This window comes from Colossoma macropomum, unplaced genomic scaffold (assembly GCF_904425465.1).
Source record: "Colossoma macropomum unplaced genomic scaffold, Colossoma_macropomum, whole genome shotgun sequence".
Classification (NCBI taxonomy): Eukaryota; Metazoa; Chordata; class Actinopteri; order Characiformes; family Serrasalmidae; genus Colossoma; species Colossoma macropomum.
In genome coordinates this window covers 3040065-3112153 of record NW_023494807.1, presented here as the reverse complement: position 1 = coordinate 3112153, position 72089 = coordinate 3040065, and the positions used below count along the sequence as shown (strand labels likewise).

Below are 72089 nucleotides of genomic sequence, written 5' to 3'. Positions count from 1 at the left end.
CTTTTGAAAACGACAAACAAAAATAGACAAATGTTCAGTAAATGACAATGTGTTATTAATAATCATTGCAATGGACAAATGACTGCAAAATCCCTGCCTCCCTTAATTACTGTAGTTGTGTTCGTCAAGCCTTCAGTCCTGCTCACCTGGAAGCACCTGTGTACTTGCAGACTAAAGGGTGCAGCTGCACAAAGGAGAGTCACAGGAAAAAATAAATAAATAACTAAATAATAATAATAATGATAATAATAATAATTTACATCCCTCAACCTAATATTTCAGACTAATTCATGGCCTATATGTCCACCGCAGTGGCTTGTCAATCATTATATTGATAAAGACAATATCTTCCACCAAGCAACCTTGGCAAAAAAATAAATAAATAAATAAATAATAATAAGAAGAAGAAGAATAAATGGGCCAAGCCCAAAAGATAATGGTCTTTACTGATGGTTTGGCTGGTCAGAGTCCAGATTCAAACTCTATAGAGAATATTTGGTCTCACAAACTAGCTTGGCACTGTTTTTCAGCTGTTTCAAGCCATCAATGCTGAATGGAAAAATACTGACTCTTCTTTCTGTGAAAGAATTTCTGAAACCTTACACCCAAAACTTGAAGAAATCAAAGGGAAATGTTATTTCATACGAAGTTACTTTAATTATTTGTTTAATGCTTTGTTGTTAAGACCATTAAACGTTTAATGTTTTGCCATTTTGGCTTCATTTTTTGCCCAGAAGTGTGGTTTCTTTGTCAAGCAATCTAATAGTCAAAGATTAACGAAGATGAACAGCACATTGAACTGACAAATTCATACAGAACCATTTGCAAAACAATCACTGATTCACCTTTAAGTCATTCACAATCATCTCTAAATGCTACTTCCTTCATCAAGCAAAGGAAACTCCAGCAGAACTCCTGCAGTGAGAATGGCAGTGAAAGTAAATTGGTGGTTCTTATGTCAAAACTATCAACAGGCTCTATAGAAAGCCAAACCAAATATGTGTAATGATAAGTAGATATTTAGCCTTTATTAACTGCTCAGACAGTTAGATTATTTAGGGCTGTACTGGGCTCATATTTGCATTAACAACATTCTATGTAAAGGTGAATATTAATGTACTTGTATGCCACTCATTTTATTGTTCCATCAATGTTTGCTTAAAGACCTTGTGTAAAAGACAAGTCCTCTTAAGGAGCAGCTAATCTCCTCAGCATTTCCTTAGCTGCTCTGACTGGCTCCAGTGTTTGCCTTAACATTAGCTCATCGGAAGAACGACTTGCATCATTTAAAACTTCTGGCATGAAAACCTGTCATTTTGATGTCCCTAGTATGATTCATGTCACCATGGTTTCCAGAATTATTTTTGTTGCCTTAATAGGCCAATCAAATTATGTCCATTCTCAAATATGTAAGTCAGCACTGAATATCACATAAAGCAGTGTATTTTTAATTTTAATGTTTTGTTTTTTATGTAAACCTTTGTGTGCATCTAAATTTTCCTACCAATTTGCTACCAAGTAGCTTGAGCCGAAAGTTTGATTGACATAGCAACAGTACATAAAAGAGAAGAGATGTGACAACATTTTTTGCACAGTTATGTCAATGTGTGCAATTATATGTACATACATTAGGTATTTTACAGTAGCTGTGAACTTGACTCTCAATTTCTTGTCAGATGACCTACATTTGAAACTACACCCCTGGGCAAAAACTGGGCCGAACCCAAAATGGCAAAACATTTAGGTTTTAATGGTCTTAACAACAAATCATTAAACAAATAGGTAAAGTTACTCAATATGAGATTATGAGCTTTTCCCTTTGGTTTCTTTCAGTGTTGAAGTTTTGTGTGTAGGTTTGCAGACATTCTTTCACAGAAAGTGTCAGTATTGTTCCACTCAGCATTGACAGCTTCAAACAGCTTGAAAACATTGCCTGAGCTAGTTTGGGCTTATTGTGAGACCAAATATTCTCTATAGGGTTTTAATCGGGATTCTGACCAGGCCAAAAACATCAATAAACAGCATTATATCTTGGGCTGTTTTGCCCAGTAGTGTATGCAGGACTTTAAATATACATAAAGGGCCAACAGCACTAAAACTTAGAACTTCTATGCAAATGAACACAGATGCAAGAAGTTGTTTTCAAATCATGAGTGCTGAAATTTTAGGCAGCGTATATGAGATGTGGATGATGACATCATGCAAAATGATCTGCCTTTTTTATTTTTTATCAAACAGAAGTGTCATAATTGGCTATAATGAGGTGAAAGATTACAATATATCCATTCAACTGGCCCATCAAACCACTGACACTCATCTCTTTGCTCTTTCATTCTGGACAAACTTTATGCAAATGAACTAGCAGTGACCAATCAGATTGTTGATATGTGGTGTGTCACACTTACAGTCACATGATGAGATTAAACACTGGGATGTTCAACAAGTGGGAGATTTATGGGTTGATAAGACATTATTATTACTTTTAAGTTAAAGTTAAAAAATCAGTTAAAAAAATGTATAGTCACTTAAGTATAATTAGATCAAATACGTATTTTGCATGTTGTGTTGTAGTGATATTGCAGAATTTCCATCATGCCAAGAAACTACAAAACTAATAGGTGCTCAGCTCAATTGGAAGATGTGAAACAGGCAGCCAATCAAGTGTCAGAAGGAGAGTCTATTCTGCCTCCTGCAAAGGAGCAAAAGACAGACAGATTGACTCTAATAAGATACACTGAGAAACTTGATCAAGGAGAAATTCCCAGAACAGGTTATTACAGACTCAGAAAGGCTCATCAGATTTTGATGATTAGATGGAGTGTGAATTTACCAAATACATCGAGAGATGTCTCTGCTGAAAAAAGTCATAGAAGCCATTAAAAGTTTCGCTTGGTTCCTGATGGTGTCACTAACAGTATTTTGTGTAGATATCACAGCACAAAAGGATTTTAATGGTTTAACAAGTGGGCTGGGACTGATTCCAGCTGCATTTGATGGTTTTCTAATAGAATCTAAAGGTGCAAGACAGGACACTCAGGTATCTAATTGTAACAATTAAGCTACTTACTGCTAGAAAGAAAAAAAAATAGGAAAAACTTCAGGTTTAAATCCTAAAAGTTTTAATGGGCATTTCTGTTCCTGAGAACTGGGCGGAGCAAAAATGAGCAGGTTAATGAGTTGCTTTATTCTTTTTTTAATCATACATATAAATAACACAAAAAACACACTGGAGTGATTTTATTTTGATTTACAACCCCATTTCCAAAAAAGTTGTGCAAAATGTAAATAAAAACAAAATGTGCAAATCATATAAACCCTAGATTTAATTGAAAATAGTACAAAGACAACAAAGCCTTCTCTGAAAAAGACGTCGTCTGGATGGCAGCATATGTTGCCAAAACATGTATATATCGTTCAGCATTAATGGTGCCTTCACAGATGTGCACATCACCCATGCCATGTGCACTAATGCACCCCTATACCATCATGAAAACTGGCTTTTGAACTGTGCACTGATAACAAGCTGAGTGGTCTTTAGCCCGGAGGACACAGTGTCCATGATTTCCAAATGTTGCTTTGTCAGACCACAGGACCCTTCTCCACTTCCCCTTAATACATTGTAAATGAGCTCAGGCCCAGAGAAGGTGGCAGCATTCCTGGATCCCTTTTTATATATGGTTTCTTCTTTGCATTTAAGGGTTTTAATTAGGATTTGTGGATGCAGTGACAATAGACAGTGTTTTTCAGAAGTGTTGCTGAGCCCACACAGTGATTTCCTCTATGCAATCATGCCTGTTTGTAATGCAGTGCTGCCTGAAGATCATGGCCAGCAAATACTGTTTTTTCTCCTTGTCCCTTGCGTACAGAGATTTCTCCAGATTCTCTGAATCTTTTAATGATATTATGTACCGTAGCTGATGAAGAGCAAATGTTCTTTGCTATTTTATGTTGAGAAACTTTATTCTTGAATTGTTGCACTATTTGATCATGCAGTCTTTCACAGAGTGGCAAACCCCTCCTCATCTTTACTTCTGAAAGACTCAGCCTCTCTGGGATACCCAAACATGTTATTGACCTGTTGCCAATTAACCACCTGGTGTTTTTAAGCATTACTCAACTTTACCAGCCTTTTGTTGCACCTGTTCCAACTTTTTTGAAATGTGTTGCTGGCATCAAATTCAAAATAGGCATATTTTTCAAAAAACAATAAACTTTCTCAGTTTCAACCTTTGACATGTTGCCTTTGAAGCACTTTCAATTCAATATAGGGTTTAAATGATTTGCACGTCTTTGTAGATTGGTTTTATTTACATTTTTTCACAGCTTCCCAACATTTTTGGAAATCGGGTTGTATATAGGCAGGTTATTTAAGTTTGGCACACTTGTAACCCCCCCACCCCAGCAACTGTACTCAATTTATCCCTGCCTGAGGGGGTCCAAAGGACCAATTCATTTTAGTGGGTCACATTTATAAAACCATAGCAAGTGAATACAACACTTTGATTTCTATGGCTGCACAACAACCCAAAATATACATAACAACTCTTTTCTGGAGCAACCATACATTTGTTTAGATGTAAAGTCATGAATTATAAAAAGTGACTCATTATACCCCATTATCCCTTAAATAAAATGTAAAATTACACAGTTCACTCTAAAACTTGCTGGGCAAGTTTGTGATTATTTTTAAGTACATCACTGTTCTGAAAAAATAGGACTATAACAAGAGAAAATAAAAAATATTTCAGGACAAAATGTCAGAAATTCCAGAAAATAAGTGATTATTTTGACTTTCTGCTTGGCAAACTGTTCATTTTTCCGCTGGTGGGATGAACTGAATTTTAGATGCTTAATGCATCTTGAAGGCAAGTGAAATTATAAAATCCCTTTTTTAATTTCCCTGAGTGTACCGAATTCATTTGGGAATTGCATGATTTTGAGCATAACATCTTACATACATGCAGTACATCAAAGAATGGCTGTCATATTTCTACCACACGCAGAGAGGTTTTAGAAGCCAGAGCACGTAAGAATAACAAACAAGACGCTTCAGTAAAGCAGAAATTTTGAGCCAAAGAGCCTCAATGTGTCCTTCTTACTGTCGTTTGAAAAATAAAACTTCAATATTTAGGCAATGCCTGCTCCTTGTGAGTGTTGAAAAATATAGTTTAGAAAATTGAAATTCAAACTGTAATATTTCTAATATTATTTAGTTTTAGTTTTTTGCTTCCTTCATGAAATTATAAAACATGTGACATCTCAGGTGTTTATAAGTCATTAAAATAAATTAATCTGTTTCAAAAACTCTCTTTTCTCTCTGATCACAAACAATAGCAGCATGTTAGTGCCAAAAATAAAACTTTTAACATTCCTTAGTGGACAATATTTACTATCAACCTTGTTAAATCAGAGTGTGGAGAATCAGAGTATGGACATGTGAAGGACCTCATGGACCTGCATTTTATTAATCACTCATTCACATTGAGCAGGCTGAAGATTCTCCACAAGGGGGTGCTTTTAGCATGTAAATAGTTTTTGGTGCTTCTTAGTATGTGTGCTTTGCATCAATGACATTTCATGTCCTTGTGCGTGTACACTATATGTCCAAAAGTTTGCAGACACCTGCTTGTCCAGAGTTTCTTCTGAAATTAGGGGTATTAATAGGTTTTTTGTCCCCCTTTGTTGCAGCAACAACTTCTACTCTTCTAGGAAGCTTCATGCTACATTTTGGAACATTGCTGTGAGGATTTGATTGCATTAATCGACAAGAGCATCAGTGAGGTCAGCTACCGATGTTGAATGATTAGTTCTGGATCATAAAAGCCACTCCAACTCATCCCAAAGGCATTGGTTGGAGCTCTATCACTCCAGAGAGCTCAGTTCCACTGCTCCACTGTTTCAGCCATGTTAGCGCCAAAATTAATAAGCTTTTCAAAGTCATTTAACAGTGCACAGTCAGTATTCCTATCAGCCTTGGTGAATCAAAATAGATGCTTCATTATAATGCTCTCCTCACAGTATTCCCCTGTAAGTGCATATGCAATGACGTAAAACTGCAAGAGAGCAGTGACCACCCTTTTGATCTTCTAATGGATTGTTGCACTTAGTTCGTAAAACACAACAGCTTCTTTTTAATGCCAAAATGGAGTTTGCGGTGTGAGTAAAAGTTGATGAGTATGAGTTTGAGAGGTAAGTGCATTAGCATTAGCATTTTAAACATTGACAGTGGACAGTCAGTCTGATGGGATTGGAATCAGAATATAAAGTCTTTGCTTTGTTTGGGAGTAAGATAAAAAGTTCCCAAGATAATCCATGGAGTGACACCTGTCCTGATTTCACAGTCGCTTCTGGCACCTCCCGTGTCAACATTTTGCAGCTTCTTAAATGACGGCCAGTTAGCATCAGTGCTGCTAAAATGTTGCTGAATCACAGAAAATTGACTGATTGAATCTACTCTAGACATACTCTAAACTCACTTTTAAAAAAGAACATTGTTCTTGATGTTGAAAGTTGAGAAATCTTGTAAACATCCTTGTTACACTGACTGGCCACTTTATATATGGTCCATTGCTCAAATAATATCTGTTCAGCATTGGTACGTGATCAGAAAATGATCAAAGATGAATGGAATTAAAGGTGGCTGATAAAATGGAGATTAAGGCTTAGATGAACTACACAAATGTATAATACCATCTTGGGACAAAATAAAACATAAAACATGGCTGTGCAAAAGTGGAAATACAGGCGAATGTTTCAAATAAAGTGGATAATGAGTGTCTCAGCAGTAGGTAGATATGGCCTGCACCTCTACACATGAACAAAACAGACAATGCACAGCAAATCCATAACTATTCGGAGTTATATAAGGCTTTAGAGAAAGAGAGTCACATAGATCCAGAGACAGTAGCACTCAGCAGTATTTAGGCTATACTGGCATGGCTAAAGGAACAAAATCACTGCTCAGGCCTCAAAGGCTCTGCTTACTCTAGCATTGCAGAGGTGTAGCCTTTAACTGAGAGATTCATGCCAGCTGTGCCATTTGGCAGGGCTTCCCCGAGGACACAATTGGCCGTGTTCCTGTTGGCAAGAAGGGATGGTAGAGTCCCGCTTTTTGTTGTTGCTATGTGACATCTTGCCCAATCAAGAGTCTACATGCGTTGTGGGCTTCTTCTCTGAATGTGTCGCGACTGGGAATGCAGGCCTACCTCTGCCATGGTCTGACCTTTTTAGATGCAAAGCACCTCTTTGACCTGGCTTGTATCACCCACTCACTCACTCATTCACTCACTCACTCGTGTTTAGCAACCTGAAGATTCTCCACAAGGGGCACTCTAATAGCTTCAAAGTGGTGATTTGCATCAGCGACACTTTGTATCCTTCTTTAACATGGTCCAAAGAATATAGGCCCTTCACTAGCCTGTCACTGGATGAAATCCAAACCTCACATGTACAGTTTAAGTCCAAAAGTTTGTAGTTATTTTTTTTCTGAAATCAAGGGTATTAATAGGGAGTTTGTCCCACTTTGCTGCAGAAACAGCCTCTAAGATTGCATCTTCTGGGATGGCTTTACACTGGACCTTGGAATATTGCTGTGGATGATTTGGTGCATTTGGTGCTAGCGAGGTCAGGTACTAATGATGGATAAGTAGCCCCATCACTCCAGAGAATTCAGTTCCACTGCTTCACAGCCCAACACTGGGAGGCTTAACACCACTCTAGCCAACACTTGGCATTGGGAATAGTGACCATAGGCTCATGTACGGCTGCTCCAGAGTGCCCTATTCTACTGGCAGGTGTTTTTTTCTATAGAGATTTTACAGCTGTGTGGATGCAATGGGTGGACCTTGAACCAGCTGAGTAAGGGTGGCCAATATGGCATAAAGTAGCATTGTGATACTTTTAGATGTATTCACATTACACCAAATGTACTATTATATTTAGTATCTCTGAAGTTTATTTTTCCATTAAAACAATCGATGTGCAAGCAAAGCAGTGGTGCTAAATTAAAAGCAAATAAACAAGCAAAAATGTTGAACAAATATACTTTAAGTGTGAATAAGATAATGACATAATGTGCTAACATCCATTTAACTCTGTGCTATAGCAAGATGTACTCTACAACTGGTTGAAATTTCTGTTCATCATTCAAACATGCAACTGATCACTGTTCTATAAATGCTGACAATAACTTTGATGAGCTCAGAAAGGTGTATCTTAATTTATAGTGTCTATAATAGAATATTATTATAATGCCCACCCCTACTTATGATGAGCCTGCCTCTATAACAATCAACACAATGCTGATCACTCTCTGTAAGCACACAAATAATTATCCTAGTCAGGACTGTTTAAGTGGTGGTGTTAGGAACCAGATGTCTGAGTTCAATGTTTGAAAAAACTACACTACAGAAAGTTATTACATAAAATGGTTGCAAAATATGCATGGTAAATAGCAGTGTAGGCTACAGCGAGTGACAGCTATAAAGCAAAAGAACAATGTATCACAAATACAAGACTTTTAGAAGGCCACTCATTTCTACTCATTGGAAATCAAATTGTGATTGGCTGATTCCACTATCACTTCCTAATTATATTGTTGGTTATCTGATGTTAGGCCTTCAGTTCAGCTTCTGAAGTCCCAACCAATGGAATCTACAGACAATAAAAATGCTGATTTTTTTGGATTTTGTGTTGGGTGTTTCACCCAATATATATATATATCTATATATATATATATATAGCCTTGTCTCCTTATCTCCAAAATGGTAACAATATAGTAAAAGGGAAAAGCCTACTTTACTTTTAATGTAAATTGTGTGTAATGGTAAGTCAATGGAACCAGACTTTTTTCCCGAGCCATTTTGGGCTGTTTCCTTTGGTCCATTCATCATGAAATTTACAAAAAAATGTTAAGGCCAGCAGGCATTTTCAAATTATGTCCAAAACTGAAAAACAACAAAAATGGATATATGAAGTTCACATCGCCAAAATGATAACTTTACAGGAGAAGGAAAAAAACCTATTTTCTTTTAATGTAAGTAAATGGAAACAAATTGGAAATTGTTAGAAATTTTTTTCCAAGTCATTTTTGATCATTTTTTTGTCCATTCATCATGAAATTTACACACAATGTAAAGGGCAACAGTTATTTTCAAATTATGTCAAAAACTGAAAAACAGCGATATACGTATTTCATATCCCTGGATTCATATGTATCCTAGCTAAAAGCCCAACCTACAGCCATACCTACTGCAAAGTTCTCAGATCATCATGGTGGTTCATGTAGTAGGTAGTTTTTTTTTGTTCCACATTGCTTTGATATGATTCTCCATCCTGCTGTACATGTCTTCATCTCTCCAACCTCTGTTGACTGTTGCATTCTGTCATTATTACAGCTGACGTTTGCACTTTGATAAGTCTCAAGTGGCGCTCAGCCATGGAGTCAGGAATTTGAATCCATTAACATTTCATTCAGCCTTCACCTGCTGCCGTCGCTTGATGCCATTTCCAATACGACGACACTTACATCAGCAATGAGCAAGTTAAAAGACCCTCCGCAAGGAAAAAAAAACAAAAAACCAAGACTGACACATCAGAGCACACTCGTTCAAATGGAGGATTATTTCAGCAGGGCTACGCTTGGTGTCGGCTTTAATATATAGGAAGTGAAAAGGAAATTACTTGCAATTAGTATACAGTACATGCCTTGTCAATTTTCATTCTTCAAGCGCAGGGAAAGAGATGATGCTGGCGCTGAACAGAGGCATGCATTCTCAAATCTCTGTGGCATGTTGGTTATTTAGGAATCAAAGAAACTCTGGAGAAGCTGACATTTAGGCACAATTCACAATGGATATATTTAGCCTTAGGTGAAACACTAACCATGCCTTGCCTCATTATTTATTTATCTGTTTATTCTTTTTGTAATAGACTGACTTATGTATGCATCTGGCTCTAGAACTCCTCCCAGCATCTGTGCCTTAGGACATTCACATCGCTCTGGTCTTTGATCCCCCTCATATATCACATCAAAGTGGAGCTCCAATAAAAAGCAGTATGTGCCATTCAGACTTTGGCTGTTTTCAAAGAAGCAGGGTGAATCCAACTGCTTGCTCTCTACTGTCTTTGGCCCAAGCTCTCCTTCTTCCCAAGTCTGTACTTATTTTCAGAGCATCATGGGTTCTTTATGTAATTCAGCTTAGATGGAGATTTTGAAACATTAAAATTTCATGTGTGGACTGCCAGCTGCAGCTTGGAGCAAATGTAACTGCAAAGCAATTAGCAAACTCGTTGTGATTAGCGATGTTGAAACACGCAGACCAGAAAATTTGTTTTAGAACCAACTATCCAGACAGATACTACTCAGACCACCATGGCATGATAATCATTTCATTACTGTGCAATAGCCTGCACAATATTTTTACAGTGGGCACAACCGTAGTCTATCTAGAATTTATTGATATTTTGTCTAATAGTCATTAATGAATTTTTGAGAAGATGCTTTAGGATGAGCTGTTTGAAATGCTTTTAGGCTCCCAACTAGCTGCCCAATGCAGAAGGAAGCCATATAGCTAACATTAGTGGTACATTATCCTTTATCACAGTGGGGGCTTCACAATGGTTGTATGATGTATTTGCGTAGTGAATGCTGGGTATTGTAGTCAAAGGGCCACAACCTCAGCCTGGATGAAACACACAGAGGATGAGGGATGCATGACATAACATGACAAATAACCACATATAAATAAAATCACCATATATATATATATATATATATATATATATATATATATATATATATATATATATACCTCAAACCTCAAGTGTCCAAGTCTCCAAAATGATATCTTTACAGGAGAAGGAAAAAAAAATGACTTTACTTTTAATGTAAGTCAACGGAATCAGAATTTTTTCCAAGTAATTTTTGGTCATTTTTTTAGTCCATTCATCACGAAATTTACACGCAATGTAAAGGGCAACAGGTGTTTTCAAATTTTGTCAAAAACTGAAAAAAATGTAAAAAAAATGGAGATACAAGGTTTTCTTCCAACAACAGCGATATATATATATATATATATATATATATATATATATATATATATATATATATATATTTTCTGGATCCATATGTATGCTAGCTAGATGAATTACACAACATTATACATTATAAATTATAGTAGTTGGTCCCTTTAACATCACATTTTGGAAGTTTGTAAAGGTCTGTGACAAGTATTTCCCAGCCATTTTTAGACATAGCATAGTTTTTATTTTTATAATCATAGCATGCAAAAACCAAATTTTATTTGATATTGAGAAAAAAGTGCAAAATTAAACTATTGTAAAGTAAATAATAAAAACAAAAATAAAACTTTGTGACTTGCCTAATGGCATATTGTTTAGTACTAATGAATTCCACTAATATTTTACCTCGCTCTAGTTGTAATTCAATCATTAAGAATAAACAAGGTTTCAGAGTTTCAGAGTAGTTTGAGGTGAAATGCATCAGTTCACAGGAACCAGATTGCCACTAGTAGCTGCCTTACAGGAAGTTATTACATAAAACTATCTTAAATGTGGTGCCTGATGCATGAGCCATTGTTTACCTATAGTTTTGATAAGGTTTTTTCCCCTTATCTGTGTAAATATATATTTGCATTGTACACATTGTGACCCTCTATCGCCACTGTAAGGAAAATTTGAGTCAGATTCTGAACTAAATCTGAATTTCTCTACAATACATTGCTTTATATTATGACTTTGTTTACATTAAAACTAACCAGGCTAACTCAGCAACTGTTTTCTAGCTAATGCTAATCTTTCAGTTTTGAGATTTGCAAAAATGTTATACACAAATGGGAAGTGTTGCTTTGTCATACCATAATATGTGTTTAATTAAAATATTAATTTAATATAGGCAAAAGACTCCTAAAATGCACTATGCTAATTTAGCGACTGTTTTCTAACTAATATTAAAGCTTCAGTCTTGAGGCTCTAAAGAAAGATGTGTATAAAAATGTGCATTACCATATCATGGCTAATTTAATAAATTTGAGAGATTTTGGGTTCCATAATTTGTTTTTTTATTCAAAATGTTAACTAAATATTTGTTAAGAATCCTATGCATTTTACATTTTTTTAAATGTATTTTTTTTTATTATATTTGTACATGCTGACCACTGATCTACACAATAGACACAATAAATACTTGCTGCAGTTTGACTTTTCCTTGCTCAGAGGGACAGCACTAAGTCGGGGCTGTCCCAGCTTTGGATAAGTTGACAGTAATAGTAGTTTTCTACAGACAACAAAGCCAAGCTGACAGGAATTTCGTTGCTGTGCCCCTCGGCTTACTATTCGGACTACAATTTGACCCAGTGGGCCAGCTCAGCTATCAGAGGCAACTTCTTCCTGAATGTGTGAGGAAAAGAATATCCGCTGAACTGTCTAACCATAATCTAAGCAGAAATACTTCCACACCTACACACATTTATGCTTTTAGGATTTTACTAGTGAAATATATTGCACTGCTCTGATTTTTGTCGTTAACAATTACAGTGAACTCCTAGTAGCTAAAGATAAAAGCTAATATTTATTAAATATTTTGACATGGTGTAGATATGACAGCTTTCACCACTGAGGGTTTCAATATTCTGTCGGTTTTGCACATCAATTATTCACCAGTATATCCTTGGACACTGGCAGTCCAAAAAGAACTGCTCAGATGCACAAATGTCATATACAGATTTTTAGTGAGGTATTTGAAGGGATTCATCAAAAATGATGAAAAGCACTGTGTCTTCAAACATGACAAAGGAAGATGCTGTAAGATACAGTGGTTGTCAAGTGAGGGGTCAGTCTGAGGAAGCTGAATACATGCCACAGTCACTAGATTTAAACCCCTTTGCGAACTAGTGGGACTATATCGGGAACTGTGTGGGGGAAAAAAAAAAAAAAAAAAACTATCCACTACAACTGGATTGTAAACAGTTGTAAAGAACATGTGGAAAGGTGGTCATCAAGCCTGGAGATGGAGCTACTGAATACTGATAAACATTCTTCAGGCAGATTACTGCTGCACAAAGAAGTGAAATATATGGCACCCAAATACTGAAACTGTGCTTTTTGCATTGGCCAGCAATCCAGTACTGAAGGATGCTGCTTTATAACTGCTCAAGATTGAAATCAAAGGTTCCAAACGGCCATGGAAGGTGGGACTAGCAACATTGTTCATACCACTGCTTTAAAACATTTTAATAAAACGGGTCCCAATGGTCATCAAAGGTGATGCAATTAGCACTGTTCACTGTGATGACTGATTGAGCATAGTGCTATTTAAACACATTTTAATAGAATTCCATTTTTTGAAAATCAAACACATCTGTGGAACATAGAAAAGCCCAAGGTCATTTCTACGGCTGCACAAATAGGGCTGTAGCAGTTATTTTACAGTCATTGATTTTTCATCAGTTTGATTGAGAACTCAAATACATGTGACATTAAATAATAAAGGAGAGCAGAAAACATTCTATATGAAATACAGTGCTTTAAAAAACCTTCTAACAGATGTAATAATATGTTTAGTAAGTAGTGTGGCGTGCTGTTCTTTTGAGCTGTGGGAGTTCTCATCTGTTTTTGCAGCTGACTTGCAGCTAAAGACCATAGACAGTTCAACTAACTCTTTATTTTACAAACCCCATTTCCAAAAAAGTTGGGATGCTCTGAAAAATATGAATAAAAACAAAATGCAACGGACATGATTCTGTAGTGGAAATCTCTGCAGGGGCTCAGAAATTCTTCTGAAAACCACTGTCTATGAAAACAGTTTAAGTGCTAATTAAAACTCTTAAACGCAAAGAAGAAAAGATATATAAATAGGATTCAGAAATGCTGCCACCTTCTCTGGGCCCGAGCTCATTTAAGAAATGTGTGGAGAAACTTGGAGAAATGGTCCAACGAATCAACATTTGAATTTCTTTTTGGAAATCATGGTTTATGTTATGAGTGCACAGTTCAAATGCCAGTATTCATGATGGTATAGGGGTGCATTATTGCACATTGCATGTGTGACTGGCACATCTGTGAAGGCGCCATTAATGCTGAACGATATATACATGTTTTGGTAACATATGCTGCCATCCAGACAAGGGAAGGCCTTGATTATTTCAGCAAGACAATGCCAACCCACATTCTGCATGAATTACAACAGCATTGCACTGTATTAAAATAGTCCAGGTGCTGAACTGGCCTGGCTGCAGTCCAGACCTGTTACAACTGAAAACATTTGGCACTTTATAAAATGAAAAATATGACAAAGGAGACTCTGAACTGTTGAGCAGCTAAAATCTGTTAAGCTAAAAAATGTTAAGCCAAAATGGGAAAACATTTCACTTTCAAAACTACAGCAACTGGTCTTCTCAGTTCCAGCACGCTTACAGAGTGCTGCTAAAAGAAGAGGGGATGACACACAGTGCTAAACATGCCCCCGTCCCAACTTCAAAATGGGCAAATATTTTTCAAAAAAACAATTTAATTTCTTGTCTTTACGATTTAATTTCTTGTCTTTACAATTTACATTTACAATTTCCAATGAAATATAGGGTTTAAATGATTTTCAAATCATTGGATTTTGGTTTTATTTACATTTTGCACAGCATCTCAACTTTTTTGGAAATGGGGTTGTATATTATCATTATCATATATTGCAGGCTGGCAGGTCATCAAGCACTATTACGTCACCAGTAAGTGCACCAAATTGTAAGTTATGTTGATATTATATTGTTATGTTTGGAAATACACACTTTGCAAAGTGTTTACTAAGGTCACATTAGCTAGTTATGGAGCTAATGTTACCACTATTAACAGTTAGCATTCCCTTTCAGTGGCTATGTTTACATGCAACGATTTTTGCCAATCCGATTGAATACAATCCGATTACAGATTTAGACTGAGGTGTTTATATGCACTCTATTCAACAATCTGATGGAAAATCTTCGTTTACATGCTCACTACAAGTAATCCGATGCAAAATGACGCACATGCGTGGAGTAGCGCTTAGAGTAAACGTTACCATGACAGCGAACATCACGTGAGGTCCAGACCAGTTTCTGCTCCGCCATGTTGAGCGGTGTAAACTTTCGCCGTGACGCGACGCACATGCGCAGAACATACTTACACGTTCCGATTGGAATGTAATCGGATTCAGGCGTTTACATGGCTATTATTCTTCTATTTAACGGATTATTTAGAAGTTTACCCACCTCGTTCAATCGGATAGAAATTGTATTCCGAATGGCCTTAATCGGATTAGACTATTCCGATTGAGGTGTTTACACGGACATATTCTATTCCGATTGAGCTATTAGTCGGATTATTAACGGATTATCAGGCTGCATGTAAACGTGGCTAGTGTCTTTACCATGACCATTCTGTTTCTCAAGTGGGTTGAAAACTGAAGTAGAACTAGACCAATGATTCCAAAAAAGGAGTGATGACATAGAAGAACCACTTTTAGTTCACTAAATATCCATTAAACTGACAAGACCTATATTTCTAGATAAGGTAAGCTAGATATCTGGTATCTGGAACCTTTTTAAAGCTTTAAGGACCTTCACATAATGGTTCTCTACCAGTTAAAGGTTTCTCCTAGAACCATATATCCAAGCCTAGAATCATTTAGGAAGATTTAAGTTTTTGGCACCAATTTAATAATAAAACCTCATGTTTGTGAAATGTAGAGCTGCGTGGAAGAGTATTTAAAAGGCTTTGTATATTTGTTGGTATTACCAAACAGGCTCTCAAATACTCTTTTGTCCATCAAAATACAAGTTTTTTTTTGCTGATGGTGTGGAGGAGACAGTGGTAAAAACTCGTGTTTGTGATTTTGTCTAAATAAACAACTATCAAGTTATATCACTCTAATCACACAGTTCACACCAAGAATTTTGTAATATTTCAATAATTTAAAGTGCTCCCACATGTGTCCTTTAGCTGCAGTGGTCACATGGAAAGCGATGCAGTTTGTTGAACTTCAGTTGAAATTCATAACACAATCAACTAAATCAGCTATTCATCATATTTTTCATTTTCCACATACAAACAATATCTCGTCTATCTAAATGCCTTTGCTGACAAAATGCATTTGATAACACTTATAGTACCCGTAAGTTCTATGTTCTACAATAAGTTCTAGGTATTGACCATGTAAATGTGAGGTACAAACTCCAAAGTGCCTTGTAATTAATTCTAGTAAAACGTATGGTAAATATATGGACATTGAAATTACGAACACGTTTCAGATATTAAACTGATACAGGACGTACCTTCTAGTTAGTTGTGTCACGGTTTCTTCCCCTTCGTTGTAGCCATGTGCTTTCGTTTTTGTTTTATTCGGTGTCTCCTCCCTGGTCCTGCCCCCTTGTTAGCCACTCTACCTGCCTGTAGCTCCGCCCTCTCATTTGTCCCAGCTGTTTCTTGTTTCCCCTCAGTGTATTCGGACGCCTCCTGTTCCTGCGCTCCGGCTGCTCTTGCAGTCCCCTGTCCAGCCACCCTTGCTGTTTCCTGCCCAATCTGAGAATTTACAGGCTGTGTTTTCCCTGATGTCTGTCCAGTGTTTTACCCCAGGGTTTGTTTCTGTTCCTGTTTCTGTTAGAGTACCTGTGCCTGTTGGTGTTTGTGTTTTTGTACCCATTTCTGGATTCATGTCTGTCCCTGTTACTATCCTTGTCCCAATCCTTGTACCTGTTACCGTCGTGGTCTCTGTCCATGTTTGTATAGTTCAATCCCTTGTCCAGTCCCTTGCACAGTTTAGTATATTGTCCTGGTCTGGTGTCCTGTCCCCTGTCTTGTTTTCTGTGTTTTCACAGTCCCTCTTCCTACCCGGCTCCCACTTTGCATGGCCTTTGTTATTCGCGCCTTGGGAGCTGCACGTTAGAAGGGGGGTTCTGTCACGGTTCCTTCTTGTTACAGAGCGTGTCTTTCTTCCTCTCTGTTGTAGCCAAGTGCTTTTGTTGTTTTTGTTCAGTGTCTCCTCCCTTGGTCCTGCCCCATGTTATCTGCTCCACCTGCCTGTAGCTCCGCCCCCTCATTTGTCCCAGGTGTTTCTTATTTCCCCTCAGTGTATTTACACCCCTGTGTTTGTTCAGTTTTTTTTGTCTTGCATTGTGAATGTTACCCTGTTGCTTATTTTCTTTGATCTTCTTGTTAGATTTTGTGTTATTATGGACGTTTCTACAAACCTCTGCTACTCCGTTGCTGGACTAAATGCTAAATCTGATTTGAATAAAAGCAACTCACACTTGCATCCCACCTCCTTGCCTCCAGTGTTACAAGTTGGAATAACACAGTGGTCAGTACAAACATGCTTGCTCTAAATTTGAATGTATTTTGACATTTGAGCAGTGACCACCTCCATTTACTGGGTAAATTATATGGGGGAAAATGATAAAACACAATTGTTTTCTGAAGTAAATAGTTAAAACCTAAAAGGGCATTAAGAATCATTTGCTCTTTTCACAGCCCAGCTTCACTTCTATGTAACAGATAAGTACACACTATAAGACTAATTAAACTTCATTTGCATATCTTTGTCATGTACCAAAATAATAACACTTTACTGTGTGTACCACAGTTAGTGTCTAGAACTTATTTATTTACAGTACAGTTTAATTACACTATTTTGGAACTTGTTACCCCCCAAAAAAATGACCTAGTGCTTTGTACCAGTAGTTTGTGCCTCACACTTAACTGTTTCATACTTGGAACTTAATGGACTATAAATGAAAACTTTACAGTTTTGTGGCTTAAAAAAGCAAAGCAATTTAGAAAACGAAATAGATAATGAATACCAGCAAAACACATGTACTCAAATATTAAAAGTATTATAGTTAGCCCTACTGATATAACTATATAACAAGTATATATATATATATATATATATATATATATATATATATATATATATAAAAATGGGCACAGGACATTGTAAAATACTACTCATTAGGAATAACAAGAAAGTAAGCCCAAATATAGTCACTCTAAATGTGTGTGTGTGTGTGTGTGTGTGTGTGTGTGTGTGTGTTTGTGTGTAAGTCATCATGCCCGGTGCCTAAACCCACTGTCCTGGTTTGAATGCCTCAGTCAGCTGCCAACACCGCTCGTCTTCCCCTCCTCTCCTCCTCTGCCTTCCCCATCACAGCCTTTATGAATGGCAGCCAATCAGAAAGCACCCCCCTCTGCAAACTGCATCCTTGTCTAGCAAAAGCAAGAGAGAGAGGATAGAGCTTGGAGAGAGGGAGAGCGAGAGAGCGAGGGAGAGAGAGAGGGAGAGAGTGAGCGAGGGACAGGGAGAGAGAGAGAGAGAGAGAGAGAGAGAGAGCGAGGGACAGAGAGAGAGAGAGAGAGAGAGAGTGAGAGAGAGAGAGAGAGAGTGAGCGATGGAGAGAGAGAGAGAGAGGCATGCAGCTGGAGCCTCACACACAACTGTAGCCAGTCTTGGAATCTGAGCGCTGCCAAGAGGCAAAAAACAGGAGCCAGTGTCGCACTTCAATGAGAATGACATGCACTCAAAAGAGCGAGGGAATCTTCTTCTAAGGTAAGAACCTCACACTCTTACTGTATTCAGCTGTGTGATTCGAGCTGAGCTACTTACAGACCTGCAGTGTGTTGGGTTTTTTTGGATATTTCACATCGTGACGCCTTTGTAGAGTTCAAACTGAGCAAAGTCCATTAGCTTGTCTTATTGTTATCAGGGTGATGATGATGGTGCTCATAACAGCAATTGGCAGATTCTTGCGCTCGGTATTTAATAATGAATACCAAACTTTTATAAAACTGCTAACCGCAGTATCTAATGCATTATTATGTACACATGTGTTTGATTGCTCACTAATCTGGTAACTACGGCAATTTGAGGGGAGTGAATACACACAAAAAGGATGTTTTCTATTAAAGCTGAGCCCCGATTTGGATTGAATCAGCAATTAAGTTGCTCAGAGGCGCCGTATTCGACAGTGCTGTTGCGTTCCGTGCGGCGGTTTGATCTCCTTTAGGTGTTGATTCTTAAAAGTGTGTTTTGCGAGGTGTGCGCAAAAACCTGTTTGATGTTTTCCACCGAGGATATTAGGCTAGGGGGACCGCTTTGATGAGTCAGTCACTGCTTCTCTCTCTCTTGCTCTCTCTCTCTGTCTCCCTCAATGAGACTCAGCCCAGGGTTTTAACTCAGGACATACGCGCATGCAAAGCTGTTGACAGTGAACCTGCAGTTGTAGACAGCGTCTCTCTAAATGCTTCTGAGTGTTCTTCTCCAGGAGAGAGAGAGAGATAGACATAGAGATAGAGTTAGCGTTTTTAGTAACTCTCCCCTTTTTTAAGCTTGGAATCCAAGTAAAAAGTTCAAATAAATAAGTAAATAAGTGGGAGTTGCTCCCAATAAGGTTCCATAGAGGCTTTTAGTGGCTTGTGTGCATTCAATTTGTTTCCCTTTGCAAGCTACATTCTGTTAAATGGCCTCACTCTGACATCCCTTGTGTAAATCTACCCCAGTTACTTTGGGCCCTGTTTATGCTATTTGATGTTTCATTGCACTGCGAGATGTTCTGGCCGCGGCTGCCTGCGAGCTGCCAAGCTGCGAGTCGGTTGCGGACGCCGCCGTGTGATTTATACATCTGAGCCCCGGCGCATAATGGCACGACTGTTTCGCCCAAATTAAAGTGCACATTTCCTCCCAGCCAGTGTCACATGTATAATTGCCTTTCAACGCAGAGATGAAGCATGAGACAAAGTCACTTGCACTTCGATTCCGGATAGCACTCTCTCTCTCTCCCTTTCTCTCTGGCTCCCTCTCTCCCCTCCCCTCTCCGCCTGACTCTCTGTTATGAAGAGGAGGTTGGCAGTGAATGCAATTTGTCTCATAATGAGATAAAAGTCAGAGACAATCAATTTATTTCTTTCGAGAGCAATACAATGATATTAATGTCCCCCATCCAGAGCTCCGGCGGTGGTACACATCTCCGCAATGTTTCCCTGCCTGATAAGCGGCCAATTCATACATTTTAAAAGAAGAAAGCACATGGGTGGAAAATAATCACCTATGCAGCCTCAGAGACCCGACTGATTCATTATACTCAAGGATTCTCCCCAACAGGGCTAAACCTGCTGTTAATTTTGCTCCGAGTCCATGAACGCAATACCACCGAGTAATCATGGAGCAGCTAACAAGGGTTTTTTGTGTCCACCCTTGAATATTGAGCACCCCAGCGGTTCCCTAATCCCTGTTTTGGACTCAATATATAATTTATTTAACGAGACAAGACCTCCTCGGCAAAAAAGAGGGCCTAGCAGAACTCGCTGGATTCATTAAATCCCAGCAGCCGAGTGAAATCAAGAGAAAACGCTGGGCCTAATAACGCGTGCCTCAAATGATCGCCTTGATTCTATGAACCTGGCCATATCAAAGCCTGGTCCTCCAGGCAGGCAATCAACATGCAGCAGATTTGATCTGTATCAAAGTTTCAAAACAAAGAAGACAGGGCATTAATATTACAGAGGAGGCAGCATCTGTGAAAAGTGTCCAGTGTGAGAGATGGAGAGATGGGCGAGCCAGGTAGGGAGGGAGAGAGAAAGCGAGAGCGGCTAGGAAAAGCTCTTGGGCTCCACCAAGTGGCCGCTTTTGCACATGGCAACCGCAACCTAGAGACGAGTGAGTTTAGACATGTAAATGCAGTTAAATGTCAGAAATACCACACACAATTCAATATTTACATCATCCAAATTACTATTTGAGATGCTTCAGATATGATGTCATGCCACATTTTACCCTCAGACCAAAACTGTTTATATACTTGCAGCCAGTGAAGCCCAGTAAATCAAGAAATGATGGGTTAGATGATATGGATCACTCTCCATTGGTTTATCACTTCAGAAGCTTTTCAAATGTGACTACTCTGCTTATTATGCAACATGCGTCCAGGATTAATATCCACTATGCTAATGGCATTCATGGAAACGGTTTAAACTATAGCCCTAATTAGAACATTCAATCATAATAATAATCAAAGAGGTTTAATTGTTACAAAAGGGAGTTGGTTTCACACAAGCCTGAGGCCAAAAAGAGATTAACAGCGGAGTCAACGGTGCTGAGCCGTATTATGCATTTTTGAAGGATATTTATACAAGCAGACATTTAAAGCATTTTCACTCTGTAGAAAGCCATTAGGTGACTGCCAGGCTTTTTCAATTACAAAAGCAATTCCAGCCTAATTTCTGAGGCTTTATTATTTCATCCTTCATTTTAACCGAGACAGTCACATTCCGAACTTCCAGTGCTATTGGAAATCTTTGCGTTATTGGGAAAAAAAAAAGACACACAGTTAGTGTTCCTTTGGGCCTAGCTGGGTGTTCATTTGTGCTCAGCGTTTTGAAACAGGTGGTGGGGGCGAAGTAGGATTGTGACAAATGTGTCAAGACACTAGTAGTTTGCAATAAAAGCGATTGTTGCTATGTAACACAATATGAAAAAAAAAAAAAGAACTCAAACGTAAAACTTCTATCGGTCTCTGCAGAAAGCTCAGACCCTGTGGGCAAGTTTGCTGATGCTGTTTTCGGAGGAAAGTGCCATTTCGTGATTGGAGGGGAGGCTGAATCTCACCTCGGAGCAGATACGTTTAGATGTGGAGTGCTTCAGGGCCCCGTCTTAGGTCCATTCTTGTTTTGAAGCTTTGGCTCTGCAGTGCATGAGGAAACACACACAAAAAATCAAAAAAAGAACCTGCTGGGAAAAAAAAAGAAATAAAAAGGTAAAAGCGAGGTGAGCGGTGTAAGTCCCTGTTAGCTGAAAGAAATGCACATGGCCTGTCATGCTGAGACGCCCCGTCTAAAGCCGGAGCAACAAACACAGTGGCAGGCCGCTCGGCCGAAGGCAATTACCGCATCAGGCAGGAAAGCTGCGCCGCTGTTTTTCTAGAGTGAAAGGGGGATTTGAATCCAACCCCAGACACGCTGCTCCACATAATCAAAGTCAACTGTATCGATTTGGTTTATATGAGAGGCTTTGCGCACACTCTAGTGCATTTATGCACCTGAGCTTCGCTTTCGGCGGCTTAATCCGCGGATGAAAAACTAGTAAGCGAAAACAGATTTGACACTGGGGAAAGGGGGGGGCGGTGTCCTGTTGCTCAGTGAATAAGATTTGTCTTATGGCTTTATTGAGTTGCTGTGCTTGTTTTCTTGGATTATTCATTGTTAGTGCTTGACTCCCATGAGGGTTTTGCATGAGGGGAGCGATGTCAATAGCTCCGCGAGAGGATGAGGAGCAGCCCGTTTACAGAACAAAAAAAAAAAGAAAGTCGGCTACAATAGCAGGCCGTGGATTTAGCTTGAGAAAACTCACGGGCGTAATCAGTGCCCTCTTTAATGGCCCTGACACCTGAATCAATACATGCTCTATGGGGCAACGCCACAGGCTTCATCTTGAATGGAACAGGCTACATGTCAGGAGACTGTTAAATTAAATTTTTATTTGATATCAAAGGAGTTCCATTGCAATAAATTTCACCATGGACTCGCTCAGCTCTGCAATCACTGTCTGCTTCCTGACTTACATCAAACGCGGTTAGGTGTGATGTGGTCAAATCCGATTGATATCAGTAAAGTATTAACATGAGTTATGTTTTGAATAGATTTTTCTATTCTTTCAGCTCATATTAAGCGGTTGTTGATAGTAAAAGTCTTGGGCAAATGCAAGATATCATCATTATATTGTCAACAGTCCTGACCAGTCCTGACCAGATCATTTTTGTGGTAGTATAGCCCAAACAAAGAAATATTCTAAATATAATCTCCTTTTAATCACATCTACTTCCCCTAGAAATGGTTAAGCCTTTTAACAGTACCTTCTTCAAAAATATGGTTCTTTAAGGGTTCTTTTATAAATAAAATTGTTCTGCATTGAACCATTACCACTCAAAGAACCCTATGAGGGTTCTTTGCATCATGAAAGGTTTCTTCAGATTGATGAAGAACGTGCTATGGAACCCTGTTTGAAAAGGGTCCTTTATAGCACCAAAAAGAGTTTCATTATTGTTACAAGCCTGAAAAGGTTCTTCTGATTGATGGAGAACGTTCTGTACACTCGGAGCAAAAAGGGTTGTATGTAGTAGAACATGCAAAGGGTCCTTTGGTTATAATGGTTCTATATAAAACCATGTTCTTTACTAAAGAACTTTGAAGAACGATATTTTTAAGAGCATAAATGGTTCTATATAGAACTTTTTAGAAATAGGTTCTATATAGCTCCAAAAGGGGTTCTTCTATTATTACAGACATTTAAAAATGTTTTTCAAGGGTTCTTTAGCAAAGAAAATGGTTTATATAGAATCATGAACACTCAAAGAACCCTATGCATGATTAAAGGGTTCTTTGCATCATGAAAAGGTTCTTTAGATTGACATAGAGTGTTCTGTACACTCTTAGCAAAAAGGGTTCTATGTCTTCTTTGGCTTATAACAATAGTGGAACCCTTTATGGTGCTATATAGAACCCTTTTCAAAAAGGGTTCTATATAAAACCATCTAAAACACATTCTCCATCAATGTGAAGAACGCTTTTATGGTGTGAGGATCCCTTTAATCATGCAAAAGGTTCGTTGGTGTTCATGGTTCTATATAGAGCCATTTTCTTTACTAAAGAACCCTCAAAGAGCCTTCTTTTTTTAAGATTATAGATGGTCCTGTATAGAACCTTTGTGAAAAGGGCTGTATATAGCACCAAAAAAGCTTCTTCGATTATTACACTCTTAAAAATGATGGCTCTTTGAGGGTTCTTTCATAAAGAAAATGGTTCTATATAAAGCCATGGATATTAAAAGAACCCTTTTCAAGATTAAAGGGTTCTTTGCATTGTAAAAGGGTTGTTCAGATTGATGGAGAATGTGCTGTAGATGGTTTTATACAGAACCTTTTTGAAAAGAGAATTTATAGCACCAAAAAGGGTCTTCTACTGTTACAATGTCAGGCTTGGTGCTATAGAGAACCCTCTTCAAAAAAAGTTCAATTTAGGCAAAGTTCTACTTGTGCATTCCTTGTAGTTTTTGTGTAGTTGATCTAATAACAGATTTAATAGGGAACATTTTCTACTTCTATGTGAATTAAAAATATTAGTCAATTTCCATTCTGCCAGTGGAGCAGCCACTAGACAGCCTGCAGAAATAGGTTAAGTCTTAGTTGAAATTTAGAGTGAGACTATTTCTGAAATTTGGCGGCTGAGAAACATTGTCTCATTCATTGACTTAACCGAAGCATAGCTGGATAATGTTTACACAAGATCTCAACTCCTCCTTCTCTTTTATCAGCTTCTTAGAAATCTTTCATCAGTCTCTCAGTGTAGAAAGAGAGCTCATGCTTTTCTAATTTGTCTCCAGAATTCGAACAAATAAAGGATTATGTTCTTTTTTTTTCTCTTTTCTTTTTTTCTGAGTCTTTTAGAGAAATAATTCCGGAATTAATGATCCTTTATTAATACAGCGAGTTACTTATTTTCTTCAAAGACAGTTGATAAGCTGATGAGAAAGATGTGTTTCTTTTAGGGTAATCAGCAACTTTATTTACTCCATATGTCGGTCAGACTTTGATACAACCAACCGTTATGCAAGCTTTTGAATGAAATGTTAAAAAACAAATAGAAACACAAAAATCATCACAGGATGCAAAGGAAATTTTGGCAACACTTTTTATGAATGTCACGTTCGTAAGCATCTATAAACACATTTATAACATGTTATAATGCCTTCCTACAGCATTATAAACATTTATAAAAATGAATTACACTGGATTACACTTTATAGCCGTGTTTATTATACATTATGAATTGTTAATATAATGCATTATAAGTAGTGTTGATAACATGTTATACTGTCAGTGCCAAAGAAGTCAGTCCCAGCTTGGAGACTACTGAAAGTAAAGACAAATACCAAGCTAACGGTGGTATGTATTATGTTAACAATTCATAATGCATAATAAGCATGGCTATAACGTGTAATGCATTTTTATAAATATTTATAGCCATGTTTATAATGCCTTATGAATGCATTATAACATGTTATGAATGTGTTTATAGATGCTTACAAAGGTGACATTCATAGAAAGTGTTACCGAAATTTCTTTTAAAGATGTTTAAACTTGACATGTTTGACCAGTGGTCAATACTAAAAAGCTAATTTAAAGAAACCAAATTAGAGAGCAGTAGACCTACTGCTGAAAAGTAAATATGAGCCATCCCTACATTCTCAGAAAAAAAGATTTTCACCTGGAAAAATGTATTTAAGGTACACAATTGGTCCCTAAAACCACTGTTGTACCTTTGAGGGAACATTTACATTGCTTGTACCTTGTTGAACAAAAATTGTACCTGCACAGAACCTTTATTTCTAACACAGTAGCAGCCTTCTAGAACACTGTGTCACTAGTGGTCCTGAAGTCATGAAGGCAGAGACTTCAACTCAGATCAACTCAGTTATATAAGGGTGAAATACCCCTCCTGCCACAGTGCAACACATAAGCAAACACTTATTGCAAATGTGGCGTAGTACAAAATGCAACTGGCATACATCCTCACTTTCACATAACAGACTATCCTGGTGATGGGAAAATTATCTATTGTCAAATAATAAGTTGAGTTGTGGATAAATACCTCCGTTCTTAAAATAAAAAATAAAAAAAAAATTGCCAAAAAGTTGCCAAAAAGGGTTCTAGAGTAATGCTAACTTTTAGTTCCATTAGGATTGATTTTCTTTTGAGCTTTTTTAAAATGCATCCACTGAAAGGTTCATTAAGGAATCTAAAGTGGCTCCTCTATGGCAGGGGTTTCTAATCCTACCTGCATGGGGCCTGTGTTGTAGCAGGTTTTCATTCTAACAAAGCAGGAGCACAAGTGATCAATTGTTTAAAGACTGAGAATGATTGATTGCACAAGCATAATCAGGTGTTCTCCTCTTTTCTTGTGGAAAACCTGCAGCCACACAGGCCCTTTGTGGTTAATATTGGACATCCCTGCTATAGGATAACCACATTTAGTTCCTTCATGAACCTTTCAATCAATGCAATTTGAATAAAACTTAATTCCCACTCAACTGAAAGGGTCTTTATGGAAAAAAAGTGGTTTATAAAAGGTATCTTTTGTTAGAATAACCATCCCCACCAAATTTGACGACATATGCTGCACTGTTATCATCATACTTTCACCATGACTTCTTGAAGGCCGGAACAAGTGCTACAAAAATACAACACTCATATGTTTTCTGACACTGAAGAGCTGCCATTGCACTTGATGGAATTATTGCTTCTTGACAGATGACCTGCCATGACCTCCAACAAATTCAACCTTTTTTTTTTTCTTCCTCTCTTACTTTGATTTTTTTCACAGGGAATCAAAGGAACATCAAAGCGAACGTCTACAATGCCAGAGTTGCTGATCCAACCGTTTAGATCATTTGCCATTCAGCGCTGCCTTCCTTATTAGATTATTCATCCGGAATTGTGCCTGTCCCGAGGATCAATTGGATACAGCCGTGATGATGATGATTCACTTCCCCTGGCTGTTCCCACTACTCTGCCTCCTCCCTCTGGGCTCACCCGTCATGCTGGTGGTGCGGAGTCGGGGTAGTGTCCTGCGCCCCCCCAGCCAAACGCTGCAGCCTGAGGGCAGAGTGCTGCACAGATCCAAGCGCGACTGGATGTGGAGGCAGTTCTTCCTGTCGGAGGAATACATGGGAAACAGCTACCAATACGTCGGCAAGGTGAGAGAGACCATGGTGAAGCTTGGGAACTGGCTTGTCTTGTCTTACAAACAAGCCTTTAGGGGGAAGATGTGAAGAAATGACAAAAAAAAAAAAAGCCCTTTGAGGTTTTATGTGGCATGGCATAATATTTGAATATGAATGTGGCACTTTGAAAAACTTGACGCCATTATCAAAGAAAAGCCACGAAAATGTGAATTACACAGTCACTTAGGCATGAATATTCAGGCAGAGAGACAGTAGAGGAAAGATGCGGGTGAAGGGGGGATTTGGTGGGGGGATTTAGAGGGGTGGGTGTTGGGTGTTTTGCACCAGGCTTTGAGCCTGGTTTTACGATTCTCATTTCTAGGACGAAAGTGGCACCCCAGAGACCTGACGGGAATCGACAATTACAGGCTATTTCATTGTCTCTCTCTCCCGCTTTTTCACCCATTGACTTCTTACCCATCTGCAATAGCTGTGTGAAAGGGAAAGGCTTTCAATTCATCAAGCTGCAATTCACCGATGTGCCAAATTTATGCCACATTAACCATGAAAGAGAAGCCCATACCAGTATCATCAGCACATTCTCTGCCCCTGACATGGACTGATCATAATGTATAATTCGCAATAATGGAATGAAACTGCTTCCCTTGTTGCTACGCTTGGTAATGCAGCACTTAGAATATATCAACTCATAATGGCTCATTGCATGGCCCTGGTGTAGCCCTGCCCCTATTTTGGTGTTTTGCCTGTTCTAACACATTTATGTCACATGTAATGTAAGTTGTATGCGAGTGTAAGTTTTGTTTCTATCAATCCAGATTAACAATGGAAGGTAGTAACTTAAATTCAAAGGCTTCCTGAGGTTTATTGTTCAGTAAATGCATATTGGGCGGCACGGTGGCGCAGTGGGTAGCGCTGTCGCCTCACAGCAAGAATGGCCTGGGTTCGATTCCCGGCCGGGCGACCAGGGTCATTTCTGTGTGGAGTTTGCATGTTCTCCCCGTGTCTGCGTGGGTTTCCTCCGGGTACTCCGGTTTCCTCCCACAGTCCAAAGACATGCAATCAGGCCGATTGGACGTGCTAAAATTGCCCCTAGGTATGAATGTGTATGTCTGTCTGTCTGCCCTGCGATGGACTGGCCACCTGTCCAGGGTGTATCCTGCCTTCCGCCCAATGACAGCTGGGATAGGCTCCAGCACCCCACCGCGACCCAGAAGGATAAGCGGTTTAGATGATGTATGTATGTATGTAAATGCATATTGTTTATCACATTATTAGGCAGGGAGTCACCAGCAGGTCCAGGCTTCCAATTTACATTCCTATAACTTAAGCATCATAAGTTTTTCATGTAATTATTGAATAATAAGCTTTACACTTTTTTAAAAAAGATGGTTCCTCAAGGGTTCTTTGGTAAAGAAAATGATTCTATATAGAACCTTGAACACTCAAAGAACCCCTGCATGATTACAGGGTACAGGCATAGTGAAGGGTTCTTCAGATGGATGGAAAATGTGACATGTATGATCTAACTAATGTAATTTTTGAAAAGGGTTCTATGTAGAAACATTTACAGCACATTCTCCATGAATTTGAAGAAGAACCCTTTGTGATGCAAAGATCATCATGCAATGGCCTTTTTGAGTGTTCTTGGTTCTATATTTAACCATTTTCTTTACTAAAGAACCCTCAAAGAATGATCTTTTTTTTGTGTAGGACTGAATATGCCTGGGGCGGGTTTTAGGCAGATCGCTGAACTGTGCTGGACACTGGCCCTCCATTAACGCCCTTGTTTTAAGAGGTTAAAGAACAAGCAGATATGGAGATCACATGGCACTACTGACACCTATATAATAGTACTTCTCTAAAAGGGAGTGACTCCAGACAAAGCAAAGGCTAGGTTGAGAATAGAAGAGACAGGCTGGGGATAAAGTGACAACATAAATTGATTAATCTTCTAATTAACAAGCCATTTCTGAGTTGAAGTGGGTGCATTAGAGCAGGAAAACACTAAAATGTTCAAGGTGATGGTGCACAAGTAGCAGTGGCTAAGAGACCACTGGTTTAATGAACATTTGGGTCAGTAGTTGTCAAAAAAGGTATCTTGCAATATTGCTGCAGACATGGTCAGTCTCATATCTTACCTAGTGATCAGTTAAAATCTGTTTAAATCTAAGCAGGCCAAGTGAAAAATTGCCCCTCTAGATTCCACTGCTTTGAAAGTGGTGTCTGTGAGACTCTTAACCTTCATATCAGCCCTAAAGAGTTTGTCTTGCAATACTATTTGAATGTTTTAATGTAGTTACATATGTAATTATGTATAATACAATGAGATATTAATTATAATTGCATTTACAACCCTATTTCCAAAAAGTTGGGGCGCTGTGCAAAATGTAAATAAAAACAAAATGCAATGATTTGCAAATCACTTAAACCCTATATTTAATTTAAAATAGCACAAAGACAACATATCAAATGTTGCTTTTTGAAAAATATATGTCCATTTTGAATTTGATGCCAATAAAACGTTGCAAAAAAGTTGGGACAGGGGCAACAAAAGGCTGGTAAACTTGTGTAATGCCAAAAGCAACTGGTGGTTAATTGGCAACAGGTCAGTAACATGAGTATTTGCTTGCCATGAACTTTGGGCCCTCAGGCAGCACTGATTTAAAAATAGACGTGATTCTGTAGTGGAAATCACTGCATGGGCTCAAGAACACTTCTAAAAACCACTGTCTGTGAAAACAGTTCATCGCTGCCTCCACAAATGCAAGTTGAAACTCTAAAATGCAAAGAAGAAACCAGATATAAACAGGATTCAGAAACACTGCCACCTTCTCTGGGCCCGAACTCTTTTAGAATGGACAGAGGGGAAGTGGAAAAAGTGTCCTGTGGTCCGACAAATCAACATTTGAGATTCTTTTTGGAAATCAATGACACCGTGTCCTCTGGACGAAAGACCACCCGGCTTGTTATCATTGCACAGTTCAAAAGCTAGTATTCATGATGGTATAGGGGGGCATTAGTGCGCATGCCATGTGCGACCCACCCAACAGTGAAGGCGCCATTATTGCTGAATGATATATACAGGTTTTGGCAACATATGCTACCATCCAGATGACGTCTTTTTCAGGGAAGGCCTTGCTTATATCAGCAAGATGATGCCAAACCACATTCTGCATGTATTACAACAGCATTGCTCTGTATTAAAAGAGTCAGAGTGCTAAACTTTCCTGCCTGCAGCCCAGACCTGTCACCACTGAAAACATCTGGTAAATTATAAAATTAAAAATACAACATAGGAGACCGCAAACTGTTGAGCAGCTGAAATCCTATATCAAACAAGAATGGGAAAACATTTCTCCTTCAAAACTACAGCAATTGGTCTTCTCAGTTTCCAAACGCTTACAGTGTTGTTAAAGAAGAGGTTTTTTTTAAATGTATTGCGGCATTAAATTCCAAAAGGGCAAATATTTTTCAAAGAACAATAAAATTTCTCAGCTTCAACATGTGAAATGTTGTCTTTGTACTATTTTCCTTTAAAAATTTGGTTCACATGATTTGAATATTATTGCAGTCTATTTTTATTTACATTCTGCACAGTGTTATAAACTTTTTGGAAATGGGGTTGTACATTATCTATCTCTTTCTCTAGATTCTGACTTTTCTTTATTTGTTTTAATGTTAAACAATAATAAAACAATTTTCTGCAAAAATCTGAACAAAACAACAAACAAACAAGTCTCTCCATAATGCTAGCCAATAGTTCACCTGAAAGGACCCTGTGCCACTCATGTCTAGAAGTTACAATGACCTGTGACTTGCTGCTAATGACTGCTAGTGTAGTTTGGCACATGATTTGCTTTGAGTGAGTTTGATGAGTGAGTAGTTGAGTTGTACTGGACAGCTGGCCAGCAATTAGGCCAAGCTGGGCTAGCCACTGGCTCTTTCTAAGAATAGCGAAGCAAACCAACATCATTTCATTTACACATCTGTAACTCTGTGGACAGTTAGTGGAACTTTACATTATCAATCTTACCAAACTTGTGGTTGTTGCATGTCAAGCAAAAGTACAAGTGCTCACCGAAGCTGCAGAGAGTATTTTGAAATATAGAGCAACGAAATCCAGAAGAACAGCATTCAAATGCCATTTTTCACATGACACTTCAGTGCTTCATTAAACACAGCTTTAAAAACTTTGACACGAAAACAGAGATGGCCAGCGCCAAGCCCTGGAGGAGTCCAAACACACAAAGGGCAGAAGGTGCCGGTTGTGTTGGGAGGAGTGCTGGGTGTTGCTGAGTGTGATGATTGGAGTCTGCCGTCAGCAGGCAGCATCTACACTGTCTAGTTTAGGGTTTTCTGTTTTCTGGTCTCTTGGGCTGGTCAGCAGCAACAGCTGCTGTTTTTTCAGTCATGTTACATTGTGGAACCTCACTGTCCGGCCACAATAAATCCTTTACATGGACACCAAAGGTTCAATATTAGTTGACTGCTCGCCTAAGTATTATTATGTCTACAGCACAATTCGAGGTTCTAGTAGTTCCAAGCTTAGCATGATTAACCCTCTGGGGTCTGAGGGCATTGTTTTTATTTTTGCATATATTCTTAAATTCACCTTTAAAGGCTCTTGCGTATGACATGATAACCACATACTATACGTCAAAATGTTAAGAATAACTTCAGCTTTCTTAATTATGAGACCGTTTTGACCTGTAGCACTGTGTAAGGAGATAATTCAGCCCGAAACCTGAAAAAATGAAATCTGATTTTAGAAATTGTTAATATCTCTTGTGAAAACACAGCAGGAACTGAGTCAGGTTTGATCTCTTGATTAGATGAAAATGGAAAGGGCGACTCCACAGATTCAAGAATGGTTTGGACCGTATTTGTGCATTGTATTATCACAATCTTATCAACACAAACACTCAAAAACATGTAATTTGGCGTATTCGTTGACCCCAGAAGGTTAAAACATGTGGTCCAGGCTAGTCTATTCTAGATTTGGACATATAACATGTAATATGACTGTCATATTAAGTTTTTATGATGTTGCAGTACTTTCTTCAGTACCACATGTGAGCATTATAGCTTTATGACACTAAAACAACGAGAAGTCACTAAAAAAAAAGGCAATTTAGGTCTGTTTATGCTGGAGTGCATGTTAACTGATCTATAAATCGACTACTCTTATAAACGTCTTGGTTCTTGGTTAAACTAAGCACATAGTTGGGTGGTTTTGTGCATATAAACATAACTACTGTCTAATATTGGTGGTGAAGTTTGCTCAAGATTGTGACTTTAGCACCGTGGACAGCACCCCACAGTCACAAGGCTAAGTTTTATTAAAGTTCAATTTAAAAACTTATGGGGGCAATTTTACAAAAAAGCTGCTGATAAGTGATAATCTAGAGGGAATTTGTGATGGTGGGAGTGGCCAATCTAAGAAGAACTGTTAATGTGCAATGTAAACCCCTGTTTTATAATGAATACTTTCATTTTCTTTATTTCTGCTAGGTAGAAGTAAAAACAAAATATTCTTGTTCATAATTGTTTTATTTTTTTCTTTTCTGTGTTTCATATTTTGACTAATTATGTCAAATGTTTGACATTTCATCTCAAAATAAGGACTTGTTTTCTTGTGATTTTGACTTATGTCAAAACCGAGCTGTTACTCTGAAAGGTGTGATTAACCCCTGAAGATCCCAGGCTTATTACATAGTAAGGCTCATTATTCAGTAACTACAGGGACTTCATTGCAAACTAGCTGAGCTGTTCTTAAGTTATAGAAGTGTGTAATAAAACTTGGCCATAAAGAAATGTGTAGGAGTGCGTAATAAAACAAAATTAAAATAATGTTATTGCTTTGATAAAATGTCATCATTTCAACGTATTTTGTCAAAATTGCTAGTAAATCAGTCTTATTGTGACATAATGAGTCAAAATATCAGTAGAAAGGTTTTTTATTTTGTCATAATAATTCAAACTATCAAGAGGTCAAACATAAGCCAAAATTTCACACTGCTGCCACAAACAGTGGAGGAAAATATGGTAACACTTTTTATGAATGTCACATTTGTAAGCATCTATAAACACATTTATAACGCATTCATATGGCATTATAAACATGATTATGAACATTTATAAAAATGAATTACAATTTATAGCCATGTTTATTATACATTATGAAATATAATGCATTATGAGTAGTTTTGATAACATTATACTGTCAGTGCCAAAGAAGTCAGTCCCAGCTTGGAGAGCGTAAAGTAAAGACAAATACCAAGCTAACGGTGGTGAACATTACCTTTCCCACATTGGGTAAAACACTGATGGCAGCTCTAGTTTAAACTCTGACATTTGAAGCCTGTAATTTGCTGTACTTTGTACATTGAAGTGTTTCAGTAAATCCTTCAGTAAATACTTCAACTTGAAGCCTCACTCTTAACACTGGAGGAGGCTTTAGTACAGTACGCTTCACTTTACTTAGAGCGGACAAATACGACTTATGAGCTCTTATAATTTGTTATGGTCAGTACTTATAATGTATTATGTTAACAATTCATAATGCATAAGCATGGCTATAACATGTAATGCATTTTTATAAATATTTATAGCCATGTTTATAATGCCTTATGAATGCATTATAACATGTTATGAATGTGTTTATAGATGCTTACAAAGGTGACATTCATAGAAAGTGTTACCGAAAATACTTTTTTTTTTGCACTTGTCAAGAGCAGGCACCTTTTTTGGATGTTAAATAGCACTAATAAACCTCTAAGTCAGTATTTACTCTCAGCTTCGGTAAATTGGACTAGGTGACTCATAATCGCCCAGTATTTTGCACTTTAAGAGGGAAACTCTTCTGAGCACATAGGCAATGACGCAAAAAGGACAAAATGGTAGTGAGTGTTGCCCTTGATTTTGCTATGGTTAAAGTGTAGTAGCATTGAATAAAATATATAGCATATAATATACTATAAAGCATATAGTAAGTACATATAAGTATACAGTAAATTGTGACAGTCACTTTCTAATACACCAAAATCGGGTGCACAATGTTATCTGCCTCAAGAAGTTTTGTACTATATATATTGAAAAAAAATACACTTTTCATCTAGAACTGTCTTTGGAAAAAAGGCTGGCCTCCTGTGGCTCCCCATTATGCTGTGTCTGGAAATGTCATTTCCAATGTCAGATCCATCCAACTTGGCTCTTTTGAAACGGTTCCTGCTAGACGTTTTTGAAGAGGAGTTGGTACTTATTATTTTGAAATTGGCCTTCAGTTAACAGTACTGTATCTTTGATATCTTATCTATGCTTCTTTAAGCATGCCCAAGCGCTGTACGACATCTGGCTCTTAACTTAGCTTTCCAATTAAGGAAGTGTTGTTTTTTTTTTGTTTTTTTTCTTCAACTGCTTCAGAGTAGTTTGGGTCCATCTAAGGATTCTATTATACCCGTTTTTGAACAATTTCAAGCAGGAAATTGGACAATTTCTCAAAAGAAGAACAGATCTACCCTTGTGCTGGACGGCTTTTAGTAGAAACTGATTTCTTTCGGCTTTCTCAAAAGACTCACAAACAACAAAAATCACATGGAAATATAGAAAAATTGTTTTTTTTGTTTTTTTTTTTTGGCTGTTGCAAGTTCCAGGCTTTGTTCTCACTACATCAACTTTTGTAAAAGCACGGCTATTATTTATCTTTTTCTTAGCACTGGTTGCATAAACACCCACAGTGCCAAGCTGATGAGAAAGTGGGTCAAGGAGGTGCAAATTGAATTGCTTTGTAGATTTTAGGTTATTTCTCAGTGATTTTCATCAGCTATGCTGATTGGATGTCTGCAAGTCCCTGTCAGTGAGCTCTAACCTGACACCCCCATCCTCCTTCAAAGGCTTCCTCTGTTTGGCCTGAGCTGTCATAATTTTGCCTTTTTTTTTTTTACCTTTGACACTTCATTTTATGCTCTTCGTGTCTGGCTCATCTCCAGTTTGGGCTTCATCTACCTAAAGCCTCTCACAATTTGTCCTTTATTGCATTACTTTTTTGCTAGCAGCATGTTAGCAATCAGTATTGGAGCAAATAGACTTCCATATTTCATTTTAAAACAACATAACAGTACCAACATTTTAAAATCAAAGCAAATGCTCTTTGGCCCAGTCCTACACACTTTAAAAAGATGCTTCTTCAAGGGTTCTTTAATAAAGATAATGACTCTTTTTAGAACCAGGAGTTCTATGTAGAACCATTACAAATTTTGCATGGTAAATTGTTCTTCAGATTGATAGAGAATACATTGCATATGGTTTTATATTGAACCTTTTTGAAAATGGCTTTATGTTACACCAAGAAAGGTGCTGCTATTGTTACAATGTCAAGCTTATAACAGTAGAAGAACGCTTTTTGGGGCTATATAGAACCATTCTCTATCAAACTGAAAGAACATTTCACCATGCAAAGAACCATTTAAGCATTAAACAGTCCTATATAGAACTCATGGTTTTCAATAGAACCATTGCCTTTACTAAAGAACCCTTGACAAACCAACTTTTTAAATATGTAGAACATTCTCTTTCAAACCGGTTTCATAGTAAGTGATAACCTGTTATACTGATTCTACATTTTAATATGACTGAAAAAAATGTTTGGAGGATGGGTGGAGCCAGAGAAAGCTTTCTTATTGGCTGGATTCAGCCCACAGATTCTTTAATTGATGAATTAAGTCCAAGCATTACATACATGGAGATCTTCATCATGGAGATTAAACATGATAATGATAAGTCTATAATAATAATAATAATAATAATAAGAAGAAGAAGAAGAAGAAGAAGAAGAAGAAGAAGAAGAAAAATAAAAATTGATGCAACAGAGAATACAATAACTGACTTTGTGGAGGAAAATGTAGCATAATTAAAACAACATACATAAACATAAAATCTTTTAAGAAGCATTTAAAAGATTTTCCAACATAATTCAATTGTTGAAATGCTAATAAAGTCATTCAGAGTGGTTTGATGTGAACTGTGTCATTCTAGAGAAACGTACTGGGTCAGAATTGTTCATAGTGGTTGTGATAGGAACCAGATGTCTGAAGAGTTTTGTGTCTCTAAAAGCTGCATCACAAAAAGCTCTTACATGTTATGGTTATGAACAAGTCACCTGATCCCAGAGGCACTGTATAATCATAGTTTTAAGAAGGTTTTTGCCTGAAATATAGTTTTTAAAATCCATTTGAAAGACACATGTGGGGCGTTTTAAGGCAAAATACTCCTTAATTTTCAGATTTACCACCATTCGACCATCATCATTATCCTAATCCCACTGTATATAAATCAAAGTCAGTTTATCTACAATGAATCACCAAAACAACCAAAAGGACTGTGTTCACACATCAGCAGTCGCACCACACAGAAATCAGAGCTGTCAAGCTTGTCAAGAACATATAAAGAGCCTGTTTTATGAATAGTGCAGGGTGCAATGGCTTGGTGGAAGAGCATTTGCTGCTGCAGAAGAGGTTTGGGCACCAGTTGTGCCCTGACGCCTTGGCAACTAGTCACGTCCAGCACACATGAGTGAAAACTTAATCATGCGTCAGCAGACAGAATGTGGCAGTTGCGGAGCTGGAGGGTGAATCAGTTCCTTCAAGTGGAGAATCAGGTGACAGGCAGTGGCGGCCTGACTTCACACACAGTTATAATTTTGCATGCGCTTAATATTCAGGGCAAGCCGCATGCCGCGATGTTCCACGCTTTGGTGCAGAGGCGCGCTTTTCTTTTTGAGTGAAATGCAGTTGCGGACTTAGGGGATTATGTAACATGGATTTTACAAGCCTTTTTTTTTTTCAAACTAATCTGGTTATGATACTGAAAAAGGAACGTAAATAAATAAATTAAAGCAAACTGTGTAGCGTAACATTTAGAAAGACTTGGCAGAGAGAACATAGCTGAAGCACCTTTTTTTCGAGAATTACCAATGCAGTGCCACCAAAATGATGTATATGTATATATATATATATATACCGATCAGGCATAACATTATGACCCCCTCCTTGTTTCTACGCTCATTGTTCACTTACTATATAGGTGCACTTTGTAGTTCTACAGTTACAGACTGTAGTCCATCTGTTTCTCTGCATACTTTGTTAGCCCCCTTTTATTCTATTCTTCAGTGGTCAGTGGTCAGGATGAGCTATCATCTCTGACTTTACATCTACAAGGTGGACTGACAAAGTAGGAGTGTCTAATAGAGTGGACAGTGAGTGGACAGTGGTTTAAAAACTCCAGCAGCACTGCTGTGTCTGTTCCACTCAGACCAGCGCAACACACACTAACACACCACCACCACGTCAGTGTTACTGCAGTGCTGAGAATGATCCACCACCCAAATATCTGCTCTGTGAGGGTCCATGGGGGTCCTGACCACTGAAGAACAGGGTAAAAGGGGGCTAACAAAGTATGCAGAGCAAACAGATGGACTACAGTCTGTAACTGTAGAACTACAAAGTGCACCTATATAGTAAGTGGAGCTGATAAAATGGACAATGAGTGTAGAAACATGGAGGTGGTCATAATGTTATGCCTGATCAGTGAATATATATATATATATATATATATATATATATATATATATATATATATATATATATGTGTGTGTGTGCGTAAGTCCCGAAGACACACGCTCTGAAAACTCTCTCTGTGGCACTTATTAGCCGCTATTGTCCTCAGAGAGCTTCTCTTCTGAAAGCTTTTTCTCACAAGCCACAATGCACTACTCCACACACGAGTGCAAACCCATCGCTGAGAGTCCATCAGGGGATAAGAGAGGGCGAAACATCAAATTAGCATTTTCAACATTTTCTCCACAGCATAGGAAGTGAAATGAAAACATATAAATAACTGCGCTCCACATGCCGAGAGAAAATGGGTCCTACAATGCAGTGTGGAGCTCCTACCACTTTACAAAAACAACACAAACACAACAAAACCCAACAAAAACCCCTACCAAGTGTAACCGTTTACTCTTTTGTTCTCTAGCTATCAACTGTGCATTCAATCTGGTCCCCGAATGCTATGATAGTTTGACACCTCTCTCAGAGAGCCGCCTGATTGGTTACATTCAAAACGGCACAAAATTAAACAAAACATGAAGATGAATACAGTTGTAAGCCAATTGTAGTGCATGTATTGTGACAGAGGTAGACCCAACAACCTATGTTCATGCAACAGATTGGGAAAATAATACATTCATACTAGGGGTGTAGCTAGGGGGAGGCCTGGAGGGGCCTAGGCCCTCTCCCTTGGAAACCAGGGCTCCCAGATTTCTCACTGCTCAAAGATTCTTTCATCCTCGTGCCTTTGTTCCTTACACAAATAAAAAAGAATGGATAAGCTCTTCTTAGGTCAGGGGTCACCAGTTTTATCCATGAAGGACCAATGTGGGGGCAGGTTTTCATTCAAGTGCATCATATAAGTAATCAGTTTGAATCGCAGTAAACAGGTGGAATCAAGTATGCAAAAGAAAATCTGCAGTCACATTGAGACTGGTTACTCCATCCTTAGGTCATCACCATGAAAATGTTTACATGGTAGCATGTCACTATTGGTCACATACCATCACTGTTTTATACCAATTCTGAAATAAGGCACGTAACAGGCAGCTGTGCGAGGTCAGCGATCATGTGTTGTGCTTAATTTTTGATTATGGTAGCTACAGTGAAGTAGGCTGTTTGGTGCTATACTATAACAATGTTTCAACGCCTAAATGCTTCATAGCTGCCCCCTCCATCAAAATTCAGGCAATACCTTTGGTTCATACTAAGAATCAGTGTATTGGTGCATTGTGATGCACTGATCTGAAGGCACTCATGTTCACAGTCATTGACACATCTAGGATGTCCAGAAGGCCTAGAGTGGTGCGTTATATACATTTATAGAATTACTAATAAAGTATAAGACTTTTACTCTGATGGGTGTTGAGTGGTTGAATTTTGGTGTAATATTTAAACATTGAAATTAGTTTCTAATGCCTACAAATCACAAGTTATTGTGATTTTAACAAAGTTTGATTTTATAACTCTAAAAACAGGTTATAAATACAAAAATGGACATATGTCATTTTATGTGTAAACTGCAAATTAATTTAGTATTTTAAGCTGTTGCATGAATTTACTTGGTGCCAATATAAAAATATGAAAGAGAAACCAAAAAAAGTTTAATGTATTTTCTGCCACAGAAACCTGATCCAGCTCATGAATGACTTGATAATTGCCTGAAGGGCTAGATCAGGTATGCTGGGGTGGGAGACAATTGAAAATTGGGCAGAGGGTCCACAAGATCATGGTTGGAACCATAGATAATAATTAAGCAAATGATGCTAAAAACACTGAATTTTTTTTTGCGTTTTCTACAACATTAAGCAAAATTGCCTCAAATTTGTATGTACACCTGTAATCTATTTGCTGTATATTTTCATTAAAAAGGGCTAGAAATTAAGAAAAAATATCACAGCGCAAATATTTATTTGGAAGAATTGCAACAGAAGATGTTAATAAGAGGTAGACATGTTCTTTGACTTGTTAGTGACATTAGCACAAATAAGGTGCTTTCAACAATTATTGCAATTTTGCAAAACAGGGTCTATGGAGCAGATTTAGTAAAGGATCCATGCATGATATGTCTTCATATGTGTCTCCCTTTCAGCTTCGCTCGGATAAGGACAGAGGGGACGGGACGGCGAGGTACGTTCTCTCTGGAGAAGGAGCGGGCACCATCTTCCGAATTGATGAAAAATCTGGCGATCTCCATGCCACTCAGAGGCTGGACCGAGAAGAAAAGGCGTCCTACACTCTGCAAGCTCAAGCTTTCAACAAAAACACAGGCCTCCCTCTGGAACCTGCCACCGAGTTCATCGTTAAGATCCATGACATCAACGACAACGAGCCCAAATTTACCAAGGACGTCTACACGGCCAGCGTACCTGAGATGTCTGACGTGGGTGAGAGAATTAATGATGCCTTTTCTGCTTTGTTTGTTGTTGTTCCGCACCGCATTTAATGTCACAAGCGGAGAGGTTACTCTTGGGCACGATGGCTGGCGTTCTGTTATTCCAGAGCTTTTAAGGTCAAGGATGGCTCAGCGCCTTTTGCTTTGAGACTTTCATTTTTTTGACAAGCCCATGGAGCATGAAGAATGTCAGCAAGTGCAGCTTTGGGACCAAAGTGTGATGCTGGAGTCTCACAGCAATCATCTTCAAAGCAGCCTCACATTCACCATGAGCACATGGAGTCCATTTAGTATATCTGCACCTGGCTGCATTACACCATAACTTCAACCCACAGGCCAGTAGTTATGAGGTCATGGCATAAAACAGAGGAGCTGTTCCTGGATGGTATATTTATATAACAGCACAAACCCAAGTGGTTTCTTCTTTGCAAAGATTTAGCAAAACTATTTCAAGCCACAGTTTTGTGAAGCACTGTCATTTATTCACTTTCCAGTCAAAGAAACCTGCAGAGATATTCTTTTTTTCACACTACAGTCTTAGATGATGTTGTGCTTTCTGCTTTTCACAATCCAAGTAATTCCAAACACATTCAGTGATGTTGAGGTCTGGATTCGGGGGTGGCCAGTCCCTTGAGTGCTGTTTATTTGATGGTGACAGATTTGGTGGTCTTGTGTGGTTGTTAGGAGTCCCATTTTCACTACATTTATAAAAGCTCTTTGTATTTTCTTTTCTTTCTCCTTTTTTTTTTCTTCTTTTTTGGCCAAAATAATAATGCAACTTTTGGTTTCTGGCTGAAAGAGAAAAAAAAAAAACAAGCTCAATTTTTTTTTGCCAAAAAGCAAAATAATAAATAGGTCTACTGTAACACTTAACAAATTATTTAAATGGTAATAAAAATGAGAAATAGTGATTAAAATGCTGTTAGTTTTCTTTTCCGGTCAGTGCAAATACATTAAAACAGTTTGAGCTGCAGCAGATCAACAGTGAAACCCTTAAACATGGTCATCTGCAGCTGCAATCTATTCAGTACAATCTGTAGCTTACATGCTGTTTTTTCGCATTAACTGATTTAATGAAATTATTTAATGGAAATCACATAAATAATGCAGAAGAACCCAACATCTTTTGGTAATAACCCCTTTTTTCCTCTCGTTTTGAAAGCAGGTTCTGCAAGCATATGCGTTCATTAGATTTTGTTGAGGCTGTTTCTTCTCTAGATGATGAACACTAAAGTGAAGCTAATACTGACCCTGCTGGAAAAAACTTCAGGCTGCTAGCTACGTCCACATACTTTACATATCAAAAAAAAAAAATGTTTTTGTTTTCTGTCATTATAGTGGAAGCAATCTGGAATTCAGTTGTTTAATATCTTTGGGAAACCAAGAAATGTTAGATTTTTATAATTTTGCAACTTATAAGAATGAATCTTATTTAGCATGTCTTAAAATAAAATGTGTCCTCCAGTTTTCTCAGGTCTCTTCAACAAAACAGTGATTCTCACCTTTGAAGAATCTTCATCGATCTTAAATTAATGTGAAGCACAAATAAAATGTCAAACTATACAACTTTTTTAGGTTTTCAACTGAGTGTTTCCTAAATTTTAAAGTTGGCTTCAGTTATGAATAATCATTCATCTACCTCAGTGCATTTACCACATTCCTACCCGGTCAGTACGTAGAACAGTGTTCCGTAATTCTGGTGCTGGAGACTCACTGCCCTGTAGATTGTAGTGTTTTCTGTGCTTTAACATACCCAGTTCTATTCAGTATGGGGTTTTAAACAAGCTGACTAGCTACAGCTTGTGTGTGGGGGTCATAGAAAACACTGAAAAGGGTGGGGCAAGGGGTCTACATGACCAGTATTTGGAAACACTGAGCTAGAACTTAGGACACTATAAAACTACATAGATAGGTAGGTAGGTAGGTAGGTAGGTAGGTAGGTATGTAGGTAGGTAGGTAGGTAGGTAGGTAGGTAGATAGATAGATAGATAGATAGATAGATAGATAGATAGATAGATAGATAGATAGATAGATAGATAATGAAAAGCATCACTGTAATAAATACTTTGATTAAAAAGCAAAATAAGTGTTCAGGAAAAAAAAAAAACAAGAAAAAAAAACAGATCTTCTGCCCTTTTTCTACAGTTTTAGAGTGTAGAAACACTCATACAGGGCAAGTCAAAAGCCAGTAACCACTCAAATATCAGCCAATTAGAACAATAAACACTCAAAGAACCATTTTCATGCATAAATTGTTCATTGCATCATGAAGCGTTCTTCAGATCGATGGAGAATGTGCTGTAGCTGATTCTAGATAGCACCAAAAAGCGTTCTTCTATTGTAACAGGCTTGACATTGTAACAATAAAAGAACTCTTTTTTGTGCTATATAGAACCAGCTATAGCACATTCTCCATCAATCTGAAGAACGCTTTTGCGATGCAAATTATTGCTTTAATTATTCAAAGGGTTTTTGAGTGCTCCTAGTCCTATATAGAATCATTTCCTTTTTAAAGAACCTTTGAAAAACCATGTTTGTGTACTCGATGATGAGGCTTTAATCAGACAGGGACAGCAGTAAATATTTCTAATTGTGATTTCAACACTATAAACAGATCTGCTGTCAAGCTACAAAATTGCTATGAAACTGTTTTCATTATGAAAAGAAGAGAAAAAAGCTGATATTCACACCTGAAGTGTTTATGTAACTGAGATACGTAGGAGGCTGCATGGATTGGACTCACGCTATACGTTTACATAAAGCTGACGTGTCACTCCTGGTGTGAACTCAGGGTAAAAGACTTTTGAGAGGTAGATTTTATTTGCTCTGAACACAGGCAGATTTTGCCCTTTTAACAGACTGTTATGATTGCTTTTAGTTGTTAAATGTGGCCAAAAATGTATATTTTAAATTCATGTCACGAGTTTATTTCTTCATGAAGTCCATTTACAGGCAGGAGGCTGAGCTGGCTCTGCTTTGCTAATGTTTAAGACTGTTAAGCGTGTTTACTAAGCACACTAGGAGACTAAGCAGGCTACCTGTCAGAATAAGGACACTTTAAGGCCTAAAAAAAAACAATAAATAAATAAATACTGTGGGGAAAAAAGTCCTTTTTCTGTAGAAAAACATACATATGTAATTTTTTTTTATTCGTATTTAACATCATCACCATAATTGTTATATTTAAACTTCGCAAGTATTGTAGTAACGCTCTAATCCCATTGTTACATTTTGGTTGGAAACAGGAGTTTTTCAATAAGCAATAAGGATTAAAATTTTATAATGCCCATGAGAAAATTGTCCAATCTTTTTTCCTCTTCGTTGTATCTAGGTGGAACAGCTGAGCAAGCTCTCGAGCCACAAGTGGCTCATCAGATCTACCTAAAAAATGACCTCATGTGGTAACAAGTAAACTAACTAGTTTTATTCAACCTAAATAAATACTTTGAATGAACGATTCCTTTAATCAAGGTAATTCCTGAGCTGAATAAAACTAGTTCAGTTGCTTTTTACCACATAAGGTATTTTTAAGGTAGATCTGACGAGCCACTTTTTAACAGTGTAGATTAACTGGGACAGAGTTAAGGACCAATTTTTGGGACAACCTAGGATCAATTTTGTGAGAAAAACATCACTCTAGGCCTTCTGGACGTTCTAGATACATCACTGACTGTGGATACGAGTGTTCGTCTGAACAGTGCCTTTCAGTCAGTTGAAAATGTAAAATAGCAACAAGCAGCTCCAGGTCTTCTACAAAATACAGGGTAAAATATTTGTGACTGTCTGTTACATGCTTCACATAACACATATGGAATGTCTGTCAAATGTCGGTGTTTAATCTAAAAAAGCCACACAGTGTTCATTACTAGCTCAATGCTAACATACTACTAGAATCTCGTAGGGGTGCTAGCAGAAATGTTCTCACAGAAGTGTGTTTTGTCCTTGTTTTTGACCAGGTTTTGGCATTTATGGCCTGGACTGAAGGCCCAGCTTTACTAGTCATGGTTTACTACTAGTGCCACATTGGTCTAGTCGTTGGGTTTGGGTAGTTTGAGACTGTTTAAATTCCCAAAAGGTGTGCAAATTGTGTGTATTTCCTGATTTGATATGTGGCATTCAAAGCTAAAGCTATCATGTGTTGAAGTTTAGACTACAGGTTTTGGAGATCGTCACTAATTACACAAAGTGTGTAAAGCCTTGTGTAGACTGTGCAATAACAGCACTCTTATAATCGCCGGGTCGTTCATGGCTGGAGAAAAGGGCACAGAATGTCAATTCTCCAAAGTGAGCTTAAGAGAAATAGGCTCATTTTTGTCCGTTACATAGTAGTTAGTTCTGCTATTTCAAGGCAAGTCACTATGACTTGTGTGTAATAAATTGTTTACTTTCCCTCTCACACACACACACACACACACACATTCTTGTTGCTTTCTACTGGAGACGTGCACTGAAGTAGAGGTCAAGTTGCAAGATTTTGGACCAAAATTTCTGGCACTGCTAGAACTTTATCGTAGGTTGTCTTCGGTCAAAAAGGTACTGAACAATACACAGTGATTCTATGTGTATGCTACTGAACTGTATGGACCATAGATGAGATTTGTGTTTGCTGCATTAAGAGACTGTAAGTTGATATTACAAGTGGTCATTGCAGAAGTTTACAGTAGATTTTATTTTTATTGCTGTAATCTTTCTTGAAAACTGAGACTGAATTACATTCTCTGGGGAGATGAGAGAGCTTGCTGCTCTGCCTCTATGTCATTGGCCCCATTCTGCAGCTTGGCCACCAGGATCAAATGCCAGGTGTAGTACAGTAGCCTCACTGTGGAACAGGAGGCGGGACTCAGAAGTCTGGGCTTGAGGCTTGGGCATTGTCCTCATGCCATCTCACATGGCTGTCATTGTCCTCTCACAGCCTATAAAGGCTGTCGTAGTCCTCCTGCCATCTCTCAGCCCGCAGGGCTTGGGTACTATCATTACACTGCCTCTCGCGGCTGCTGTCAGCATACAGGGTCCAAGCACCTCCTTCCTTTGTGGCTGTCATTGTTGCATGAGGTTCAGGCACCTGGTGCTGAGGCCATTCTAAAAGCACTACATTTGTGTTCCATCTCCTAAAAGGCTTAAACTGGCTGCACAGGGTGCATAATGCTTGGATCCCAATGATTGCCATGTGTGATATAATTTGTTATAACAGTTATAAAAGTCCTCAACATCAGTTTTATACAAAACAAAGTGATAATGAAAAGATAATTGATGAAATGACATTTTAATATCTTTGCACAACCTGTTTGAAAGAAACTGAGGAAAGAAATGTACGAAAAACAACTTCATTCCTCACAAGGTTCTTGAATTTACATTTCAGTACTCTTTTGTTCCTCAAATGATCCATTTTCTCAGTATTAATAAGGCACCAATTTCCAAATACAATAGCTACACTCTCAGAAATACAGGAATGAAACTCACTGGGGCAGTACCCCTCTTGTCAGTGTGGTGGTATCCCCAAGGGTACATTGACATCCATTCATTTTCCTTTCATTCCCATTGAAATTATATTTTCTAGATTATTTCCTCACACACCCCGTCTCATCTCCAGGCTTTTTATTTTATTGTTCTGTTTTAAAACATTAGGATATGAAAAGATATAAATACACAATATTCACTTGTGAAAAACACAATTAGACCTTAAGTTCACTGTTGCACCTTTGAGATTACATTTACTTTGTTTGTATCTTGATAAATTAAAAATGTACCTGTACAGAATTTGTATTTCTTACAGTCTAAGATAGCATTTAAAACAGCATGTATAGCTAATAATTGGCTAAATAAACAACCGGGGGGACCCTCCTTCAAAACTGGCAGAAGGGTCCCCCCATCCCCCCTTTTCCAAAATTAAAAACCCTACACAAATCTACATAGTGTATGGAAACAAATGTTCAGGCACTTATTGTTTACATTATTTAACATACTTCCAGTGCATACATTTACTTTAAACTTACACATGTAATATTTTTTGACTTTCATTTTATAAATATGAACAGAAAAAAGTATTAACAGGATGTTAAAAAAATTATAGGGAAAGATTCATTCAGGCACTATATTAGAATAAACATATCGCTGTTGTCGGAAGAAAATCTCGTATCTCCAAAATGGCATCTTTACAGGAAAAGGAAACAGCATACCTTACTTTTAATGTAAGACAATGGAACCAGGATTTTTTCCAAGTCCAATTTCGGGTCATTTCTTTTGGTCCATTCATCATGTAGAGGGTAACAGGTATTTTCAAATTATGTCAAAAACTGAAAAATGTCAAAAACAGAGATATAAGGTTTTCTTCCAACAACAGCGATAAAAAAAGTATATATATTGGTTAAAAAAAATATTATCATTACAAAAGTCATTGGCATTGGTTAGTTAGATTTCATATGACAAATATGAGTCATTGTGAAAATGGAGCTTTCTAAAGTTCTCAGAGACATTATTAAAAGTTTCAGAGCCTTAGAAAAGCCCTTCAACATTTTGTTGTGTTAGTGCAATTGGTTTTAATTATATGTAATTAGAAAGGTCACAGAACCACAATTGTCTGACTTATGATCAAGAGTTTTTGTTTAAACGGGGGGGCTGAAAACTGATTTTCTTTACTAGGCTGGTCAGCTAGCCAACAGGCTAAAAGATAGCAAACATGCTAAACAACTCCAACATTCATATCACATGCTTGAAATAAAGAACTCACAATGTGATTCACTGTAAAACAGCATCAAACCCAGGCTGAATCCCAAACGACTCCATACTCCCTAAATAGTCTGCTGTGCAACATTAAGTTTAGAAATTCTAGCTTCTGCTGTTAAATAGTGCACTGCTTGTCGAGTATGAATGTGGATGAATCCCAAATTACTATTTTTAGCGATATTTTGCATTGTTGGGGTGCAAGTGTCCGTATTTAAATTCCTACATAGTGCACTATGTAGGGAGCAGGGAGCCGTTTGAGATTCAGCCCCAGCGTGAGAAAAGTGGCCTCGTCAGACTGGCAGAAGACTCTCTGTGGTAATTCGCTGACCAAAAACATGGACATTTTTGCATTAAACAGTACTACAGTGCTAGTGTTGCATATGTTCACTGTTATATGAAAACAAGTTTTTAAAAATCATGAAATGTCTGCAGTTTACAGTGATTGGCAACCGAACTTTCTTCTTCTCATTCAGTAGTCAATAGTTGCTTAGCAATGATGCCATACTCTAAGGGAACTACATTTCTTGGCGGATTACTTGTTTATGTTGATTATTATTAATAATAACTTAAATAATTATCTAAAACTTTGTGTATTTTAATATATTTTATGTTGGCCGCCATTTTATAAAAACAATAAACCTTTCACATCAGTGAGTTACTGCGATTTTATCATGGGGAAGGGGGTTTTAGGCACTCCACTTCATGTTGAAGGACATCCTTCCCCATAAACAAATTGCAGTAACCCATGGCCTCTCGTGTTTTATTGCTTTATTGTACTCCACTCAGACAAAATAAAAACAGAAATCATTGGCCATAATCCAATTCATCATGTCGGGTCATGTGCCTGATCTCAAGGACACCTACAGTGAAGTATGAAGGTGGGAGCATCATGATATGATACTGCAAACAGTACTTAGGCATTACATATTATTAAAGGAAGCATGAATGAAACAATGTACTGGAAGATATTTGAGGATAAGTTCATCTCATCAGCCAAGAAAGCGGAGAAAGATCTTCAGTCACCAAACGTTCTTAAGAAGAAATTACGGTAACACTTTCTATAATGTCACCTTTGTAAGCATCTATAAACACATTCATAACATGTTATAATGCATTCATAAGGCATTATACACATGGATATAAATATTTATAAAAATGCATTACATGTTATAGCCATGCTTATTATGCATTATGAATTATTAACAAGATACATTATAAGTACTGATCATAACAAATTATAAGAGCTCATAAGTCGTATTTGTCCACTCTAAGTAAAGTGAAGCGTACTGTACTAAAGCCTCCTCCAGTGTTAAGAGGGAGGCTACAAGTTGGAGTATTTACTGAAGGATTTACTGAAACACTAAAACATACACAGTAAAGCACATTACAGGCTTCAAATGTCAGAGTTTAAACTAGTGCTGCCATCAGTGTTTTACCCAATGTGGGAAAGGTAATGTACACCACCGTTAGCTTGGTATTTGTCTTTACTTTGCAGTCTCCAAGCTGAGACTGACTTCTTTGGCACTGACATTATAACATGTTATTAACACTATTTATAATGCATTATATTAACAGTTCATAATGTATAATAAACATGGCTATAAAGTGTGATCCAGTGTAATTCATTTTTATGAATGTTTATAATCATGTTTATAATGCCATATGAAGGCATTATAACATGTTATAAATGTGTTTATAGATGCATACAAACGTGACATTCATAGAAAGTGTTACCGAAATTACTTCTTAAAAAAAAAACATATATAGGGGTTTTACAAAGATTCTGACTTTCACCAGTGTTTTCTTATTTGAGATTTGTTCTTATAGGTTACATCAGAATCTACACAAACTCAAGAGCAGAAAAGTCTGAACAGTTCTACGGTTTAAGAAAATGTCATTAATGTAATGTAGACTTTTTCATAGGTCCTTTCTGAAGATGAGGCCTAATGACCCCAACCATACAGCCAAAATGACGTAGGGCTGGTTTATAAAGAAGGTGGAGGTGCCAATTTCCTGACATGAATCCCCTTAAAGATTTATGGATGATTTTGACACTGTGAGTCCATCAGAGGGACCATTGTAACCTTGGGGAGCTGAAGACTGTTTACCAAGATGTTGAACCATAATGCTGCGAAAAGCTAACCAGTTCTCACCATAGATTTATCAAAGATGCAATTTCCATTAACGGATATGCAACGAAGTACTATAGTTATTAATTTATGGTTTCTGAATGCATCATTTTAGATGTTTAAACATATCTTTGTTCATATTTATAGCCAGAAGACATTAAGTGGGTTCATTGTATGTAGACAGATGCAGTAGAAGTATATTAAGTTACACAACCAAAAGTATCTGGATATTGTTTCACAGACGATGACTTTACAGTGTGTTTGACTGACCACTAGATTATTATTGACCGCATTTCCAACTTTGGACGTAAAGCTGATTGTGGGTGGGAGTGATGATGACCAATATGCAGTAGTCGTGGTTTGCAATGTCATTAAAGTGCGCTGTGTGTGGCCAACGATTGCTCTGTCTAACTGGATCCTGGGGTTTCTGAAAAGAAGTAAACAGTAGGGAGTAAAAAGTAAAATGTTTTCTATACATCGAACTCAAGCACAAAGTCTCACTTTTAGAAAATGCATCCAAAAGTGTAGCTCATTAAAAAAAGTAAGCTTTGCTCCTAAAGAATTTTATTATTTTCCTCCAGCACTGAATGCAATTCATGAGATGCTTGTGAAGTTACTCTATAAATTGGCTTGTATAATTTTATTTATGCATGCAAATGTATGTATGAATGAAACCCAATTTAGGTGCAGTGGCCTCGTTCGAGCCCAAGTGTGCTGTATTAAACTAAGACAATCCTATTTGCTTGTCTTATCACATTTTCTACTTTACATCTAATTTTAATTCCCTTCTTATCACCCCAATGTCACCCAATCAGGGTGGTGACGCTCTGACATGCGGCTCAACGGCTTTAAAATTGCTCCGAGATATAAAGCAGAGCATGCATATTCAAGAGCTTTGCAGGCTGCTGTAATGGGACTGTAACCTCCGGGTGTCCCAGTCAAGCAGTGTGTTTGGTGTATTTATCCCGAGATTAATCAACTGGCACCTTTTCCTAACAGCAATCTCAGACCTCATGTTCAGAGGGAGGACCTTAACCTAAAGAGCACAACATTAGCACAGAGTAACTTGTTAACATCTGGCCTGCAGTCCACGCCTTAATTTCCCCCATCAATCTTCCATTAAACTGGAAGTGGAAGTGCTCCAATTACAAAATATTAAACATACCAGAGGCCATTGTCCCTAATGAGACTAACTCTGACTCACATAACAAGAACATGAACAAGAGCAGCAATGATGATGATGATGATGATGATGATAATAACAAGGATGATGATGATGATGATGATGATGATGATGCTTATGTTGTTGTTGTCATATGCTAAAGTAAAACAACTGAAAATAAGGTGAATTTCTAAGCAATCTAAGCAAAAACAACAACAATAATAATAATAATAATAACACTTTATAAATGTTGTGTTCATAATAACTAAATTAATGAAAACATGATCATAATGGCAATAGTAATAAACAACTATAAATAATAAATAATATTGATTATATCATGACAAGTATTATAATAGCTATTATTATAATGATTATATTTTATTTCATGTATTATCATAATAATTATGTATCAATAAGAATTGGAAAATAAGAATTATCTTGATTAAAATAATGATGAGAATAATTATAACAATAACTTTTAACACATTATTTTTATTTGGCACCTTTTTTTTTTGTAATTATTAAGTTAATTTTTTTATTACTTTTCCAGTTCCTGGAATTTGGGATTTTGCTTTCGATGATACACTAATATACATCAGAATAATATATCTGGTATTTGGTGACATTTCATATTTCTAACCTCTTCGCCAACATATGACAAGCAGTTTCCTGGTAAAATATGTATGATTAACCGTTTGACCTCATCACTAAAGTGCTGTCTCCTTTACTTATAGGTACCTTTGTGATAGAAGTCAATGCAACAGATGCAGACGACGCCTCATATGGTAACAGCGCTAAACTGGTGTACAGCATCCTGCAAGGTCAGCCATACTTCTCCGTGGAACCTGAGACAGGTGAGTGCTCTAAGCATATGGTCAAAGCCTGACATACTCTAATGTCATGAATGATATCGCTGATGTCAGAAGAAATGGTAACTTTACAGCAGAAGGAAAGAACCTACTTTGCTTTTAATGTAAGTCAATGGAACCAGAATTTTTTTCAAGTCATTTTGGGCCGTTTCTTTCGGTCCATTCTTCATGACGTTTACACACAATTTCAATGTAAAGAACAACAAGTATTTTCAAATTATGTCAAAAACTGAAAAACGATACAAGGATTTCTTCCGACAGCAGCGATATGTTTACAAGGCTGTAACGTTTCAAGGAGATATAATAGGCTTCCATGGCCATGATTATAAAAGATACTTGTAGCATGCAGTGGAATCATGAGTATGCACTGAATCTCATCATATCAATAACATTTCTGAAGAGCCACACTTGACGAGGGAATAGAGCAAATGGACTTTTATGTTAACAGAGACGTGCTAAACTATGTATGCAATAGAATCATGAGCATGCACTGTATACCGTCTTATTAATACCATTCTGTGTACCACACTTAATCCTGTAAAAAGAGTTAATGGACTTAAATGTTAAGAGACCCACTAAACGAGGTATAAATCTATCATCTTTATTTATACTGCAGTAAATGCATACATGCAGAGCATTCAGAGCCATCTGAATGTACAAACATGTGGTGATATAACCTGGTCCTGGTTCTCTCGAACAGGAATCGTGAGGATAGCGCTGTCCAACATGGACCGCGAGGTGCGGAAGGACTACCAGGTGGTTATCCAGGCCAAGGACATGGCAGGGCAGATGGGGGGTCTCTCTGGAACAACCATGGTCAATGTCACCCTCACAGATGTTAATGACAGCCCCCCACGCTTCGCCTACAGTAAGAGATGAGCGTATCGCATTTCACGAGCTTAGCACTGGAGCTACAAGGCTAATATAGCTAGCAAGTAATGGAAGCAATTAGCGAGTGTCGACTGTACCGAAATCATCAAACACTCTTAAAAAAGATGATTCTTCAAGGGTTTAGAACCCATTTCATGCTTGAATGATTCTTTCCATGGAGAAATCGTTCTTCAAATGGATGTAGAATGTGTATATGGTTCTATGTAGCACCAAAAAGGGTTCTTCTGTTGTTACATGCTTGACAGAACTCTTTTATGTGCTACATTAAAAGATTTCCAAAAAGGGTCTATATAGAACTATATACAACATGTTCTCCATCAATGTGGTGAACATTCTACCATGCAAAAAAAAAAAAATTAAGCATGAAATGCTTTAATATGGAATTCATGGTTCTAAGTAGAGCAATCGTCTGAAGTTCATAAGTGCCCTTGAAGAACTGTGTGTTTAAGAGTTTCTATGCATGTTAAAACATGTTAAATTGTTAGGGAATCTTAGACAGTCCTGCTTATGTGGTTTTTGATACCATATGACATACTGCTATCTATAAAAATAGACAAACGCTAACAAAATTCAAGCCTCTGTAATGTTCTAACTATGCAAAATATTTTTTCTCCATTTTTATACACAACACTACGCCATCCAGTGTTAGAAACCACATGAGCTGTTGACACAATTTGAGAAGCATGTGTTAATTTAGGCATGTAATTTGCATGATACAGCACTGGTGGGCCATGGTGTGTTAGCTACATTAGTCTTATAGCTTCAGGGCAAACACCAAACATATCTTGGTTTATCAATTAAAGTACTGTGCAAAGGTCAGAGACCAACCTTCAGTTATATAATTACCAGTCTAAACAGCCATTAGGTACAAGCTAGTCTGGACTGGAACAAGGTTTCATGGACTGATTTTGCAATTGGAATTTCTTAGATTGAGCGAAGTAGAAAATGTGACCAACTCCTAAGACTGAACTTGGGAGATGTAGGAAAACATCTCTGCAGATTTCTTAGCGAATCTGCCTAGAATGGAAGCTGTAATGAAACTAAAGTGGACACACTAACCACTGAAAAAGTTGATATTATATTTAGTTGTTGAGGCTTTTGTGTAGTTAGTTAAATATATGCTTTTTTTTTATTATTCCTGATGCTGAAGAATGAATAGCTTGTACTGAAGGACCACTTCGACTGGAAATTAAATGAATCAAGGTGTGGTCTCTGATTCATTTGGGGTATGATGGTGAAAACTGGATTGAATCTAGAATTATAACATTACATACATTCAATAGGATGGAAAAATGTGTAGTTGTGCAGTGAACTAATCAGAACCTCTCACCTTAAAGGCTCGTACCATTTGAGCACTTATGAGTCGGCGGAGATCGGCTTCACAGTGGGTCGAATCAAAGCCAATGACGGAGATGAGGGAGAGAACGCGGAGATGAAGTACAGGATTGTGGAGGGAGATGGGAAAGACTCATTGGATATCATTACTGATGAAGTAACACAAGAAGGCATTATAGTTGTGAGAAAGGTAATAAACACTGGCATATTTTTATCATTATAATGTGAATGTTATGATTAATGACCCTATGGTCTAAGGACTACTTTATACAGTATGTCGTAAGATATTACACTGCACACTGGATGCACTGTGTTGTGCTGTGCTGCATTGTATCACATAGTAAAAGGCAGTACATTGCACTGCTATGTGACATAGAATGCGTCACATTAATGCCAAAGTTCAAATTTAATTTAAAGAAATTAAACTTTAACATAAATTGTGAATGTAGGACGTTTGGTTTCAGCTGTCTAACTCTTCACAAACTCGTGAAAGTTAGACTACATCAGGGGTCAGCAACATGTTACTCCTGAGCCACATGCAACTCTTTTACTGCCCTCTTGCGGCTCCACAGCAAAATTAGACTTTCACATAAAAATAAAATAACCCTTCTTTGCAGTACCGTCAAGCTTTGCTGAGCCTTCAAACACACAGTTTCAACAATAAATGATCTTAAACGATGGAGTTAATTCATAATTGGTCTTAAGTGCTACTAATTCACCCTTTACACCTGAAGATTGGTGCGCAGACTGGTGGTCACACAGCAAAATGCAGGCACCAATCTCCCCTAGCTAGCTAACAAAAGGGCAAAGAAGAGAAAGATTTAAGATGAACCTCAATAATTTGGAAGACGAATGGACTTGCATTTATAATCACTCCAACAATATGTTTAATCTGCCATGAGAAACTGTAGAAAAAGAATGAGAAGCTGACTTCAGCTGATAAAAAACCTGAACATAAAAGATATTTTACAAGAAACTAGTCCACTTTTGTGGAAAAGTATCCTGCTGGAGATGTGAGAAAAGTGGCTACAGCTGAGCTAAAGCTTGAATCAGAGCAAAGTTAGTCTGTGTTTTTGTTTATATTAGATTTTTAGCCTATACTTGGTGGACACTAGCATACCCTGAAACATATTTACAGCCAAGATGGTAAATGTTACTTCAATAAAATGGACATAAAATGTTGCGCTTCCCAAGGTGGATTGATTTTTGTTGAAAGGACAAAATGGCTCTTCTTAACATTTGGGTTGCTGACCCCTGGACTAGACTTAGTAAGGTTAGCAGAGGTAATATACCATTAGCATTTGTCTGTTTATCTAAAATATATTACTGTCTTTCTCTGAGTGAATTTCAAATCAAATATCATCTACAGCAGCTTTCTGTGATGTTGATAGGGCTTTGATCTAAAGTAGGGATGGCAAAATACTGAGCGATGCGCTGAGAATTTGAACAGTACTTGGAGTTGGCTGGCTGAGTGGAACTCAACTCAGAACTGGCGGTTCTCCAAGCATTTTAAGCTGTAAAATGATGTTGTGTTATTGGCAATTTGGAGCTTCACAACTAATTTGGAGAGGTGTTGGGAAAGATACACACATAAAACTGGTATTGTTTCATTTGGTTAATCTTTGTATTGAATAATAAATGTGACTCATTTATTGTTGTTCCAAGTGGGACACTATATAAACAGTATCCTATATCAGACAAATGTTATTAGCTGCTCCTTCATTCAATTTTAACCTGTTGCTAATGGAGCATGGACTCAAAATGCTTAAGCAGGAATGAAAAATGCTTTTGCTATTCAGAACAAATCAAAAAAGTGATCATCTCAATGTCAAGTATAATAAAATGTTTATTACATCAGATGAAGTTTCATACTTAAACTTCCTTATGTAGTACAAATGTAGTGTAGACTCCACTGATTAGTAATACAATGCAACCCACATGTTTCTTTCATGTGTCACTTTTCTTTTTAAAGCAACTTGATTATGAAAGCAGGAGAGTGTACACCATCAAAGTGGAAGTGACCAACACACACACTGACCCCAACTTCCTCCACCTGGGTCCATTCTCGGACACGGCCACTGTCAAAGTCACAGCTAAAGACGTGGATGAGCCACCCGTCTTCAGCAGACCACAGTTTGTCATTGAGGTCAATGAGGACACACAGAGGGGAAGCATTATAGGAACGGTCACAGCCTGGGACCCTGATGCTACAGATTATCCTGTCCAGTAAGAGAATGTTTTTTTATTTTATTTATTTTAGCGCTGTCACTATTGATTATATGAGTAATCAAGTAATCTTTTTTTTGGTAATACAAATCGACTTCACTGAACACTAACATGACATGCAGAGCCTTTCACTGGAAAGTAGATACAGAAACTTGATACAGCCACACAGTGCTAGTTTTTTACTATAGGAACTTCAGTGTTCTGTTCACGATAATCTAGTGATGGGGTTCATTTTCCACATGGGGTGTAGTACTACATGTGCCAGATCTACTTAAAATGGACATTTTAAGCTTTTTTACCTATATTCAAGTGGCACATTCTTCACTTTGTATGTATGCTATACATTACATCCTTCAGTAAAGCCTAACTGGATGTTATAGGTGGAGCCCTTTCAGCCTGTCAGGTGTCTACTGAGCTCCTAAGCCTAGAGCTTGTTAATCAACACTTTTAACTTAAACATCAAACATTTAATTTTGCTTCATGTATTATAATTTTTTTGACTACTAACATACAAGCATTAGAGAAACCCTGCTGGTGTGGGTTTCCTCTTTTTACAGTGACCTGAGTGCTAATAGCTCCACCTTGTGGAGAATCTTCAGCCTGCCAAACATGGCTTATGATAACCTTTGGATGTCATTTAATTTACAAATAATGACTAACATGATTTGATCAAGAATGAAAAATGTTAGTGTACTATTTTTACAACACAATCAAATTTAATAAAGCAATTGTGACAGTCCTAGTTTAATACATACTAATATAATACACTTGTAATTAATTTACTATATATATATATATATATATATATATATATATATATATATATATATATAGTGCAGTGCTACAGTTGAGTAAATTGTCATTATCATATAAAAAATATTTAAAAAAGTCAGCTGTTGTTTATGTTGTTGGAACATTTCATGAAAAATAAACCAATAAGATGCTATAAATTTACCTTTGATATCTTTTCATTGCAGTAATGCATTTGGACAAGTTATGATTTTTTTTTCCTTTCATCTACAAAGTTACCATTTTTAAGGATACAGTGATTTATTACATGAAATGTGAAAGCAGAAGAATAGTTTGACCTACATGAAGTAATTTCAGCCTAACAATCGTTCACAGGTTCGCAATAGACCAGCACACAGATCCCGAGAGACTCTTCCACATCGACCCCAAAAACGGATCCATCACAACCTTGAAATCTCTCGACAGAGAGGTGTCAAAGTGGCACAACATCTCCGTGCTCGCCAGCGAAATAAGTAAGTTCCCTCTTGGGAACTGGAAACCCAATCGCAAACAGCAGCATGCGGGGTATCATTTCCCGAGCTTGACCATCTTTACAACTGCCAATTTTCTCTCTTCTCCAGATAACCCTCGCCAGAGGAGCCGTGTTCCTGTCTTGATAAAAGTCTTGGATGTGAATGACAATGCTCCCGAGTTTGCCATGTCTTACGACACGTTCGTGTGCGAGAATGTAAAAGCTGGGCAGGTATTTAACACAAAAGCTAGGCATGCTGACATTTTAGTGGGAGCTATACTATTATTATGAAGAACCAAAAAGGTAATAATTATAGAGGACCTGAAAATCCATTTTGAACATGTAAAAATATCGGGGCCACATAAAAGTGTTCATATGCTCACTCTATCATAATGGAACTTTTCCATTAGTAGAAGTGGAAGCGGATTTTGCCACTGATGAAAAGTGACCAGCAGGCAAAGCCAGACAAATGGATGTGTAGTCCGAGACAGTAATGCCTAGTGCCCTCTATACTGAATTTATCAAAAGGGAATAAAGCGCGATGACACTAGAGCAGGTAATGCACTTTCAGCGGCAGGGCACAAAGTCAATGTCATGCTAATATCAGTTGGTTAAAACCTTGAAGCTATTGTGTGGACGGACATGAGGACAATCTTAATTTTAGCATCACAATGTCAGGATTGAGGACAGAAGTATCATTAAGTTTAGTTGTTACATTTTCTTAGGTTATGGCTAATTCAGAATAGGTCAGTTTATACCTCACAATCTGGTTTGAAAATTGCTCTATATATTTTGTTGTTCTCAACAATAGCACTTGTTTTTTAACCATATCTGTTTTGTTCCACTGACCACGAATTGCTACTTTACAATAATGGTCAGCTGCCACTAATTCTTAAACATGAACAGATGTAAAAAAACTGAAAAATGTATATATTAGAAATATAACATTTCATTTGCAGCCCATTCTGTGGTCAGATTCAGAATACGACCATGACATAGGTCAATGGTGATTGTAACAAAACTAGATTTTTGGTGGTAGAAAAAAAAAATATATATATATATATCAGTTTTTTAACATAATTTGAAAATGCCTGTTGCCCTTTACATCGTGTGCAAATTTCGTGATGAATGAACTAAAAGAAATGACCAAAAATGACTCTCACTATCACGTTATGCTACCAAAATTAGAAGGTGAAGAATAGTGTTTGCTTCCCTCAAGACAAGTGAAGCACCCCTGAATCTTTTCAAACTAACATGTCACTGGACAGCTCATTACACTTGGAGGATGACGCTACCTGCCTGTTCTGTTACATTACTGAGTCTGTTTACACCTTACATTAACATGGGTTTCAAGTCCAGATCACATTGGGATATACTTTAGTCAGATTCTATATACAGTTTCACTACAATGAGTCCAGATGACATTCAATTGTACGTTTACCATGTAAAAAGCACACTAGTGTTTCACTTTTGTTTACTTTTCCCCTCATTCTGAAACAAGTCGACGAGCTTGGCTTGGATACTTTTATTGGCCAAGAGTGCAACTATAGACTTGCTTGTTCTAAATCTTTTGTTTCCTTGTTTATATTTTCTCCTGCTAATCCACACTCAGCATATGCATTTACTGTCACGCAACTGTTGACAGATGACAAAACACATTCCATTAACATTTGTATTAAAAGTGGTCAAGATTGTCTCTGACCACCTCCAAATGTGGTTTGAGTGATCCAATTGTAATTTGATCACAATGCGTTCCAGAGTTGTTTACAATTGGGTTCATGCAGTCAAGTGAAATCTGAACATGAATCAATCCCAGAAAATGGATGTTGATGCAAAGTATAAAAAAAGCCCAGTGAGTCATGGGAAGAGGGAGGGCCATCATACCCACAAAGAGATAGCTATGCTAACTATGCTCACTTGAATTCCCAGTTATAGGGCCAAAGCTTAGGCAATGCCTAACTATCTTGTTTACTACATTGTAAACTTAAATTACTTGACTTTACTTTAAAACATCATGCAAACATGACTCATAAAAATTTATGCAGACGTATTTTTTGAAGTGTAGACATCCTGAAGCCTTTGTGATATGATGCAATACCATATTTGAACCCTCACGTGACATTAGAACAAACTGATGAAATGATACAATTATAATGCTTGGACCCCGTAATTGCCACTCAAAACTATATTCATATAGTCAGAAATGACAGTTGCTGTTTATATAGGTTGTTAAATTGTACATGAATGCATTATCTGAGTTGCATTTATACATATTCAGATTTGGACTCAATGTGCAATTTATATTCAGTTCTTTGTAGATTCATATACAGCATCTGTGCATATTGTATCTGCAGTGAGTTATTGCCATTTTGGGATTCATATAGATTGTATTTATCATGTAAACAAAAAAAGACCAAAATAAATATATTTTCTTGTTTTTTATTTATAGATAATCCAAACCATCAGCGCCATAGACACGGATGAGCCTCTGATTGGTCACAAATTTGTATTCAGCTTGAGCACCAGCAATCCCAAACTTCACCATCTTTGACAATGAAGGTGAATCAGCATTCCCTCTCATGTCTATCTTGGTATTCATGAAAAATGCATTTGACCATAATACTGGCTTTTCTCTTCTTCTGAAAGTTGTGTTTATACGTTCTCTTGTTTTCCAGTCAGCAGAAGATTGCACTCGACACTCACTGCTTGAATATTCTCTTTCGCTCCTTCCCCCCCAGATAACACAGCTAGAATTCTGACCAGAAGGAGTGGGTTTAACAGGCAAGAAGTGAGTGCCTACTATCTGCCCGTTGTCATCTCGGACAATGACTACCCCATCCAGAGCAGTACGAGCACGCTGACCATCCGTGTGTGCAGCTGTGACAGCACGGGGAGCATGCGCTCCTGCAGTGTGGATGCTCTCCTGCTCTCCGCCGGCCTCAGCACCGGAGCCCTGGTGGCCATCCTTCTCTGCATAGTCATCCTACTCAGTATGTACTGACCACAGAATTCAGAGGTTCAGATTAACATTTCATGGCAGAAATACTGACATATTGCAAATATACTGAAAACTAGTACTCAGTACTGAATCCTTTATGTCTCAGATATTTCACACTAATGCTGCATTTACATTGTGATGGTTGGTGGGAAACCAAAACCTTTCCACTGGCAATGGCAGGATTCTGTTAATAGTTAAATTTTTTCCAGCCGCAGACATAGAATAAACCAGATTTTCTGGAATTAAGTCATGCACCCCATGCTAAAAAAAACCCATAGAAAACAATGTGTTTCTGTTGGTTCCTGAGGGTTTGTAATGTGTTTTGGCTCTTTTAATGGGTTACTATCAATCACAATGTAAAGGATTCTAATGGTTTAACAGGTGGAAACCTGTGATCACTATTGGGAACCATTAAGCCAATTCCCGTTAGAAAGTAAAATCATTAGGTTTTAATTCAAATTGTTTCTAATGGCTTTTTATCAGACGGGACCAAATTAGGGATGGATCATAAAACCAGAATCGTATTGGGAGTAGCAGATAATTACTTTAAAAAATGGATTAGCATTGGACAGATGTGTTGATTTGACCAGTGTGTTTCAAACTAATCATTCATGATGTGCAGTACTGTGTAAAAGTCTAAAATCAAGATCAAAAATATTAAACTTCCAGAACGGCCAATTAAGTACAAGCTATTCTTTTTTTTTATTATTATTATTATTTTTTTAAATATATATAGAGCTTGTAGGGGATTTGTTTAAGTTGGAATAATCATGTTTTTATACAAGCATCATATACATCTCTGCTACAAATGAACACTTAAACGTTGTTTCTAGCACCTACCGTTTATGTACAATTCCATGGAAAATGACAGGAAGTGCAATGTTAAATTTACTCCATGGGTGGGTTAACTGTAACAGACAGAGGGTCAGTTTAATACCTGCTAGAAAGGTCTGATCAACTAGTTAATTAATTATTTTTCAGTCATCCACACTTCTTCCCTCTTCCCTCCTTTGTAAGCATCTATAAACACATTTATAACATGTTATAATGTATTCATAAGACATTATAAACATGGTCATAAATATTTATAAAAAAGAATTACACTGAATTACACTTTATAGCCATGTTTATGATACATTATGAATTGTTAATATAATCCATTATGAATAGTGTTAATAACATGTTATACTGTCAGTGCCAAAGAAGTCAGTCCCAGCTTGGAGAGTGCAAAGTAAAAACAAATACCAAGCTAACGGTGGTGTACATTACCTTTCCCACATTGGGTAAAACACTGATGCAGCTCTAGTTTAAACTCTGACATTTGAAGCCTGTAATGTGCTTTACTGTGTATGTTTTAGTGTTTCAGTAAATCCTTCAGTAAATATTTCAACTTGAAGCCTCACTCTTAACACTGGAGGAGGCTTTAGTACAGTACGCTTTACTTTACTTAGAGCGGACAAATATAACTTATGAGCTCTTATAATTTGTTATGATCAGTACTTATAATGTATTATGTAATAAGCATATAATGCATAATGCACTTTTATAAATATTTATAGCCATGTTTATAATGTCTTATGCATTCATTATAACATGTTATGAATGTGGTTATAGATGCTTACAAAGGTGACATTTATAGAAAGTGTTACCAAAATACTATATTTGACTTTGTTTACTAAATGTGGTTTAGTTGCAACACTGTGTAAACTAACTCTGCAGTGCAGAGGCTGTACCTAAGCCCAGCTAACACTTGCTGTGAGCTTGTCAGCAGCTTCAAAACGGTGCTGCCTTGTAGGAAACAAGACGGTGATCAAAGTAATATAAGTATGGATTTTGTGATTCACACAAACAGCTCAGTAACTGAAAAAACTTTTGAAAAAAAAAATGTCTTACATGCCCTGAAAAGTGTTCTTTGGCACAGAGCGCTCTGAATTTTGGTGGGAGGCAGTGGCTAGGAAATGTAGTAATGTGGCCAGAAACTCACACTGCTTGACCTTCTATAATAACATAAAAAGTCTGAGTTTAGTTGTGCCCTATTTTAGGTTGTTCCCCATGCTCCCCTTTTGAAAGCAAAAACATCAGGTTTTAACCATTAGTTTTTAATCCTTATGGTTTCTTATGGTACAATTAAGTACAAGATATTATTTTTTTTAATGTATTTCTGTGCAGATTAGATACAAAATAATCCACTTGCATAAGGCAAAGGTAAATGAGTAAAAAAAAAACTGAGTTTCTCAAGATTTAAATAAATAAATAAATAAATCAATCAATAAAATAAAATAAAATAAAAGGTATAGAGAAAATGAGAATCATAACAACCATGCAAGTATGCCACTAAAACTGTCCCTCTCAGATACACAGCAAATAGGAGAAAATCAAGCTCCACTCTTGCTTCAGATCTAAAAAAATCCACAGGTGTTTGTGTCCAACCAACCAATGTGAGAAGACAACTCAACACGTTAAGTCTGAGAGGATGTGTAGCTGTCGAGGAAATGAGACAATTGCAAATGCAAATAATACCAAGAAGCTGCTGGTGTTCTCAGAACAATGAACTGACCAGCCCATAGTTCACATCTCAACATCACTGAATGTATTTGGAATTTTTAGGATTGTGGGAAGAAGGGAGTGCAACCAACTTTTAAGACTGAACTTGTGTTAGCCATCCTGTAGTCCTTCATCAATGGTCGGTTTCTTACCACAGTGGCTCTTATGGCTGGATATTTTTGAGTTGTGGACCACTGTTAACCTGTCAGTGATGCTTGTTTGTCATGTCCACCACTAGTCCACCACTCAAACAATACTCAGCCAAGAGTAATCCCCTGGTCATAAACTAGCTAAAGCTGCTGGTGCTCTCAGAACAATGAACTGACCAGCCCATAGTTCACATCTCAACGTCACTGAATGTATTTGGAATTTTTAGGATTGTGGGAAGAAGGGAGTGCAACCAACTTTTAAGACTGAACTGTGGAGGTGTGGAAAAACATCTCTGCAAATTTCTTTGAAAAACTCTCAAAAGGAATAAAAGCTGTAATACAGGCACACTGCAAATATGAATACTGAATAAATTATTTAGTCATGGAAGCTTCTGAATAATTTTCTCTCAAATATTTTCTGCTCTTAATGCTGAAAAAAAATGTACTAAATGGCTATTCTAACTAGAAATGAAAATGAATTGAATGCAGGTCTTTGACTTTTGCACAGTACTGTTTTTATTGTACTCCAGAAGAGCCTCTTATAGCAAAGACACAAATATTTCACAAGTGAAAAAAATAAATAAATAAATTAAAAAAAAAAAAACTTGTTTACTTGTAATGTGTGACATGAAATGGCATTTGTGATGATATGTTTCTTCACGTGATAACAGATTTAACACATGAAGACGTGAAGTGTGCAAAAACTACATTGTTTATTCATGTGCTTTCTTTCCAAAAGGGGCAGATCGTTTAGAAGCCTGCTGATGCACTACAGTGCTAAAATATCTGGTTTATATTTTATTTTACTGCATGTAGTAACAGAAATAAATTTTGGTAACACTTTACTATAGGGTGCTGTTCATAAGGCAACATGACACCTACATAAGCTTGTCATGACAACTGACATAACCCTACATAATTGTTTATAAATGCTTGTTCCAATAAGCGTCATTGGCTATAAAGGTTACATTTGCCAATTTTGATCAAAGTAGCCTTTATGACAGATGACAGATTTAGTCCCAATTTCTATATGTTTTTTAAGACTTATGTATCAGCATCCACATATGTGCATATCCAAAATATCAGACATCAGCTACAAAACCCAAAACTTCAATGAAAACACCATTAGAAACATTAGCATGTGTTTAATATAGGATAAAATAGTGGCTCATACTATGGTACATGTGGAGGAACACAACTGCTGTTTCAGCCATGCTATCACCATGGAAACACATACATGGCTGCATGAGGCTGTTGGTCATCTCTTTTCTCTATTCGCAACCATCAGTTACCAACAGTATAGAGCTGGCCAAATTATTAGAAACCATTTCTTTACAGAGATTGTAGCCCATCTTGCATAAACTTGTGTTAGCCATCCTGTAGTCCTTCATCAATGGTCAGTTTCTTACCACAGTGGCTCTTATGGCTGGATATTTTTGAGTTGTGGACCACTGTTAACCTGTCAGTGATGCTTGTTTGTCATGTCCACCACTAGTCCACCACTCAAACCATACTCAGCCAAGAGTAATCCCCTGGTCAGAAACTAGCTAAAGATGAAGGGGGTAAAAGGTGCATGATAACCACAGTCTATAACTGTAGTGGACCTACAATATAGGCAGAACTCATAAAGTGGACAATGAGTGGAAGTAGGTGTTTCTACAGTGTTCTTAGAAATAATACGTTCTCTTTATACTTCTATTTCAGTGATCGTGGTGCTGTTCTCAGCTCTGCGGCGGCAGCGACGGAAGGAACCTCTGATCATCTCCAAAGAAGATGTGAGGGACAATGTGGTCAGCTATAATGACGAAGGTGGTGGCGAGGAGGATACTCAGGCATTTGACATTGGCACGCTGCGCCACCCGGAGGTCATGGAGAGCAACAAGTTGAGGCGCGACATCATCCCCGAGATGCTGTTTCCATACCACCGGCCTTCGCCCATGAACGAATGTTCGGACGTGAGGGACTTCATCAGCAGCCGGCTGCAGGAGAACGACACTGACCCATCAGCGCCCCCTTACGATTCTCTGGCTACTTATGCTTATGAGGGAAATGGTTCAATCGCTGAGTCATTAAGCTCCCTGGAGTCCTCGGTAACGGAGGGAGACCACGAATACGATTACCTCAGCAGCTGGGGGCCTCAGTTCAAAAAGCTGGCTGATATGTACATAGGAAAGGATACCTGTACATCAGGACTGACTAACTAGCCCTGGTGATCTGTGTTCGCAAACACTACGTAAATATTACGTGAGGTCCTGGGCTGTGAGCCGACCTCTGTATACCAGACGGATCTACTTCAGATGAAGTCTCTCCTCACTTGTTTTCTACTGACCCTCGCTGACTTTCACTTTTGTTATCTGACAGATTCTTTGTTGACAATGTCGTGGCAATTTCGTGCTGATGAGAGGAGTGATGGTGGTCTTTGTCAATGCTTTTTGTTCACTAGCCGAATTAAAAAAAAATAAAAAATTAAAAAAATCATCACTTGAAGCAAATGAATGGTTGACCTTGGCTAAAGAACAATCACACAAATACAACAACGAGACCAATCCAGCTTCATTTGCTTGTGTGAATGGTTTCCTTCACTAAAACTGTGGATAACATTGAAATCAACTTATAGGCGTATCATAGAAATGCTGCAAAACACTGGCTTGTTTCTGAATGTTGTCAAAGTGTTTTATATCCATATTTTTTATGAATCTATTTTAATAAAAAATATGAATGCATTGTTGTCCTCCATGTATTCTGTAAACATTCTCACACTGTCATTCCAAAATGTCCAGAACCAATACTAGAGGTACACCTGGAGGAATCAGTAGGTGCGGATTTGTGAAGCCTTGCTCCGTTTAATAAAAACAGAGCGGAGACAGTCAACAGAAAACCTGGACAAATAGAATTCTGGATTTAAAGCTGCAGATGTGGAGATCCCCAAACAACAAAGAGGTAGCCTTAGTAATAAGTTTTTTTAAACAGAGAAGGAAAGGGTCAGGTGCAATGTCCTCTCTGAATTCACAGTTTGAGCTTTCAATCAAAAAAACAAAAGTGACATAAATAACCATACAGAGGAAAGCTGAATAGTTTGCTTAAGGTTTCTTTCTTTATTTATTTGTTTTTTAATAAACGCCTCTGTTAAAACCTGAGATAGACTTACAAATAAGTGAGCTGTATGAGAAATATGCAATGTGGGTGAAAAATATGTTTTCGGTAGTGCTTGGACCTGCCTCAGTCCTGGCCATTGGTCTTGCCAAATCTATTTTATGCTCTTGACCAAATACAAATAACATTTGGTTAAAAAGTAGAACCCTGTTTCTAAAAAAGTTGGGACCTGTGCAAAACGTAAATAAAAAAAGACAACATATTAAATGTTGAAACTGAGAAATTTTGTTGTTTATTTTATTTGATGTCAGCAAGACATTCAAAAAAGTTGGGACGGGGGCATGTTTACCGCTGTGTTTCATCACCTCTTCTTTTAACAAACTCTGTACGCGTTTGGGAACTGAGGAGACCAACTGCTGGAGTTTTGACAGTGAAATGTGTTTCCATTCTTGCTTGATATAGGATTTCAGCTGCTCAACAATTCAGGGTCTCCTTTGTTTTATTTTTTGTTTCATAATCTGCCAAATGTTTTCAGTGGTGACAGGTCTGGACTACAGGCAGGCAAGTTTAGCACCTGGATTCTTTTCCTATGAAGTCATGCTGTTGTAAAATAATGTGGTTTGACATCGTCTTGCTGAAATAAGTAAAGACTTCTCTGAAGAAGACGTCATCTGGATGGCAGCATATGATGCCAAAACCTGTATTCAGCATTCAGTATTAATGGTGCCTTCACAGATGTGCAAGTTTTTTTTTAGATGTCATCACTGTCCAAAAACAAAAACAACAATCTCCAAAGTAGTAACTCTAACCTAAAAATATCTCAACCAGTTTTTATGTAGTCCATGTAATTAATAAATAATAAGCTTCGGTAAGTAATAAGTATGGGATTTTTAGGAGTTAAAAAGATTTTATTCCAAACAATTTTGGAACATTTCTGTCAATGTAAATGTTGACTACTATTCTCAAATGATGTAAAAAACTATGTATATATATATATATATATATATATATATATATATATATATATATATATATATATATATTTTCCTATGGTTTTTATTAGGTCTGTTCCATGTAAAGCATGATTTTTTTTAATGAATTTGACAGCCTTTCATAACTTTGATGCTTTGCTAACTGACTCAAAGTCACACACATTTATGATGTCAGGTGAGTGGCATTATTGATTAGACGCGTTTGTTTGGTTAATTTGGATAAGTAATAAGGGACTTTCTGTTTCACTTACATAACAGCTAGTGTTCTTGGAATTGTATACAGACATCTATTCATGTGGCATCTATACTGCCCCCCAGTGTTCAGTTGCCTTCTTCTCATTAGACAGTGGAATTAAAGTCAATGGCTGTGTTATTAGTGTCGTTAAAGATATCTAAGTCTGAGGCAAGTTACTGAGAAAGTGTCTGGCTGACAGCAATGCATTTTAGACAGTTATTTACTCTTCCCGATGAAGGCCATGCACTATTGCATCAGTACTGCAGAATGGTGAAGTGATGCAGTATAAAAATTAGAGCTGTAAGTGTGACTTTTATTTCAGACTGATCAAAGTGTCGCTCAGTGTGAAGGGGAAATGTGATTAGCGTGCGTGCTCCTGTCAAAATACTGTTACACTTCAATGCATATTTATATATTTAAAAAACAAACAGCTTACTTTTGATCATTCGACAATGTCTGACATAAACGAAGCATTTGACCCCACCTTTCCAGCAGACAGCAAACAATTTCCGCATCACTCTGAAGTACTTTGTCCTTCCTGAGGGTTTTCTAACCAGAAATCATTTGTTCGCTAATGTTTTGTATCATAATTTTCTTCCTTTGTTATTATTTTTTTTTTTTCCATTTTTTACTTTCTGACAATTTCCTATTGTTTCTGTGTAAAAAGAGTAGTGATGCTCCTCCATGATCATTTTTACCTTTTGTTATTCAGGTACTGAATTGAATAACTCATGGAAAAGTGACTAGCATAGCCTTAGTCGCTTTGACCGCTGAGCTCGCAAATCTTTTTCTTCTGCAGTGAGTTTGCCTGGCTGTTACATGATCTAAAGCATAGCACAACCCACGTGTGGACCTGCATCCACTTATGATATAATGATTCATATAAGTGTAGGAAGCAACTTCATTCTTCTTCTCAGGTGAATCTATATTATGAAACTTAAAAACAGCGACTAATAACTTTTTGTTGTTGTTGTTGTTGTAAATATCACTTACTGCTCCTTTACAGGCTTTAGTTCAACTTTTATCTTGATACAAGTTCATCTTGATATATTTTAATGTTATTAACATATAACTTCACAAACTAGGGGTACTAAAATAAAATAAACAATAATTAATTGAAGTTATTAAGACAGAACCATGTAGGCTGTTATTGTTTTTTTAATATTTTTATGATATTTAGTGATAAGGGCATTTGTTGGATTCATGCAAAGCAGGGATTGCTTGGATTCATTCAAACCAGAAGTTGGTTGGATTCAATCAGTGCGGAGATTTGTTGGATTCATTCAGAGTGCGGATTGATTGGATTCATTCACTGCCAAGACAGGTTGCATTCATTTAGAGTGGAGATTGGTTGGATTCATGCAGAGCAGGGAATGGTTGGATTTTTTCAGGGTAGTGATTGTTGGATTCGTTCAGAGCGGCGATTGGTTGGATTCATTCATAGCGGGGATTGGTTGGATTCATTCAGAGCAGGGATTCATTGGATTCACTCAGAGCAAGAACTGACTGGATTCATTGCGGGGATTGGTGGGGTTCATTCAGAGCTAGGATTGATTGGATTAATTCAGAATGAGGACTGGTTGGATTCATTCAGATCAAGGATTGGTTGGATTCTTTCAGAGCAGGGATCGGTTGGATTACTTCAAAATGAGGATCAGTTGGATTAATTCAGAGCAGGGATCGATTGGATTCACTTAGAATGAGGATTGGTTGGATTCTTGCAGAGTAGGGATTTGTTGCATTCATCTTGAACAGGTGCTGGATACCAAAAAACTTTTAATCGTTTGTACATACAGTGTTGTTTTGTGGAAAGTAATTTGTGCTGGGTGGAGATGAAGGCTAATTAAGCCTTTGTCTTAAAGAGGACTTTAGGCTTTTGGTCTTCATGTGGTCTTGCTCTCATTTTTACTCAGGCATGACTTGGTCTCACACTCATTTAGACTCAGTCTTGACTTGGTCTTGCCCCCTTCATAGTCACAGTCTTGACTTGTCTTGAACTCAACAAAAGTGGTCTTTAAAACAGCTGTAGCAAATAACTGCCTTTGAGAATCCCTAATTCCCAAATTTAGGGCCAGTTTCCCAAACCCATATTAATTAACCACTGGTATTATCCCAACCACAAATCTTAGCTAATGGATCCAAAGTAGAAGATTAGTCAGCTGAAAGCCATCATCACTGTCCATGTCCCAGAATCTATTTATAATGCATCATTACCCAGGGCATTAGGAAGGGTAACAGTTTACAAGTAGAGCATGAAGGCATGAGACAGTATAAAGTGATAAAATGCTTGCTATTTTACTAAAAGGTTTTTCATAAGGTAAATTAGTGTTCTGTTCTTCATGATCTGTTCATTTTTTCATTTTAGGCCTTAGAGTTGTAATCATCATTTTGCTATACTATTTTTAATATAATCACACATTTACATAATTTATTGCATAGTTGCATAGTTACATTTATATTTAGTTTATATTCTGTATTTTCATGTATTGCCATTTGGGTCAATTTCAACTTATGACACTTCATAAAAATCAAAATAATGCAAGCAACAATAACTTTTCATCTCTCGAATAATTAGAAAATAGTTCTTATTCTATTCATGAACACAAAATTGGTATCACTTGAAAGTTTAGAATCCATAGTTTTGACTTTGACTTTCATCTTTGGCTCCAAATGAAATTAAAATAAAACTCACGTTCAATTTATTATCACAGGCGATACCTATTGGGTCACGCTTAACACTGTAAACTCACCATGAAGGCTCCAGTTGGAGACAGAATAAATGAATGGGTACAAGATGAAACTCTAGCTGCTTCAGGGGAAAATGAGGGGTTGAAACAGAATGTAAAATATCAGTTCTTTTGTTTATTGTGGTGTGAGCGTAAAAGAAGATGTGAGAAAAATTGTGCTTACAACCCCCTTTTTTGTACAGGCAGCAGGGGAAAGGCTGCCGAACAATACTGAAAAAAAAGCTGAAATAGCAGGAAGGTCACTTTTAGCCATATAACTACTCTCTGTGGTAGAGACACAAACCTATATAACAACAATAGCACACCAAATGTCTGTTTAACAAAGGTGGGGAGCGACACACTGGGTGCAGCTTTGCAAATAACTCCCCTAAAGCCCCTTCTGAAACATGGAGTGGGTGGTGAACCTCAACAATGTGTTTAATGCATCACTTCTCACATGGAGCAACAGCGACTAAAATCATAGCGAGTCATCTATAGTTGAAAGTCCACTGACAAATTGCAAATACATACTGCCTAGTTATATAATTTGTAAAACTAACACATAAAAAGATAAATAACTATTTGTATTATGTTTGACAATATGAATACAGAGAATGCAAATTATTTATGGGACTATAAGTGGACTCTTGCTCATTTTGTCTCATAATTTTACATGATCCACATATGGATTGTACATCTGGAAGCACTTTTTGCACAATTAAAAAAAAAAAGAACAAATTACTGCTAAACTCCATCTTCAAGTTTAGTCTGACAGAGCTTAATTTTACAGCAACATCAAACTGAGAATTAAAAAATTTCTTGTTCATAGACTACAGAATGTTGCCTGAATGTTGTACATACAACAGCATGTTCTACAAAATGAACCAAGGATAACCAATGATGAACCAAGGACAGTCTCAACTGAAAATATGTTGAAATGAACCCATTGATATCCATATTTTCTGAGCTTCTCTGAGCACAAATCTGAAGACATTTCGGTAACACTTTCTATGAATGTCATCTTTGTAAGCATCTATAAACACATTCATAACATGTTATAATGCATCCATAAGACATTATAAACATAGCTATACATATTTATAAAAATGCATTATATGTCATAGCCATGATTATTATGCATTATGAATTGTTAACATAATACATTATAAGTACTGATCATAACAAATTATAAGAGCTCATAAGTTGTATTTGTCCGCTCTAAGTAAAGTGAAGCATACTGTACTAAAGCCTCCTCCAGTGTTAAGAGTGAGGCTTCAAGTTGAAGTATTTACTGAAGGATTTACTGAAACACTAAAACATTCACAGTAAAGCACATTACAGGCTTCAAATGTCAGAGTTTAAACTAGAGCTGCCATCAGTGTTTTACCCAATGTGGGAAAGGTAATGTACACCACCGTTAGCTTGGTATTTGTCTTTACTTTACGCTCTCCAAGCTGGAACTGACTTCTTTGGCACTGACATTATGTTATTAACACTATTTATAATGCATTATATTAACAATTCATAATGTATAATAAACATGGCTATAAAGTGTAATTCAGTGTAATTCATTTTTATAAATGTTTATAACCATGTTTGTAATGCCGTATGAATGCATTATAACATGTTATACATGTGTTTATAGATGCTTACAAGGTGACATTCATATAAAGTGTTACCGAAATTTCTTCAAATTCATCAAACCATATGACTAAAAAGCTCATTTTATTACACGATTCATACAAGTACACCCTTAAAGTCTAATCAGCCTTATGTGGGCCTTCACTTGAATTCTTTGCTCTTGCATCAGTATGAATAATTTTCTTCCCAATTTAGTAATACTCAATTCCACCCAGTAGTAAGGACTCCTCCAATCACATGATACCACCAGTGCTAGGAGAGCAAAGGCTAGCACAGGCTTCCTCAAAGTCATGTGAGGCACCGCAGCATCTTTTCGAACTACTGCTAATGCAAACTCATTGGACAGCTGAACACGCTTGGAGGAGAACACTAACCACCAGTTCTATTACATGAGCTAACAGATGCCTGAGCTGGCTAGCATGAGTAAAGGGGGGGAACAGGGGGCCCATCCTACCCACCTGGAGAGAATAAGGTCAGTTGTGCTCTCTTAGTCTCCTGTCCATGGATGGCTGTAACATCTCTGACAGAACTTGTAATCTCCTGGTGATAAGGCCATCGTTTAGACAGTTTTGTCACTGGGGAGCCCCTTTTTGGTAGACCCTAACCATGTTAGAGGGTTAAGCTATGTTAATGTTATGCTAATGCATGATGTCCTTGCCTGGGCAGAGAATCAAAGCCCAGTCTGCTGGATGGAGGGCAGAGGTGTTATTTGCTGTGCTATACAAACTGCAAGCAAGAGGGCAGGTGGTGTAGTGGGTAGCACTGCTGTCCTCCACTCAGCAGACAGAGGTGCATCATTCTGTATGATGGTGTCTTCCAACAGATGTAAATGTAATTTATGCTGTTTTTGTTTTTTAAAAGTGATGTTTGTCTGATGTTTAATTGGCAGCCTAATGTTGGAGAAAACAATTAGTTAGACAGTTAGTTCTAACCTCACTGGCATAGGGAGAAAATAATCCCACTCTAGAGTCAAAGGTTAACAACATAAAACAAAGAGAGTAGCACAACGAAGTCAGATTAAAGCCAAAAGTTGTTTTCTCTTTTTCTTGCCAGAAAGTTGGATCTTATTCAAAGTTACCATGGATGTATATTAACCACAGAGTCACTAGACCAAGAGATATAATGTCAGGGTGGGCTACATCCAAAACAAAGACTAACCCACAAAGCTTCCTTCTGTCAAACAAAACAAAACAAAAAGAAATCTAAATAAAATCCAAACTCCTTATCTAACGCTCTAGCTGGTAAAAACAGGAGAAAACAAACAAACAAACAAAAAAAAAATATGGCACCCACTCCTACAACTCCTGTAAGACTCATGGGTCTACAAAATTGTGACAACT

At 37.5% G+C, this 72089-nt stretch overlaps 1 protein-coding gene across 1 annotated transcript; it reads left to right on the top strand.

Moving 5' to 3' along the window:
• The first annotated feature begins 18434 nt into the window (after positions 1-18434).
• On the top strand, positions 18435-64579 carry cdh10a (cadherin 10, type 2a (T2-cadherin)). Its single transcript, XM_036556679.1, is given in 13 exon segments — positions 18435-18589; positions 26413-26785; positions 39470-39764; positions 50524-50643; positions 51359-51526; positions 52887-53074; positions 54857-55110; positions 56236-56372; positions 56481-56602; positions 58821-58900; positions 58902-58930; positions 59110-59361; positions 63767-64579. Coding segments are annotated over 12 exon segments (2370 nt in total). The 5' UTR covers positions 18435-18589; positions 26413-26560; the 3' UTR covers positions 64267-64579.
• Positions 64580-72089: the final 7510 nt, after the last annotated feature.